Here is a 72,089-nt window from a genome sequence, read left to right as displayed (position 1 = left end):
ATACCCCTCTGATTATGAACATGATTATGCTTTGTGAGTAGTTACGTTTGTTCCTGAGGACATGGGAGAAGTCTTGCTATTAGTAGTCATGTGAATTTGGTATTCGTTCGATATTTTGATGAGATGTATGTTGTCTCTCCTCTAGTGGTGTTATGTGAACGTCGACTACATAACACTTCACCATTATTTGGGCCTAGAGGAAGGCATTGGGAAGCAATAAGTAGATGATGGGTTGCTAGAGTGACAGAAGCTTAAACCCTAGTTTATGCGTTGCTTCGTAAGGGGTTGATTTGGACCCATATGTTTCATGCTATGATTAGGTTTACCTTAATACTTTTGTTGTAGTTGCGGATGCTTGCAATAGAGGTTAATCATAAGTGGGATGCTTGTCCAAGTAAGGACAGTACCCAAGCACCGGTCTACCCACATACCAAATTATCAAAGTACCGAACATGAATCATATGAACGTGATGAAAACTAGCTTGACGATATTCCCATGTGTCCTCGGGAGCGCTTTTCTCTATATAAGAGTTTGTCCAGGCTTGTCCTTTGCTACAAAAAGGATTGGGCCACCTTGCTGCACTTTATTTACTTTTGTTACTTGTTGCTCGTTACAAATTATCCTATCACAAAACTATCTGTTACCACTTATTTCAGTACTTGCAGAGAATACCTTGCTGGAAACCGCTTATCATTTCCTTCTGCTCCTCGTTGGGTTCGACACTCTTACTTATCAAAAGGACTACGATAGATCCCCTATACTTGTGGGTCATCAAGACTCTTTTCTGGCGCTGTTGCCGAGGAGTGAAGCGCCTTTGGTAGGTGGAATTTGGTAAGGAACATGTGTATAGTGTGCTGAAATTTACTGTCACTTGTTACTATGGAAAGTAATCCTCTAAGGGGCTTGTTCGGGGTATATTCACCCCTACCAGTAGAGCAAAGAGTTGATCCTCAACCTACTGAACCTACTAAAAATAAAATGTCTGCTTTGAAATTATTTCGGGTATGACAGAAAAACTGCTAGCTAATCCTTTTGCAGGAGACGGAACAACGCATCCTAATGAGCACCTAATATATGTGGATGAAGTTTGTGGATTATTTAAGCTTGCAGGTGTACCCGGAGATGTTATTAAGAAGAAGGTCTTCTCTTTATCTTTGAAGGAAGATGCATTGACATGGTATAGGCTATGTGATGATACGGGGTCATGGAACTACAAACGATTGAAATTGGAATTTCATCAGAAGTTTTATCCTATGCATCTTGTTCATCGTGATCGCAATTATATATATAATTTTTGGCCTCGCGAAGGAGAAAGCATCACTCAAGCTTGGGGGAGGCTTAAATCAATGTTATATTCATGCCCCAATCGTGAGCTCTCAAGAGAGATGATTATTCAAAATTTATATGCTCGGCTTTCTGATAGCAATCGCACCATGCTCGATACTTCTTATGCTGGCTCTTTTATGATGAAGACTATTGAATTCAAATGGGATTTATTGGAAAGAATTAAACGCAACTCTGAAGATTGGGACCTCGACGAAGGTAAGGAGTCAGGTATGACACCTAAGTTTGATTGTGTTAAATCTTTTATGGATACCGATGTTTTCCGTAAATTTAGCACTAAATATGGACTTGACTCTGAGATAGTAGCTTCTTTTTGCGAATCTTTTGCTACTTATGTTGATCTCCCCAAGGATAAGTGGTTTAAATATCATCCTCCCATAGAAGTAAAAGTAGTTGCACCTATTAAAGTTGAAGAAAAGACTATCACTTATAATGATCCTATTGTTCCTACTTCTTATGTTGAGAAACCACCTTTCCCTGTTAGGATAAAGGATCATGCTAAAGCTTCAACTGTGGTTCATAAAAGCAATATTAGAACATATACACCTCCTGAGCAAGTTAAAGTTGAACCTAATATTGCTATTGTTAAAGATCTCTTGGTTGATAATATTGATGAGCATGTTATTTATTTCTATGATGAAACTGCTAGAATTGCTAAACCTTGTGCTAAAGATAAACCTAGTCCAGTGGTAGGCATGCCTATTATTTCTGTTAAAATAGGAGATCATTGTTATCATGGCTTATGTGATATGGGTGCCAGTGCTAGTGCAATACCTATTGACCTATATAGAGAAATTATGCATGATATTGCACCTGTTGAGTTAGAAGGTATTGACATCACAATTAAACTTGCCAATAGAGATACTATTTCACCAATGGGAATTGTTAGAGATGTTGAAGTCTTGTGTGGGGAAACTAAATATCCTATTGATTTTCTTGTTCTTGGTTCCCCACAAGATAGCTTTTGTCCCATTATATTTTGTAGACCCTTCTTAAACACTGTTAATGCTAAGATAGATTGCAAAAAGGATGTTGTTACTATCGGGTTAGATGATATGTCTCATGAATTTAATTTCTCTAAATTTAGTAGACAACACCGTGAAGAAGAATTACCTAGTAAGGATGAAATTATTGGTCTTGCTTCTATTGCCGTACCTCCTAGTGATCCTTTAGAACAATATTTGCTAGACCATGAAAATGATATATTTATGAATGAAAGAAGGGAAATAGATGAAGTATTCTTTAAACAGGAACCTATTCTAAAACACAATTTGCCTGTTGAAATCCTAGGGGATCCTCCTCCACCCAAGGGTGATCCCGTGTTTGAGCTTAAACCGTTGCCTGATACTCTTAAATATGCTTATCTTGATGAGAAAAAGATATATCCTGTTATTATTAGTGCTAACCTTTCAGAGCATGAGGAAGAGAGATTATTGAAAACTCTGAAGAAGCACCGTGCTGCTATTGGGTATACTCTTGATGATCTTAAGGGCATTAGTCCCACTCTATGTCAACATAAAATAAATTTGGAAGAAGATGCTAAACCAGTTCGTGATCATCAACGACGGCTGAATCCTAAAATGAAAGAAGTGGTAAGAAAGGAAATACTAAAGCTCCTTGAGGCAGGTATAATCTATCCCGTTGCTGATAGTCAGTGGGTAAGTCCTGTCCATTGTGTCCCTAAGAAGGGAGGTATTATTGTCGTTCCTAATGATAAAGATGAATTGATTCCTCAAAGAATTATTACAGGTTATAGGATGGTAATTGATTTCCGCAAATTAAATAAGGCCACTAAAAAGGATCATTACCCCTTACCTTTTATCGATCAAATGCTAGAAAGATTATCCAAACATACACATTTTTGCTTTCTAGATGGTTATTCTGGTTTCTCTCAAATACCTGTGTCAGCCAAGGATCAATCAAAGACTACTTTTACTTGCCCTTTTGGTAGTTTTGCTTATAGACGTATGCCTTTTGGTTTATGTAATGCACATGCTACCTTTCAAAGATGCATGATGGCTATATTCTCTGACTTTTGTGAAAAGATTTGTGAGGTTTTCATGGACGATTTCTCCGTCTATGGATCTTCTTTTGATGATTGCTTGAGCAACCTTAATTGAGTTTTGCAGAGATGTCAAGAAACTAATCTTGTCTTGAATTGGGAAAAGTGCCACTTTATGGTTAATGAAGGTATTGTCTTGGGGCATAAAGTTTCTGAAAGAGGTATTGAAGTTGATAAAGCCAAGGTTGATGCTATTGAAAAGATGCCATGCCCGAAGGACATCAAAGGTATAAGAAGTTTCCTTGGTCACGCTGGATTTTATAGGAGGTTCATTAAGGACTTCTCAAAAATTTCTCGGCCTCTGACTAATTTATTACAAAAAGATATACCATTTGTCTTTGATGATGATTGTGTAGAAGCATTTGAAATACTTAATAAAGCATTGATCTCTGCACCTATTGTTCAGCCACCTGATTGGAATTTACCCTTTGAAATTATGTGTGATGCTAGTGATTATGTTGTAGGTGCTGTTCTAGGGCAAAGAGTTGATAAGAAATTAAACGTTATTCAATATGCTAGTAAAACCCTAGACAATGCTCAAAGAAATTATGCTACTACTGAAAAAGAATTCTTAGCAGTTGTATTTGCTTGTGATAAGTTCAGACCTTATATTGTTGATTCTAAAGTAACTATTCACACTGATCATGCTGCTATTAAATATCTTATGGAAAAGAAAGATGCTAAACCTAGACTTATTAGATGGGTTCTCTTGCTAAAAGAATTTGATTTACATATTGTTGATAAAAAGGGAGCTGAGAACCCCGTTGCAGACAACTTGTCTAGGTTAGGAAATGTGCTTGATGACCCACTACCTATTGATGATAGGTTTCCTGGTGAGCAATTAAATGTCATAAATGCTTCTTATACTGCTCCATGGTATGTTGATTATGCTAATTACATTGTTGCCAAATTCATACCACCTAGTTTCACATACCAGCAAAAGAAAAAGTTCTTCTATGATTTGAGGCATTACTTTTGGGATGACCCACATCTTTATGAAGAAGGAGTAGATGGTGTTATTAGAAGTTGTGTACCTGAGCATGAACAGGAACAGATCCCACGCAAGTGTCACTCTAAAGCTTATGGAGGACACCATGTTGGAGATAGAACTGCACATTAGGTATTGCAATCTGGTTTTTATTGGCCTACTGTGTTCAAAGATGCCCGAAAGTTTGTCTTATCTTGTGATGAATGTCAAAGAATTGGTAATATTAGTAGACGTCAAGAAATGCCTATGAACTATTCACTCATTATTGAACCATTTGATGTTTGGGGCTTTGACTATATGGGACCTTTTCCTGCCTCTAATGTTATACACATATTTTAGTTGCTGTTGATTATGTTACTAAGTGGGTAGAAGCTATTCCAACTAGTAGTGCTGATCATAACACTTCTATTAAAATGCTTAAAGAAGTTATTTTTCCAAGATTTGGAGTCCCTAGATATTTAATGACTGATGGTGGTTCACATTTTATTCATGGTGCTTTCCGTAAAATGCTTGCTAAGTATGATGTTAATCATAGAATTGCATCCCCTTATCACCCTCAGTCTAGTGGTCAAGTAGAATTGAGTAATAGAGAGCTCAAATTAATTTTGCAAAAGACTGTCAATAGGTCTAGAAAGAATTGGTCCAAGAAACTTGATGATGCATTATGGGCCTATAGAACTGCATATAAAAATCCTATGGGTATGTCTCTGTATAAAATGGTTTATGGAAAAGCATGTCACTTACCTCTCGAACTAGAACACAAGCCATATTGGGCTATTAAAGAGCTCAATTATGATTTTAAACTTGCCGGTGAGAAGAGTTTATTTGATATTAGCTCACTCGATGAATGGAGAACCCAAGCCTACAAAAATGCCAAGTTGTTTAAAGAAAAAGTTAAAAGATGGCATGATAAAAGGATACAAAAGCGTGAGTTTAATGTAGGTGATTATGTATTGCTATACAACTCTTGTTTAAGATTTTTTGCAGGAAAACTTCTCTCTAAATGGGAAGGTCCTTACGTTATCGAGGAGGTCTATCGTTCCGGTGCCATAAAAATCAACAACTTCGAAGGCACAAATCTGAAGGTGGTGAACGGTCAAAGAATCAAACATTATATCTCAGGTAATCCCATAAATGTTGAAACCAATGTTATTGAAACCGTAACCCCGGAGGAATACATAAGGGACACTTTCCGGAACGTTTCAGACTCCGAAAAGGAATAGGTATGTGGTACGGTAAGTAAACCGACTCCAAAATAGTTTTTAAGGCAATATTTCTCCGTTTTGGAATATTTAGAAAAATAGAAAAATAAGAAGCAGTCCGGGAAGGACACGAGGCCTCCACGAGGGTGGAGGGCGCGCCCTACCCTACTGGGCGCGCCCCCCTACCTCGTGGGCACCTCGTGCGCTCTCCGGACTCCGTTTTCTTGCACAATACGTATTTTGGTCGGTAAAAATTCATTATATAATCTCCCGGGGGTTTTGACTCCCGTATCACGCAATTATCCTCTGTTTGTGTTTCGAGCTGTTGTTGCTGCAGATTAGAGCAAGATGTCTTCGCAAGAGTCAGTCGGGGACAGCCGGGTGTCTCATCCGGCACCGAGATCAATGACAAACAACAATGTTGACCTCTTTGGGCCAGCAACGGAGGAAGAGATGGAGGCTGATTTGAAGAGGATAGATGTCATGGAAGAGGATCAAGAAGTCACTTCCCGCTTCCAAGCTAGATTCACAATGGGAGAACTGCAGAGCTAGGCTATTCCAAACTCGGTTATCCCTTCCAATTTTAGATTTCTTTCTTATGAGAATATGAAAAAGAGTGTCACTGGTTCTCCCGTAGCTATGCAGCACCCTTGGGTACAGGGAGCTTTGGCTGTTACAGGAAAACTCTGAAAGGAAATAATGGACCTCAAGCAGCAAGTCAATAAGCTCGAGGAGGAGAATCGTATCCTGAGGGGCATCATCGCCAAGAACATCACATCACCATCCCCTAAAAGAGAGACATAATCACATGGGTATGGGCACTCCCCTTGGCAACTGCCAAGCTTGGGGGAGTGCCCCGGTATCGTATCACCATCACTTTTATCTTTACCGCTTTTCTTAGTTCGATCCTTTTGGTAATATCTTGATCTAGTAGAATAAAGTTTATGGCATGATCTAGTTTTGAGTTTTGCTTTATGATCCCTCTATGTAATCGAGTCCGTGAGCTATATATAATAAAGATGTGTTGACTCAAGGTGTTGGGGATATACCCCGCGGTATGACCCGGCCGAATGTATGACCCGGCCGAACTTGGCGATTCACTGGTGACCCGCCCTGACTTGGTGGCTCACTAAGTGACCCGTCCGGATCTCTCCACTCACTGATGTCCCGGCCGAGCCAGGTGTCTCATTGATGACCCGGCCAGTGGGTTAGAGGAGCGACAAGACCCAGAGGCCCAGTAGGCGGTTCATGGAAGGCCAGCTTACGTTATGGTAGGCCGGCTTAAGAGGAAAGTATAAAGAATATTCTCTTATAAAGGAAGCAATACTAGGACTCCACTTGTAATAGAGTAGTCCAAATCCTAATAGGACTAGTCATGTAAGCCGCCCCTTCAACATATATAAGGAGGGGTAGGGCACCCCAAGAAGGACAAGTTCCACAAGTTGGACAAGTTAGGTTTAGACAATAGCTCTCGAGATGAGCACTCTTGTAACCGTGATCATCATCATCAATATCAATGAAGCAGGATGTAGGCTTTTACCTCCACCGTGAGGGGCCGAACCTGGGTAAAACATCGCATCTCTCATCCCGCTCAACCCCTTTCAAGCTACCACATAGATGCGTTGGCCTCGCGACTAAGTCCTAACACTAAGGACATCTGCCATGACAATTCCACGACACAAGGGCTTGATTATTTTGCCATGATCCTAAGTGAATAAAAGAAAAGAGAAATAAATAAATAAATAAATAAATAAAAGGAAACAAAGAGATCATATGGATCTTATGGAGAGTAATGAGCTCACATAGAAAAAGTATGATGAATAAAATTTGTTGAGAGTTGACAAACATAGTTTTGGTCATCGTTGCAATTAATAGGAAGTAATAAAGAAAGAGAGGTCTTCACATATAAATATACTATCTTGGACATCTTTTATGATTGTGAGCACTCATTAAAATATGGCATGCTAAAGAGTTGACGTTGGACAAGGAAGACAACGTAATGGGTTATGTTTTCTTACATATGAGATAAATTATATTGTCATGGATCATCCAACATGGTTGAGCTAGCCTTTCCCCCTCATGCTAGCCAAATTCATCGCACCAAGTAGAGATACTACTTGTGCTTCCAAATACCCTTAACCAGTTTTGCCATGAGAGTCCACCATACCTACCTATGGATTGAGTAAGATCCTCCAAGTAAGTTGTCATCGGTGTGTTGACACACGAACACGTCACGTGTACCCTCGACGCCGGGGGTGATGCACCGCAGCTCACGTCGAAGGAGACCCGACCGACAGCGCGATACGCAAGACAGTCGGCGGGCGCTTTTGCAGACCCGAAACCCCGCGCACCTGGGAGGGACCCCGTCAGGGATTGCGGCGGCTATGGGCTGCCCTAGGTCGATTCGCTTGCCCCTAGAGCCTCGGAATTCGCAGCTCTCAAACACGAAGAACAGCGAAGAACGAGAGAGAAAAACGGTGGAGAGATAAAATGTAGATGAAAAAGTAGTATATTGATTCGTTCGATTGTGTGTTGTTCAATCGGCCGTCACCCCCAACATATATAAGAGGCGGCTGGACTTCCCGTACAAGCAAAGAATTTATCTAGGCTTTCCTTACAAGAAAATTACATCAATTCACGTCCAAAACCCTAGTCAAATTCGGACTGGTTTATCCGAACTTTCCAAAACTGTTCAGTTTAAACTGGCTGCACCTTGCGGGTCTTTTTTGCGGTGGTAAACGACCTCGGATGAAAACAAGCTCAAAAGCAATCTTGACCGTTTCAACGAGACGAACAACTTTCATGTTGAAGGTTTTTTTATCAGAGATCATATTGAGGGTCAGATCGGTCTCGCAACACAGGCTATTTCCTCGCGCTACCCGTCAGACATGTGTCTGGTGGGGCGCGTCACATCTCGCCTCGTGACAGGGCTGCACTCCGATTTCTCTAACTTTTGCATACGAACTCGGATTTGAACGATTTTTATAACAAAATCGACGTTTCGACGAGACGAAGACAACCCGTGTAGATCATTTTTTCATTTGAGGTTGTCTTGGGGGCTTAATCGGCTAAACTATACTTTGAATATAAGATCTTGGTACTTTGAGCATAGTTTCGGCCTTCGAGATAAAATCGGACGGCGATGACCCAAATTTCAAAGATGTTCATATCAATAATACGAAACTCTTTCATGTAGATCACTTCTCCATTTGAGTCCACCTAGATAATCATTTGAGCCCATCTTCAGCTTCTGTCGGATTGGCCTTGACAGTTTCCACCCCAGCAAGCTTTTTCCCGGCAAGCTTTTCAGCCCCGGCAAGGTCTTCGCCCGGCAAGATCTTCCCCTGGCAAGGTCTTCACCCGGCAAGCTTTCCTCCCCGGTAAGGTCTTTCCCTCGGCAAGATTTCACACCGGCAAGCTTCTCCGCCGGCAAGCTTTCCACGCCGGCAAGCTTCTCCGCCGGCAAGGTTTTACCCCGGCAAGGTTTCATTCAGCCGGCAAAGGCCGAATACTTTCTCACTCAGGGCCGGCCCGCGAAGTGTTGCCTCTAACTTTTGCATATGAATCCGCATTCGTGATCATGCCAAAATCTAGTGTCAACACATGCCCCCCTGTTTTTCGGCAAAGCTTGTGTGCCGAAAAATTACTTGTATTGTGTTTGTTCTAAGGACGATGTCAACACTCCATCGGCCATTTTCCTCAGGACGATAATCAGGTATCGGCCATGTTTGTGCTAAGGGCGATAATCATATATCAGCCACTGCCCACTTAGGTTTCTTGCCACACACTTGGGTGGTATTTCTTCAAGTACTTGCCATTGAGAGCTCGAGGTAACAGTGCCCCTTGTACGGATTCCACCAAATAAGAGTTTCTGGGAACTATTCTTGCAATTATAAAAGGACCTTCCCAACTTGGAGACCACTTCCCGAATTTTCTGTCTCTTGAACCAATCGCGAGAATTACTTTCCAGACGAGATTGCCAACTTGAAAATTCTTCAACTTAACCTTCTTATTGTAAGCCCTTGCTACCCTCAATGTGTCCCTCTCTATGGCCTTCAAAGCAGCCAAACATTTATCGGCAACCTCATCAGTATTGTCCATCATCAAGTTATAAAAGTCTACTGCCGATAAATCATTTTGTTTGGCTATTCTCAAAGCACTCAAATTCACTTCCACCGGTAAAATAGCCTCTTGACCGTATACTAGCTCATATGGAGTCACCTTCGTAGCACCATGTCTTGAGATCCTATGTGCCCACAAAGCTTCAGACAACAACTCATGCCATCTCCTTGGATTATCCTCAATCTTCTTCTTGATGAGCTTGATTAAAATTTTATTGCTAGACTCAACTTGTCCATTGGCTTGGGCATAATATGGATAGGAATTGAGCAATTTTATGTTATAAGATTTGGCAAATTCTCTAACTTGGTGTGACATGAAAGAGGAGCCTTGATCTGTAGTCAATGTTTGAGGAATGCCGAATCTATGAATAATGTGCTCGGTTATGAATTTAATCACCTCCGTATGTGTCATTTTCTTGAGAGGTACTGCTTCAGACCATTTAGTGAAATAATCGGTTGCCACCAATACAAACCGATGCCCCTTTGAGGAAGACAGATGAATTTGTCCAATAAAGTCTAAACCCCATCCTCTGAAAGGCCACGGCTTGATAATGGGATGTAATATAGCAGCAGGAGCCAACTGAATATCACCAAATTTTTGACAAGCTTCACACCCTTTGTAATATCTAAAGCAATCATTAATCATAGTCGGCCAATAAAATCCAGCACGTCGTAGCAACCATTTCATCTTGGGAGCCGATTGATGAGTGCCACAAATACCTTCATGGACCTCCCCCATAGCAACTCTCGCTTGGTCCTCGTCCAAACACTTTAGAAGAACATTATTAACCGTTCGGCGATAGAGATCATCATCTCTCATTGTATACTTGAAAGCCATCCGCCGAACAGCCCTGTCCACCCTTCTACTAGGATCACACAAATAATCAACAATGGGTTTCCTCTAGTCTTGACTTTCTCCTGCATTGAATATTTCATTAGTGGCCGAAACGGTGGGCTACGGTTCGGCCTCCCCTACGTCGGCAAGACTAGACATCGGCTTTTCAGAAATATGAAACACGCCATGATCAACATGGTAGCCGGATGCCTGTTGTGCCAACTCATTTGCTTTCCAATTGTCATGTCTAGATATATGAGCAATGCTAAAACAATCCAAAGTAGAAATTACATCTAGACATTTATTAAGATAAACATTAAGTGATTCGTCCAAACACTGAAAGACTTTGGATATTTGCTGCACCACTAGTAACGAATCACCATAAGCCTCAATATGTGTAACACATATAGCAAGCAACATCTCTAAACCGAATAACAATGCTTCATATTCGGCTTGATTATTTGTGCAAAAATATTCTAAGCAGCATGAGGCTTCAAAAACAGCACCATGAGGAGATATGTAAACAATACCAACACCTTGGCCATTGCTACAAACTGAACCATCAAAATATAATCTCCACGGTACTAATGAGCCAAGGTTTATATCAATGTCATACTTGTCATCAATCCGATGTTCAAAAATAAATTTAGCAATGATTTGGCCTTTCATGGATTTTAGAGATTCATAAGCCAAATCATATTCAATCAAAGCATAAGCCCACTTGCCAATTCTACCACTAAGAATTGGCCTATGCAACATGTATTTAATGACATCGGTTTGACAAGCTACTATACAAGCACTCGGCACTAAATAATGTCTCAATTTTGTGCAAGCATAATATAAGCATAGACATAGTTTCTCAATAAATGTATACCTTGTCTCGGCGTCCAACAAGTGTCTGCTCAAATATGTAATAGCATGCTCTTTTCCCTCAGTTTCTTGAGTCAAAACAGCACCAATAACTCCTTCTTCTGCTGCAATGTAAAGCCTGAAGGGTTCCCTATGCTTGGGTGCTTTCATCACCGGAGGAGTGCACAAATAATTCTTGATCATATCAAATGCTTCTTGCTGTTTTGCCCCCCCAAGTGAAATCAGCATCATTCTTTAACTGAAGGATAGGAGTAAACGCATCAACCTTCCCTGACAAATTAGCTATGAACCTCCTCAAGTAATTGACCTTGCCAAGGAACTTTTGCATATCTCTCTTGCATCTTGGAGCTTCCACTTTCTGTATGGCCTCTATCTTTTTGGGATCAATCTCTATGCCATCTTCATGGATAATGAAACCCAAAACCTTACCAGCCGACACACCGAATGCACACTTCAAAGGATTCATCTTCAGTCCATACTTTTTCATTCTTTCAAAAGCTAAACGCAAATCGGCCAAGTGGGATTCAAAAACATCCGATTTGACAACAATATCATCAATATAAACTTCAAGTATGACACCGAGTAAATCATGAAAAATCAAATTCATAGCCCTTTGATATGTGGTGCCAGCATTTTTTAATCCGAATGTCATCATTGTCCATTCGAATAAACCAAGGAAACCAGGGCATCGGAAAGCTATTTTGGACATGTCCTCTTCGGCCATAAAAATTTGATTATACCCGGCATTACCATCAAGAAAGCTAATAACTTTATGTCCAGAAGCATCATTAATAAGCATATCGGCTATTGGCATGGGATACTCATCTTTGGGTGTAGCCCTATTCAAATCTCTGAAGTCAATGCATACTCTCAACTTGCCGGATCCTTTCTTTTCCACTGGGACAATGTTAGAAATCCACTCGGCATACCTGCAAGGTCTAATAAAATTAGCTTTAAGCAAACAACCGATCTCTTCCTTGATCCGGTCATATGTTTTTGGATTAAACTTTCTGGCCGATTGTTTATATGGTCTAAAACCAGCCTTTATAGGTAACCGATGCTCCACTAGCTCTCGGCTTAAACCTGGCATCTCATGATATTCCCACGCAAAGCAACAGACATATTCTTTCAATAGCTCGATCAACTTAGCTTTATGATCGGCTCTTAAATTTGCATTTACAAATGTCGGCCTAGGAGTTGAACCATCTCCTATATCTATCTCTTCTAATGGATCGGCCGATGTAAAACCTTGTTCTAATTTATCCATATCATCTAACTCTTCTATGGACTCATACATATCGTTCTCATTGGACCGATATTCTACAAGTCGCTTTTGTAACCACTCTGAGTTAGGATCCATTTAAACATATCATACCTTGGAGCCGATTGCATTCAGTCGGCTTTAAAGAGATGGGCACGAAATCATTCTTAGTTGCATTGAGAAAATCAAATTCTGACAAGTCACGTCCCGTCAAGCAAGTAGCATTTGGGTGTTGCCAATCCACCGATGCCTCGGCCAAAGCAATACAGGCCGAGTTATCCGCATGAATGACTTCCACTTCATCATCAACCCACTGGATCAAAAACTGGTGCATAGTGGATGGCACGCACTGGTTTGCATGAACCCAATCACGGCCTAGTATGACATTGTAGTTACCTTGCACCTCAGCGACAAAGAATGCGGTAGCCAAAGTTTTACTTCCCACCGTGAGCTCCACATACATCACATCTTTGGCTTCAGTTTTCTCTTTGCCTTCAAATCCATTGAGCACCATGTTGGTCTTTATCAACTCTTCATCATGCAGCCCCAATTTTTTGAATATCGAATACGGCATAAGATTCACCACAGCACCACCATCAACAAGCATCCGAGTGAGCGGTGATCCATTGATATGACCTCTGAGATACAACGGTTTCAGATGCGTTACTGGGTCTTTTGGTTTCTCGAATATTGCATTTTTAGGGCCAAAATCCAGCTGAGCCACCTCCCCTTCCTCATCTACAGCTCGAAACTCAGCAGGTAAGTAATACACCATATTGATATCCATACCTTCATGAACCGGCATAGACTCATAGTCCAACATATCATCCTCTTCTTCAAGTGCATTCACCGATTCTGAAATTTGTCCAAGTGAAGGAGAAGTAAGAAGTGTCGCAGACGATGTAATAGCTGTCGCATCGTCCTCCTTTGGTGGCGCAGGTGCTGCTGTGATAGATGTAGAAGCAACTGCATCTTGTATTTGCTTAGGCCTCCACACTTGTTTTGTAGGAACCATGGGCCGAGTGTCATTGAACAACTTATCCCTTTGCTTCTCGGCTTCTTGTTTTGTCATCTCTTGACTCCTTAACCTCTGTAGTTTCCTCTTTTGTGTTTTTGTCAACCCTGGAGGACACCACTTTGGCTGAGTGTATTTAGGATCTCTCATCTTTACTTGGCTGGTGTTTCCTTCAAGGTCATTAGCCGAGTACTTTGGCGCAAAAGCAAGTATCGGCTCGGTCTAATCGTTATGCATAATCGGCTGTTGTAATGCGAATGTTTCGGTGCCCAAGATGAGTGAGTCGGCATCGGTTTTTTCCTTGCCTTTGCTTGACTCGACCGTTACAGTACTTGGCGACTTAACACGCCATTCTTGCTTGCCGACCCTTTTTTGATTATCTTGCACTGGCTGATTGACACTATTGTTCAAACGGCCTCGTGTGGGATAAGAAAGTCTCTCACAAACGGGCCTCCTTTGTTCTGCCCAACCCGGATGAAAAGCATAAGGGGCCATTGGGGGCTGCCACCATCCTCCATTGAAGTCTCCCATGTAATATGGTACATAGGGGAGAGACGGTACACATGGTCCTGGCGCCCACGACCCATATGGCCTTGCATGATGCTGAAATTCTTCCCGAGGAGGTGACCTTGAGCGCTTCAAATTTAGTGACCGGTTAGAGCTAGAACCGGCTGCATGATTGGCATACTTGGAGAGCAACATATCAAAAGTTGGCTTGATTTTCTTGCGCTGCACTTTAGCTTCATTCGTCTTCCACTTGCCAACTTCTGGACTTTTGGGCTTGACAAATTTAACACAAGTATTTTCTTGCGCTTGCGGTTGCCCCCCGAGTGTAGGATTTTTGATGGTGATTTTGATTGTCTCCTTGCCACAGGGTTGCTTGTCAAGCACAACCTGTCTCCCCAAGACCTTGTCGCCCTCCTTGTCTTTCCTGGGCTCACCAACAATGACATTAGCTTTATTAGCAGATTCGGCAACCTCCGGCCGAATGAGTAACTTCTTTCCCTCTAGATCCATGATATTCATTGGAAAAGGCTGTTTATCAACTTGCATCTCAGAAAAGTTCAATCGTCCGTCATTAATGGCCGATTGTATCTACCGTCGAAAAACATTGCAATCGTTAGTAGCATGAGAAAAAGAATTATGATATTTGCAATAAGCGCGCCGTTTTAGCTCCTCAAACGGCGGTAAAGTATGAGATATTCTAATAATCTTAGCCTGTAGCAAAGCATCAAATATTTTATCACACTTAGCAATGTTAAAAGTAAACTTCATCTCTTCATCACGATTCTTATGAATCGTTTTCAGATCATTGCAAGTAAAGGGTTTGGCCTTAGATGGCCAAACAAATTCAGTAGAAAAAACATCACCCTCATCGTTCGAGTGATCACTATCATATTCCACCATATTCATCTTTGGACGATTGGCTTTGTATCTATGCACTTCTCTGAGGTCTTTGCTTCGAATTTCCTGAGCCAAAGCCCTTTGTAAGACTTGGTTGATATTTAAGAACTCATAGCCTTCTAGCTTTTCTCGAATGGGAGTTCTCAAACCACTCAGCACTAGGTCTGCCAAGTCCCTCTCGGTTATCACCAAACTAAAACACCGGTTTTTTGTTTCTCTTAATCTCTTGACGTAATCGGAGACTGATTCATCATGCTTCTGTTTAACCAATGTTAGGTGTGACAGCTTGAGTTCATTGTCGCTGCTATAAAAGTGATCATGAAACTTCTGCTCTAGCTGCGACCAAACCCGAATGGAACCATGGGGTAAAGAAGAAAACCATGAAAATGTGGTACCAGTTAATGATAAAGGAAATAAACGCACTTTCAATTCATTCAATGAGCCTGCCTCACCCAATTGTGCTAAATACTGACTAACATGCTCCCATGTGGTTTTTGTGCCTTCTCCATTAAACTTAACAAAATCTGGAATTTTATATCCCGGAGGGCACTGGATGGCATCAAAGTACTCGGGGTACGGCTTTTGGTAAATCCGATTCCGAGGTAACTCAACTCCAAAATTCTCTCGAAGCATCTTAGCCATCTCTTCTCTAAGATTAGCTAGACCATCATCCATAGTGGACGATGAAGCTTGTGGTAGTGGCATAAGAGGAGTAGGGTTACTAGCTGCAGGTAGGAATTGTGGCATGTATGTTGACCCATAATTTGGTAGTGGTCGAGTGGTTGTAGCTGTAGGTAGGGTTTGGTTCGGCGTTGCCACCAAACCTGGCATGCTCATAATAGGGTTGATGGGTGCAGTCACAATCTGATTTGTTTGGGTAGGATAATAAGCCATCGGCACGGGAGGCGCCGATGCAATAGGTAAAGCCAGATTAGGGTTTTGCACACTAGCAGCTACACCATCATTACCACTAGACGATTGAGATGTATTCTTCTGAGCATTAGTATTTTCTATGAAAGTTTGGTAGACTAGACTGTTACCATCAGCAATACGACTTTCAATCTCAGCCCACTGCTCAGGAGAAAAGGCAGTACTTACAGAGGGTTTAACCTGCTCGGCTTGAAGAGGAGGGAACTTGATTTCTTCAATCGGAGTGATGTTGCCTTGGCGATCCTTCTTGAACTTTGCAAGGAACTCCTGCAAGTCCTTCTCCTCGCGCGCCTTCTTGTACTCCTCATAAACTTGGCGATGATCGGTCGATATCTCATCAAGACTGGGCTTAATGATGTTATCGGCGTCTACCTCAGATGGCTTGGGAATATCAGACATGGTGGATGATGACGATTGATCTTCGTTCCCCAGCGGAGTCGCCAAAAAGTGTGTTGACACACGAACACGTCACGTGTACCCTCGACGCTGGGGGTGATGCACTGCAGCTCACGTTGAAGGAGACCCGACCGACAGCGCGATACGCAAGACAGTCGGCGGGCGCTTTTGCAGACCCGAAACCCCGCGCACCCGAGAGGGACCCCGTCAGGGATTGCGGCGGCTATGGGCTGCCCTAGGTCGATTCGCTCGCCCCTAGAGCCTCGGAATTCGTGGCTCTCAAACACGAAGAACAGCGAAGAACGAGAGAGAAAAACGGTGGAGAGATAAAACGTAGATGAAAAAGTAGTATATTGATTCGTTCGATTGTGTGTTGTTCAATCGGCCGTCACCCCCAACATATATAAGAGGCGGATGGACTTCCCGTACAAGCAAAGAATTTATCTAGGCTTTCCTTACAAGAAAATTACATCAATTCACGTCCAAAACCCTAGTCAAATTCGGACAGGTTTATCCGAACTTTCCAAAACTGTTCGGTTTAAATTGGCTGCACCTTGCGGGTCTTTTTTGCGGTGGTAAACGACCTCGGATGAAAACAAGCTCAAAAGCAATCTTGACCGTTTCGACGAGACGAACAACTTTCATGTTGAAGGTTTTTTGATCAGAGATCATCTAGAGGGTCAGATCGGTCTCGCAACACAAGTTATTCCCTCGCGCTACCCGTCAGACATGTGTCTGGTGGGGCGCGCCACATCTCGCCTCGTGACAGGGCTGCACTCCGATTGCTCTAACTTTTGCATACGAACTCGGATTTGAACAATTTTTATAACAAAATCGATCGTTTCGACGAGACGAAGACAACCCGTGTAGATCATTTTTTCATTTGAGGTTGTCTTGGGGGCTTAATCGGCTAAACTGTACTTTGAATATAAGATCTTGGTACTTTGAGCATAGTTTCGGCCTTCGAGATAAAATCGGACGGCGATGACCCAAATTTCAAAGATGTTCATATCAATAATACGAAACTCTTTCATGTAGATCACTTCTCCATTTGAGTCCATCTAGATAATCATTTGAGCCCATCTTCAGCTTCTGGTCGGATTGGCCTTGACAGTTTCCATCCCAGCAAGCTTTTTCCCGGCAAGCTTTTCAGCCCCGGCAAGGTCTTCGCCCGAAAAGCTTTTCCTCCGGCAAGCTTTCCTCCCCGGTAAGGTCTTTCCCTCGGCAAGATTTCACACCGGCAAGCTTCTCCACCGGCAAGCTTTCCACGCCGGCAAGCTTCTCCGCCGGCAAGGTTTTACCCCGGCAAGGTTTCATTCAGCCGGCAAAGGCCGAATACTTTCTCACTCAGGGTCGGCCCGCGAAGTGTTGCCTCTAACTTTTGCATATGAATCTGGATTCGTGATCATGCCAAAATCTGGTGTCAACATGGTGCAAGCAATAAAAATTGCTCTCTAAATATGTATGACTTATTAGTGTGGGAGAAAATAAGCTTTATACGATCGTGTGAAATGGAAGAAATAAAAGCAACAGACTGCATAATAAAGGTCCATATCACAAGTGGAAATATAAAGTGACGTTCTTTCGCATTAAGATTTTGTGCATCCAACCATAAAAGCGCATGACAACATCTGCTTCCCTCTGCGAAGGGCCTATCTTTTACTTTTATCTCCTACCTTGCATAAGAGTCATGGTGATCTTCACCCTTCCTTTTTACATTTTATCCTTTGGCAAGCACAGTATGTTGGAAAGATCCTGGTATATATGGCTAATTGGATGTGAGTTTTCATGAACTATTATTGTTGACATTACCCTTGAGGTAAAACGTTGGGAGGCAAAACTATAAGCCCCTATCTTTCTCTGTGTCCGGTTAAAACTCCATACCCATAAGTATTGCGTGAGTGTCAGCAATTGTGAAAGACTATATGATAGTTGAGTATGTGGACTTGCTGAAAAGCTCTTATATATTGACTCTTTCCTATGTTATGATAAATTGCAATTGCTCCAATGACTGAGATTATAGTTTGTTAGTTTTCAATGAAGTTTACGATTCATACTTGAAATTGTGATTGAATTATTACTCTAGTATAAGAAATCATACGACAAGAATTATATAAGTTGTTGTTCTAAGAATGATCATGATGCCCTCATGTCCGTATTTTACTTTTATCAACACCTCTATCTCTAAACATGTGGACATATTTTTCGATTTCGGCTTTCGCTTGAGGACAAGTGAGGTCTAAGCTTGGGGGAGTTGATATGTCCATTTTGCATCATGCTTTTATATCAATATTTATTGCATTATGGGCTGTTATTACACATTATTTCACAATACTTATGCCTATTCTCTCTTATTTTACAAGGTTTACATAAAGAGGGAGAATGCTGGCATCTGGGATTCTGGGCTGGAAAAGGAGCAAATATTAGAGACCTATTCTGCACAGCTCCAAAAGTCCTGAAACTTCATGGAAGACGTTTTCAGAATATATAAAAAATACTGAGCGCAAGAATTTCACCAAGGGGCCACACCCTGCCCATGAGGGTGGGGGGTGCGCCCTACCCCCCTGGGCACGCCCCCTACCTCATGGGCCCCCTGGTGGCCCTCCGATGGCCATCTTATGCTATATGGAGTCTTTCGATGAGGAAAAAATCATAAGCCATCTCCTCGGACGAAACTCCGCCGCCACGAGGCGGAACCTTGGCGGATCCAATCTAGGGCTTTGGCAGAGCTGTTCTGCCGGGGAAACTTCCCTCCGGGGGGAATCATCGCCATCGTCATCACCAACGCTCCTCTCATCGGGAGAGGGCAATCTCCACCAACATCTTCACCAGCACCATCTCCTCTCAAAACCCTAGTTCATCTCTTGTATCCAATTCTTGTCTCCAAGTCCGGGATTGGTACTAGTAGGTTGCTAGTAGTGTTAATTACTCCTTGTAGTTCATGCTAGTTGGTTTATTTGGTGGAAGATCATATGTTCAGATCCTATATGCATATTAATACCCCTCTGATTATGAACATGATTATGCTTTGTGAGTAGTTACGTTTGTTCCTGAGGACATGGGAGAAGTCTTGCTATTAGTAGTCATGTGAATTTGGTATTCGTTCGATATTTTGATGAGATGTATGTTGTCTCTCCTCTAGTGGTGTTATGTGAACGTCGACTACATAACACTTCACCATTATTTGGGCCTAGAGGAAGGCATTGGGAAGTAATAAGTAGATGATGGGTTGCTAGAGTGACAGAAGCTTAAACCCTAGTTTATGTGTTGCTTCGTAAGGGGTTGATTTGGACCCATATGTTTCATGCTATAGTTAGGTTTACCTTAATACTTTTGTTGTAGTTGCGGATGCTTGCAATAGAGGTTAATCATAAGTGGGATGCTTGTCCAAGTAAGGACAGTACCCAAGCACCGGTCTACCCACATACCAAATTATCAAAGTACCGAATATGAATCATATGAACATGATGAAAACTAGCTTGACAATATTCCCATGTGTCCTCGGGAGCGCTTTTCTCTATATAAGAGTTTGTCCAGGCTTGTCCTTTGCTACAAAAAGGATTGGGCCACCTTGCTGCACTTTATTTACTTTTGTTACTTGTTGCTCGTTACAAATTATCCTATCACAAAACTATCTGTTACCACTTATTTCAGTACTTGCAGAGAATTCCTTGCTGGAAACCGCTTATCATTTCCTTCTGCTCCTCGTTGGGTTCGACATTCTTACTTATCGAAAGGACTACGATAGATCCCCTATACTTGTGGGTCATCAGTGCCCCTCTCCGGTAGGTCTTGGCTCCAGAAATTCTTATTTATTATATAAAAATTCCTCGCAAAGTTTTGTTCCATTCCGAGAACTTTTATTTCTGTGCAAAAACAACACCATGGTAGTTCAGCTGAAAACAGCGTCAGTCCGGGATTAGTTTCATTCAAATTATGCAAATTAGAGTCCAAAACAAGAGGAAAGGCGTTAGGAAAAGTAGATACGTTGGAGACGTATCACGCGCCTCCCCCTGCACAATCTGAATTGGACAAGGGGTGGGGGCGCCCCCCCCCCTTTCCTTCTCCCTCTCCCCCCTTGCCCCTTTCCCCTCTCCATTGGAAGGAAGGGGGTGAGTCCTACTAGGAGTGGAGTCCTAGTAGGACTCCCCCCCTTGGTGCGCCTCCTCCTGGCCACCGGCCTCCTCCTCCCCTCCTTTATATACGGGGGAGGGGACACCCCAAAGGCACACAAGTTATTCTCTTAATCGTGTGTGTACCCCCCTCCAGAGTTTACTCCTCCGGTCATAGCGTCATAGTGCTTAGGTAAAGCCCTACGCGGATCACATCACCATCACCACTCCGTCGTGCTGACGGAATGATACGTCTCCAACGTATCTATAATTTTTGATTGCTCCATGCTATATTATCTACTGTTTTAGACATTATTGGGCTTTATTATCCACTTTTATATTATTTTTGGGGCTAACCTATTAACCGAAGGCCCAGCCCAAAATTGTTGTTTTTTGCATGTTTTAGGGTTTCGAAGAAAAGGAATATCAAACGGAGTCCAAACGGAATGAAACCTTCGGAAACGTGATTTTCTCATCAGATAAGATCCAGGAGACTTGGACCCTCCGTCAAGAAAGCCACGAGGTGGTCACGAGGGTGGAGGGCGCTCCCCCCCCCTAGGGCGCGCCCCTGCCTCGTGGGCCCCTCGATGCTCCACTGACGTACTTCTTCCTCCTATATATATCCACGTACCTCCAAACGATCGGGGACAGAGCCAAAAACCTAATTCCACCGCCGCAACTTTCTGTATCCACGAGATTCCATCTTGGGGCCTGTTCCGGAGCTCCGCCGGAGGGGGCATCGATCACGGAGGGCTTCTACATCATCATCCAAGCCCCTCCGATGAAGTGTGAGTAGTTTACTTCAGACCTAGGGGTCCATAGCTAGTAGCTAGATGGCTTCTTCTCTCTTTTTAGATCTCAATACAATGTTCTCCCCCTCTCTTGTGGAGATCTATTCGATGTAATCTTCTTTTTGCGGTGTGTTTGTTGAGACCGATGAATTGTGGGTTTATGATCAAGTCTATCTATGAATAATATTTGAATCTTCTCTGAATTCTTTTATGTATGATTGGTTATCTTTGCAAGTCTCTTCGAATTATCAGTTTGGTTTGGCCTACTAGATTGGTTGTTCTTGCCATGGGAGAAGTACTTAGCTTTGGGTTCGATCTTGCAGTGTCCTTTCCCAGTGACAGAAGGGGCAGCAAGGCACGTATTGTATTGTTGCCATCGAGGATAACAAGATGGGGTTTTTATCATATTGCATGAAACTATCCCTCTACATCATGTCATCTTGCTTAAGGCGTTACTCTGTTTTTAACTTAATACTCTAGATGCATGCTGGATAGCGGTCGATGAGTGGAGTAATAGTAGTAGATGCAGAATCGTTTCGATCTACTTGTCTCGGACGTGATGCCTATATACATGATCATACCTAGATATTCTCATAACTATGCTCAATTTTGTCAATTTCTCAACAGTAATTTGTTCACCCACCGTAGAATACTTATGCTCTTGACAGAAGCCACTAGTGAAACCTATGGCCCCCGGGTCTCTTTCTCATCATATCAATCTCCATCACTTCATTATTGCTTTGCTTTTACTTTATTTACTTTGCATCTCTATACCAAAAATACCAAAAATATTATTTATCATCTCTATCAGATCTCACTTTCGTAAGTGACCGTGAAGGGATTGACAACCCCTAAGCGCATTGGTTGCGTTGAGCTATTGTTTTTGTGTAGGTACGAGGGACTCGAGCATAGCCTCCTACTGGATTGATACCTTGGTTCTCAAAAACTGAGGGAAATACTTACGCTACTTTGCTGCATCATCCCTTCCTCTTTGGGGAAATCCAACGCAGTGCTCAAGAGGTAGCAAGAAGAATTTCTAGCGCCGTTGTCGGGGAGTCTGCGCAAAAGTCAACATACCAAATACCCATCACAATCCCTATCTCCCGTATTACATTATTTGCCATTTTCCTCTCGTTTTCATCTCCCCCACTTCACCCTTGCCGTTTTATTAGCCCTCTCTCTCTCTCTATCCTTCCTCCCTCTCTTTCTTCGTTTGCCTTTTTGTTTGCTCGTGTGTTAGTTTGTTTGCTTGTCGTCATGGCTAGTCCCTTATCTTCTCCTTTGACCCCTGAGTTCGAAATCTTTCACTTTAAACAAAGGTTAGGAGAAAACTTAAAAGATTCCTAGTTGAGAATAATGGAATCTCATCATAATTGTACCTCTGAAATAAATCTGAGAATTTTGTTTCGCAATTTTTATGTTGGATTAAATTTGTCTCATAACAACTCTTGGATTGCGTTGCCAAAGGCAATTTTATTGAAATCGATCCCCATATTGCACTTGAAATTATAGAAGGTATAGTGGGAACACTACCTCAACAAAAGGGGCCTCATCCTACTCAGGAAGAGACACAAGTTTTTGAAAAAAAATTGTGAAGTTACTAAAATCTTGCAGAAATCTCTTGAACCTCTTAAGAACATTAGTGGAAATATCCACCGCATGAATATGTTGATTACCCTTTGCAATAAGTGGTTGGATTCATTTGATCTAAAGATTTCAGAATATGAAGGGAAACGTAAAGAACCTCCCGGATTCGAGCTTCATTCCGCTAAAAAGTTGAAAACCAAAGATGGCAATACCTAGATCTATTCTTGCTTGTTATGCCTAGCTAGGGGCGTTAAACGATAGCGCTTGTTAGGAGGCAACCCAATTTTATTTTTATTCCTTGCTTTTTTCTCCTGTTTAGTAATAAATAAATTATCTAGCCTCTGTTTTGGTTGTGTTTTTTGTGTTTAATTAGTGTTTGTGCCAAGTAGAACCGTTGGGAAGACTTGGGGAAAGTCTTGTTGAACTTGCTGTAAAAAACAGAAACTTTAGCACTCATGAGAACTGCTGTCATTTTTATTTGGAAAGTGCTATTTAGTTAATTATTTTTGAAGATTATTAATAGATAAATTCCTCACGTCCAGCAATTTATTTTAGAATTTTTGGGGTTCCAGATCTTGTGCTAGCTACAGATTACTACAGACTGTTCTGTTTTTGACAGATTCTGTTTTTCGTGTGTTGTTTGCTTATTTTGATAAATCTATGGCTAGTAAAATAGTTTATAATTCATAGAGAAGTTGGAATACAGTAGGTATAACACCAATATAAATAAAGAATGAGTTCATTACAGTACCTTGAAGTGGTCTTTTGTTTTCTTTCGCTAACGGAGCTCACGAGTTTTCTACTTTAAGTTTTGTGTTGTGAAGTTTTCAAGTTTTGGGTAAAGATTTGATGGATTATGAAACAAAGAGTGGCAAGATCCTAAGCTTGGGGATGCCCATGGAACCCCCAAGATAATCTAAGGACACCTAAAATCCAAAGCTTGGGGATGCCCCGGAAGGCATCCCCTCTTTCGTCTACTTCTATCGGTAACTTTACTTGGAGCTATATTTTTATTCACCACATGATATGTGTTTTGCTTGGAGCGTCTTTTATGATTTGAGTCTTTGCTTGTTAGTCTACCACAATCATCCTTTCTGTACACACCTTTTGAGACATCCATATATGATTTGGAATTTGATAGAATACTCTATGTGCTTCACTTATATCTTTTGAGCTTTATAGTTTTGCTCTAGTGCTTCACTTATATCTTTTAGAGCACGGTGGTGGATTTATTTTATAGAAATTATTGATTTCTCATGCTTCACTTAGATTATTTTGAGAGTCTTAATAGCATGGTAATTTGCTTAAAATCCTAATATGCTTGGTATGCAAGATTAATAATAAAACTTTCGTATGAGTGTGTTGAATACTAAGAAAAGTTTGATGCTTGATGATTGTTTTGAGATATGGAGGTAATAATATCAAAGTCATGCTAGTTGAGTAGTTGTGAAATTGAGAAATACTTTTGTTGAAGTTTGCAAGTCCCGTAGCATGCACGTATGGTAAACGTTATGCAAAAAATTTGAAACATGAGGTGTTATTTGATTGTCTTCCTTATGAGTGGCGGTCGGGGACGAGCGATGGTCTTTTCCTACCAATCTATCCTCCTAGGAGCATGCGCGTAGTGCCGAGGTTTTCGATGACTTGTAGATTTTTGCAATAAGTATGTGAGTTCTTTATGACTAATGTTGAGTCCATGGATTATACACACTCTCACCCTTCCATCCTTGCTAGCCTCTTCAGTACCGTGCATTGCCCTTTCTCACATTGAGAGTTGGCGCAAACTTCGCCGATGCATCCAAACCCCGTGATATGATACGCTCTTTCACACATAAACCTCCTTATATCTTCCTCAAAACGGCCACCATACCTACCTACTATGGCATTTCCATAGCCATTCCGAGATATATTGCCATGCAACTTTCCATCATTCCGTTCATCATGACACACTCATCATTGTCATATTGCTTAGCATGATCATGTAGCTGGCATAGTATTTGTGGCAAAGCCACCGTTCATAATTATTTCATACATGTCACTCTTGGTTCATTGCATATCCCAGTACACCGCCGGAGGCATTCATATAGAGTCATCTTTTTTCTAGTATCGAGTTGTAATCATTGAGTTGTAAATAAATAGAAGTGTGATGATCATCATTATTAGAGCATTGTCCCAAGTGAGGAATAAATAAATAAAAAGGCCATAAAAAAGAGAAGGCCCAAAAAATGAGAGAAAAAGAGAGAAGGGACAATGTTACTATCCTTTTACCACACTTGTGCTTCAAAGTAGCACCATGATCTTCATAGTAGAGAGTCTCTCATGTTATCACTTTCATATACTAGTGGGAATTTTTCATTATAGAACTTCGCTTGTATATTCCAACAATGGGCCTCCTCAAGTTCCCTAGGTCTTCGTGAGCAAGCAAGTTGGATGCACACCCACTAGTTTCTTTTGTTGAGCTTCCATACATTTATAGCTCTAGTGCATCCGTTGCATGGCAATCCCTACTCCTTGCATTAACATCAATCAGTGGGCATCTCCATAGCCCATTGATTAGCCGCGTTGATGTGAGACTTTCTCCTTTTTGTCTTCTCCACATAACCCCCCCCCCTCCATTATATTCTATTCCACCCATAGTGCTATGTCCATGGCTCGCGCTCATATATTGCATGAAAGTTTATAGGTTTGAGATTACTAAAGTATGAAACAATTGCTTGGCTTGTCATCGGGGTTGTGCATGATGATAGCATTCTTGTGTGACGAAAATGAAACATGACTAAACTATATGATTTTGTAGGGATCAACTTTCTTTGGCCATGTTATTTTGAGAAGACAATTGCTTAGTTAGTATGCTTGAAGTATTATCATTTTTATGTCAATATGAACTTTTGTCTTGAATCTTTCGGATCTGAATATTCATACCACAATTAAGAAGAATTACATTAAAATTATGCCAAGTAGCACTCCGCATCAAAAATTCTGTTTTTATCATTTACCTACTCGAGGACGAGCAGGAATTAAGCTTGGGGATGCTTGATACGTCTCCAACGTATCTATAATTTTTTATTGCTCCATGCTATATTATCTACTGTTTTAGACATTATTGGGCTTTATTATCCACTTTTATATTATTTTTGGGACTAACCTATTAACCGGAGGCCCAGCCCAGAATTGTTGTTTTTTGCCTGTTTTAGGGTTTCGAAGAAAAGGAATATCAAACGGAGTCCAAACGAAATGAAACCTTCAGAAACGTGATTTTCTCATCAGATAAGATCCAGGAGACTTGGACCCTCCATCAGGAAAGCCACGAGGTGGTCATGAGGGTGGAGGGGCCCCCCCTAGGGTGCGCCCCCTGCCTCGTGGGCCCCTCAAAGCTCCACCGACGTACTTCTTCCTCCTATATATATCCACATACCCCCAAACGATCGGGGACAGAGCCAAAAACCTAATTCCACTGTCGCAACTTTCTGTATCCACGAGATCCCATCTTGGGGCCTGTTCCGAAACTCCGCCGGAGGGGGCATCGATCACGGGGGGCTTCTACATCATCATCCAAGCCCCTCCGATGAAGTGTGAGTAGTTTGCTTCAGACCTACGGGTCCATAGCTAGTAGCTAGATGGCTTCTTCTCTCTTTTTGGATCTCAATACAATGTTCTCCCCCTCTCTTGTGGAGATCTACTCGATGTAATCTTCTTTTTGCGGTGTGTTTGTTGAGACCGATGAATTGTGGGTTTATGATTAAGTCTATCTATGAATAATATTTGAATCTTCTCTGAATTCTTTTATGTATGATTGGTTATCTTTGCAAGTCTCTTCGAATTATCAGTTTGGTTTGGCCTACTAGATTGGTTGTTCTTGCCATGGGAGAAGTGCTTAGCTTTGGGTTCAATCTTGCTGTGTCCTTTCCCAGTGACAGAAGGGGCAGCAAGGCACGTATTGTATCATTGCCATCGAGGATAACAAGATGGGATTTTTATCATATTGCATGAAACTATCCCTCTACATCATGTCATCTTGCTTAAGGCGTTACTCTGTTTTTAACTTAATACTCTAGATGCATGCTGGATAGCGGTCGACGAGTGGAGTAATAGTAGTAGATGCATAATCATTTCGGTCTACTTGTCTCGGACGTGATGCGTATATACATGATCATACCTAGATATTCTCATAACTATGCTCAATTCTGTCAATTGCTCAACAGTAATTTGTTCACCCACCGTAGAATACTTATGCTCTTGAGAGAAGCCACTAGTGAAACCTATGGCCCCCGGGTCTCTTTCTCATCATATCAATCTCCATCACTTTATTATTGCTTTGCTTTTACTTTATTTACTTTGCATCTCTATACCAAAAATACCAAAAATATTATTTATCATCTCTATCAGATCTCACTTTCGTAAGTGACCGTGAAGGGATTGACAACCCCTAAGAGCGTTGGTTGCGTTGAGCTATTGTTTTGTGTAGGTATGAGGGACTCGAGCGTAGCCTCCTACTGGATTGATACCTTGGTTCTCAAAAACTGAGGGAAATACTTACGCTACTTTGCTGCATCATCCCTTCCTCTTTGGGGAAATCCAACGAAGTGCTCAAGAGGTAGCACGGAACTCTCTCTCGGCCCTCTACTAGATCAAGAGTTCGAGGGACGTCATCGAGCTGAACGTCTGCTGAACACGGAGGTGTCGTACGTTCGGTACTTGGATCATGGATCGTGAAGACGTTCGACTACATCAATCGCGTTAAACTAACGCTTCCGCTTTCAGTCTACGAAGGTACGTGGACACACTCTCCCCATCTCATTGCTATGCATGTCCTAGATAGATCTTACGTGATTGTAGGAAATTTTTTGAAATTGCATGCTACATTCCCCAACACTTCATACGTGGTCTACGCTACACCGAACGGAGTATCAACCACTATTCAAGGCAGTGTGTAGCGGTTGGAGCGGGTGGCCAGGGAGGTCTTCACCGAGCATGGGTGGCAGCATAATCTCTGGATTGACGCGCCAGCTCCTTCGACATAGGCATACCGTCGGCCCTATATGATCCTACTATTGCTGATTTGTCGTTTTTTTAATCTTCTTCAATTTGTTTTTGTTTGGCTGTGTGCATCTTAGTTATGCAGAGGCCGAGCGATGCTCGTCGTGTTTGTATTCGCTTGATGCTACATTTTGTGTCAATAAAAATGTCCTTTTATCGAAAAAAGGTACATGAATGATCAGCAGTGTTATTTTGAATGGACATGCTTTGTAGAGGTTTTCTAAATGGAATAAGTTTGGTGATAAAATGGATACATGAGCAAGGCCAAGGTGACTCTGAAAGGAGGGTGGAACATGTACATAAGAATCCTTACTGAAGCTAACTGTTACGTTGAAGTAGTTGGTTGTCTCGACAAAATGCTGACAATGAACCGGTTAAGAAACTAATGACAGAGTCCATTTCCTTTGCCTGTAGAGGAAGCAAATGGAAGAAAAAATGCATTAGAAAGTGTTCTGGAAGACCTGAAACTAGAGGCCCTATGACAAACTGATGATCACTTATGCTCCTTAATGCAGCTAAACTAAAGATTGACAAGCACCTGAGAGTAGTGTAAAGATGGCCCACATGATCAAGAAGTCCAGCATAATTTACTTGCTTGCACTACTAGGAAAAACCCTAGCAGTAGCGAGGGGTTTTTGCCTAGCAGTAGCGCGGGCACTACAGCTAACTTTTAGCAGTAGTGTTGGTAAAGCCCCCGCTACTGCTAGCAGTAGTGTGTGTTCCAACACGTGCTACTGCTAATTACTAGCAGCGCGCCCTAACCCGGCGCTACTACTATTCTTTCGTGTTCCATTTCTCTTTTCTTTTATATTATATTTATACATCATTATACAAGTTCTCATACAGTACGAATTTAAAGATTTTTATATCATTATGATGATGTGTTATTATATCATTGGGTGAACTACCTGGGACCTACTAATCCAACTTGGTCATTTTGGATCCATCCACTTGAATCTAATCCTTGTTTCTTTCACCCAATGATATAATAACTCATCATCATCATAATAACAACTCATCATCATAATAACAACTCATCATCATCATAGTCATATAACTACTCCTCATCATCATATACGAGTCATATAACAACTCATCATTCTAACACATTCTCGCACATAACTCATCATCATCATAATAACAACAACTCATCATCATCATCATAGCCATAATCAACACTAGCCAATTGTTCTTACTACCTAGGACCTACTCCTCTCTCTTAGGTAAAATAGCATAAAACAGGTAAACCGGTACATCTCCATAATGGAGAATGGAGATCCACCTGTCTCTAACTTGTGACTTGCGCACATTCATGTTGCCTTCAATTGGTTGTCTGCGTGCAACTTTGCTCCATTCTTTGATATTGAGCCTTTCATATTTTAAAGAAATCGAGTATGCACTTTGGTAAGTTGTCAGTGGAAACGGCCGTAAGCTAACCATATTCATATGACCTTCGGTAAGCATCATGTTGCACAACCTCCTTCGGGAGCTTATGTTGAAGAACATAATAGTAACATATGTAGTTAGCAATGTAATTTACTTAAAAGAATGTATGCAACTCGTGGACTAGTGGCACGTATCCACTAAAATTTGGGCTGATTAGATAATTGGTCTTAAAAGTATCAACATCATCTATAAATGAGACGAGAGATTCTTTCTCCTCACAATTTAGCTTGGAGACATAGCTGTAGTATGTCTTGTCTACATCCTTCCAAGTATTTCTTGAAGATAAGAAATAAGCTAACAATTATAGATAAAAAATTAGTAGGGATGAACACCAAATGTTTTTAAATAAACAATATAAATTAATAAACAAATTTGTTTGACAAACTCACATATAGGAAGAACTGGAGGCATATCCACATCCACCCAAATGTTGATATTATTTTCAATATCATCTTCAGTATGAATATCGAAGGTTATTTGCAAATTCTCCTCAAATCCATAGGCCTTGTAGAGAGTTCCCAATTAGAGCAACCAAAATGTGAGTGATTAAGTGCATTGTAGATCTTAACCCGAAAAGCATAACCATGTTTAGTCCTGAGGTGAGCTCTCCTCATCTCCATATTCTTACTCTCTTGGAAACCGAGCTTCTCCAAGACATACAGTCTTGCATGGCAGGGGATGTACTAGTCGAATTTAAAAAATAGAAATTACACGTTCAAGCAAAGAAGCACAAATCATGATTAATTATGAAAAAATATTCGTTGTTGTGTACCGTACAAACATCGAAGGTCTCTTCCAGCTTGACGGTGAAGAACCTACCATTTTGCAGGTGAGGCCTGTCGCACATCCCCCAGTCGCCGCAGTAGTAATCGCACTCAGGGATCCTATATTCCTATCATCATCGGGCATTTTCTGTGTTCAAAATTCAAAGATTATAAATCAACGACAATTACCAGGAACTAAACACACAAATCACTATTCACCATGGGTTGACTTTCGGTCTATCGAGTCTTTCCTTGGAAATTCTCATCTCACGTGGTGTATATGGTGGGCACTGCCTCTCTGATATATTCGGCCATCGGTGATGGTCGCTTCTCCATTCGTTCCCAAGTGCATTACACCAAAATGTCTAGCACACGGGAATGAAGGAGAAGCGACCCCCACAACAACGGTCGGGATTCTTCCTCTCTGATATTTTCAACCATCGGTGATGGTCACTCCCCCTTTCATTTGAAAGTGCATTACACAAAAATATCTAGCACCTGCGAATGAAGAAGAAGCGCCCCCCACGACAATAGTCGGGATTCTTCCTCTCTAATATTTCGACCGTATATATGGTGGGCACTCCCTCACCGATTTTTTGACCGTCGGTGATGGTCGCTCTTCTCTTCCTTCCCGTGCATTACCAAAAGGTCTATCACGAGAAAGAAGAGGAAGAGCGACCCCCACGACAACAGTCGGCATTCTTATTCTCTCATATATGGTGGACACTCTCCCTCACTGATTTTTTCACCGTCATGTATGGAGCCCCGACAGACTAAAGTCAACCCAAAATGTCATTTAATTCACTTTCTGGCAAATCCTGGGCACTAGATATTTCCTATATATTCTAGCACAAGTCATGCTAAAATTCACGAAAAATTCCGGCATGACCTTTGCTAAAATAGGACATATCAAGCGCCTAAAATTTGCCGGAACGGAAATGAATCAACACTCCGGCAAAACATAGGCCACTCGGATTTACCCTGCAATACAAAGAGTCAAATGTGGCTATCTTTGGAACCATATACACAACAGCTCAAGATCAACATGTCCATAGACATACACATGTTCTTTTTTAAGCATGAACAAAGTCAAGTTCTATTTTATACAGAAAAGTTTAAACTTGAAATGCTATCCAAATCAATTATCATTTCAAAAAAAATCTTCACATTGTCACAGCTACTCATCTACTACTACTATATCTATAAAAACATCTATGAAAACTTGCATATAATAGGACCTCTATGCATGTTCATCATTGACATTCACAACACATCATCATCGACATAAAAAACATGGGGATTTGGCTGGTCTCACCTTGTGGTCGGAGGGGTTCAGTGAAGGAGACGACAATGGGGACGATGCAGGGGCAAAAAATACTTGATTTATGCACAATATGAACAAAATTATTATTATGCCGATTTTAGGACTTAGTGAAACCCTATAAGCTATCAACTAAACCCTAGAAGCATACTAAATCAAAGTGTTACATATCAACTAAATCTATTAACTATGTCTAAATTTTTACTAATTCACTCTAAACCCTAAAAACCATATCAAAGTGTTACGTATCAACTAACCCGTAATCGAAATGTTGGAGGGGTTGTGCATGGAGGAGGGGGGAGGAGGGGCTGTGTGGATGGAGGAGGGGGATGAGGGGTTGTGGATGGAGGAGGGGGAGGGAGGAGGGGCTATGGATGGAGGAGGGGTGTCTAGAGGAGGGAGGAGCAGGGGAGGGAGGAGGGGGAGGGATGAGGGGTTGTGGATGGAGGATGGGGGAGGGAGGAGGGGTGGCTAGAGGAGGAGGGAGGAGGAGGGGCGGCTAGAGCAGGGATGAGCAGGGGAGGAGGGGCAGCTAGAGGAGGGAGGAGGAGGGGCAGCTAGAGGAGGGAGGAGGAGGGGGGCTTACCGAGGCCGGGGGATGGCGGCAACGATGACGGTGACGGTAGGAGGAGGAGGGGCGTGATGGTGAGAGAGTGAGGACAGGGAGAGTGAGGAATGAGCGGGATGGGGAGGATAAGGCTACTACTAAACCCATTAGTTGTAGCGCAGATCCCAGTCCAGCGCTACTGGTAAGTGGGGACGAGCGGTTGAGCCCGGGCTGGCCACAGTAGCAGCACCGGTCGTGGGCCGATGCTACTGCTAATGTGTTTAGCAATAGCGTTGAGCCGTGACCGCACTGCTGCTATGGCTAACCTGTGGGGGCATGGCGAGGCCCACATAGTAGTAGTGCATGTCTGACAGTGCCGCGCTACTACTAATCGCCACCTGCAGCATGTTCACTAAGACCGCGCTACTGCTAAATAATAGTAGTGCGGCCCATTAACCCCAAGCTACTGTTAATCCTCTACCTATAAGGTATTTCCTAATAGTGTTGACCCTCGGGTAAGAAGCTAGGAATTCAGTAATCTTTTGGGAATTATCGTACAAATAATAAAGTAACCGCCAACCTACTCACCCGCACCCCCCCCCCCCCCCGGGTCATCTTGCTCGGGCGACCGCGGGGGTGATCCAATCTGATAGCCACAGGCAGCCCACCAACCAACTCATTGTCTCTCCACTTGCACCCAGTATCCAAATGCTCCCTGGTGCCCATAGGAGTGAGTAGCAACCACGTACGGATTCATGCCGTAGCTCGGAAGATAACCTGCAAGAAGTTAATCATAGAAAGTCTGTTAAAAATCATATTGTTCCTGCAGTTTCATATAGCCCAAAGAAGTGCGCATATTCCAATCCGAATACTGGACGCAATATCAGGATTCACTCCATTTAGCCACGTCACAGACAATGCATCTATGCTAACTGGAGGAATAATATTAAAGGCTATATGAATGGACCGCCAAAGTAATTTCGCGAGAGGGCAATCAATAAATAAATGTTGAATTGTTTTGTCGTGAACACAAAAGCAACATCGTGAACTACCTACCCATCGTCGCTTTAGTAAGTTATCTTTGGTAAGGACCACCTGCTTGTGAACAAACCACATAAAATTTTTGATTCGCAGGGGAACCTTAACTTTCCAAATGTGTATCGATCTTGGGATTGGGCCAGAATTAATAAGGTCTAAGTACATCGATTTGACCGAAAACACCTCATTACCCGTTAGCTTCCAGCTCAGGGTGTCTCCCTAATCTAAGAGTTGAACGTCCATCAACCTCCACACTAAGTGTAGCCAGGAGTTCCATCGTTCCCCTACTAGAGACCTCCTGAACTGAATATTCAAAGCAACTGTTTGCAACACTGTTGCTACGTAATCCTCCTTACGTTCGGCAATATGATACAGGGAAGGATATTGGATAGCTAGCGGTGTATCGCCTAGCCATGTGTCCTCCCAAAACCTTGTTGTTGTTCCGTCCCCAACAATGAACTTGACCCTATGGAAGAAGGTCTCTTTGACTCTCATGAGTCCCTTCCAAAATGGTGAATCATTAGGTCTTACGGTAACCTGAGCGAGGGTTTTGGAGTGCAAGTATTTACTTCTCAGGATTTGTGCCCACATACCCTCTAAATCCTGCGATAGCCTATATAACCACTTACTCAAAAGGCATTTATTCTTAATCTCGAGGTTCTCGATCCCAAGACCCCCTGGTCTTTTGGTCGACAAATAATATCCCATCTTGCCAAGCGATACTTTGTCTTAACCTCGTCTGACTGCCAGAAAAAACGAGATCGATAGAAGTCAAGTCTCCTTCGTACCCCTTTAGGCACCTCAAAGAAGGATAGGAGGAACATCGGCATACTCGTGAGTACTGAATTTATCAATACTAGTCGTCCTCCATATGACATAAGCTTACCCTTCCGGCAGCTTAGTTTCTTCTTGAATCGATCTTCGACACATTTCCAGTTGGTCGGGATAGCTGAACGGTAGTGACCCCAGTTCACAACCGAACAATTGCCTATAGCTATCTTGGTCTTCTTTGGCCCTACCAAAGCAAAACAATTCACTCTTGTGGAAGTTTAGACCAGATAGTTGTTCAAAGAGGCATAACACTAGTTTCATATTCCTCGCTTTTGCAAGGTCATGCTCCATGAAGATAATAGTGTCGTCCGCATATTGTAGAATGGAGACGCTCCCATCTACCAAATGGGGAACAAGACCACCTACTAGGCCTTTCTCCTTGGTCTGACCTATAAGAACTGTCAACATGTCTGCCACAATGTTGAACGGAATAGGAGACATCGGGTCTCCTTGTCTTAGGCCTTTATGTGTTTGAAAGTAATGACCAATGTCATCATTCACCTTAATTCCGACACTACCTTTCTGGACAAAAAATCCACCTGATTCCTCCATGCCCCATTAAAACCCTTCATGCACATGGCTTGCTGTAAAAATATGCATGAGATGATATGGTGTTGTTTTTAGTTAAGTGATTAAATGATTCGATACCTGCTCCAAGTTCTATAGGCCGGGATAGCACTGGAGACATGATACTGTTGTCCACCAAAACAAGAGCACCATGAGAATGAGCTATCTCTGAGATTTTCTGTGAAGTACAAAAAACACTGGAGAGGGTAAGAATGTTACCTAAGAGTGTGTATCTGGATTAATCAAATCTTTACATACATTCTTCATGATAATTGAAATGCATACATCAACACTATTACCTTTATATCAATAATTTGTTGACGAGGATTGGTGGGACTTTCAAGCCAAACTAGTCTAGTCAAGGGTCCAATTGCAGCAGCCACGTCGTTAATTTAATAAAATATACATGCATGCCAAATAAAATGTTGACGCAATTTTCCTCAAAACAATTTATAGGAGAGAAATTGTTAGTGTGTAACAAAATACCTCAAAATATATTCTGCTGCGCATGTAATATGTTAATGTATTTAAAAATGTTCATGACGCTTGTTAAAATATTCTGAATTTTACATCATTATGAATGATTTTGAGATATGTTTTTTGCAAATGAATATCTTTGAAGTATCACGGCATCAGTTATGAAAGTTGTTCATGCGTGTGAAGTAAAATGTTCATGTGTGTTCAACAGTTGTTCAAGTAAATTCAAAAAACCGTTTCAGTAGATAAAGTGTTTTGCATGAGATAAATGTGTTCTACCATCTTTAAAAAAAAGTGTCCATGCAAGTTTGAACAAAATATAAATGTGTGCCAAGCAAAACGTTCACACAAGTTTTAAAATATTATTCACATACGAAAAATGTTTAGTAGATACCAAGAACTTAATATATAGTACTATTCTACTATGCAGCCCATGAAACATTTTAACATTTTGAAAACAAAAATAATAAACTTTGTGTTAAATTTTAACGATTTTCTTCAACATGAAAGATGATAAACTTTGTGTTAGAAAATTCCATCAACGAGAAAAAAGGGAAAAAAACACGGACAAAAAGCAGCACCGAGGCAGCCAGATCGCCGGTGTTCGCAAGGACCAGGTCGAGAATCGGAATAAGTCGAGGACACGGATAGGGACTCGTACTCTCGCCGTCGCCGAGGAGGACGGCCGACTCTTGCCGGGACTCGGACCCCTCCAGCGTTTATATAAGAACAGAGGCACCCCCATCGAGCCAACACCACACAACACGTCCGATCAAAGAAACACAAGCTCTCGAAACAGCTAGCGAAGCAAGTCAACAATGGCGAGCGGCAGGAGGGATCCGCCGCGGCGACGATCTCGCTAGCCGTGCTGCTCCTGCTCTTCTTGCCTAGCACCGCCGCCGCCGCCAACGTCCCCAGCATCGACGCCACGCGGACGCGCCACCTGCCGCTGCCACGCGGACTGCTGCGCGGCCCGGAGAGCGTCGCCTTCGACGCCAAAGGCCACGGCCCGTACAGCGGCGTGTCAGACGGCCGCGTCCTGAAGTGGAACGGCCACAAGCTCGGCTGGTCGACGTACACCTACAACCCCGACTACAGCAGCGAGGCGTGCACGGCGTCTCTCCTTCGCCCGGAGACTGCCACCGAGGGCCGCTGCGGCCGGCCGCTCGGTCTGCGGTTCCACCTCAAGTCCGGGTACCTCTACATCGCCGACGCCTACAAGGGGCTCATGAGGGTCGCGCCAGGCGGCGGGGAGGCAACTGTGCTTGTCACGGAGGTTGACGGCGTACCTCTCCGCTTCACCAACGGGGTGGACATCGACCAGGTAACCGGAGAGGTCTACTTCACCGACAGCTCCAGGAACTACAATAGGTCGCAACATGAGATGGTCACAAGAACCGGAGACTCGACGGGTCGGCTACTGAGGTATGACCCACGGACAGGAAAGGCCGTCGTGCTCCAGGCCGACATCACTTACCCCAATGGCCTCGCCATCAGCGCCGATCGGACACATCTCGTCATCTCATTGACCGGACCGTGTAAGCTGCTACGATACTGGATCAAGGGCTCCAAGGCGGGCACCATGGAGCTATTCGCCGACCTCCCTGGCTATCCAGACAATGTGAGGCCCGACAAGAAAGGAGGATACTGGGTGGCACTACACCGTGAGAAGGCTGAGCTCCCCTTTGGCGTTGATAGCCACCTGCTAGCATTGAGGATCGATGCGGACGGAAAAATAATTGAGGAGATGCGGGGACCCAAGGGCGTGAGACCGACCGAGGTGGTGGAAAGGAAAGGTGGCAGGTTGTTCATGGGATCCGTCGAGCTTCACTATGTGTCCGTCATCACACGCAAATAGATAGATCAATTAGATATTAAGGATCTTTGTAGAACTTACCCTCTTTATTAATGTTATTATTTTATTGTTTTGACGTATTTTAGTTGTAAAATCTATTTTGTTAAGTCAAGCTTTCTGTTGTTAAGTGGAGATTTCTGTTGGACAATGATGATGTATTTTTTAATATAATGTATCAAATTATCTTTAGGAAAGTACAGTTGCATGTTGCAAAGAGCCAAAGACACAAAAGGCACTAGCATTGTTGTGAAATAAATTGCTCGCACAAATAGGACGGTCTAGAGAGGTTGCAAGCTAATACTCACAAAAACGAAAACAATCCAATCTTATACAAAAGGAAAAGGATTTGGTAAGAGAAATCAACTGCGGCCAACTGAAAATCATATTCGTACGCGATTTCATTCAGATCAAGAAAAGTCAGTCAAGTCAGTTCACAGAGAACACGAGGCAAAACATGTTGCACAAGAACATCACAGTTCTTTGATACACTACAAAAGGATGGTCACATTATTCTTCATCGGCACACCAATGACCATGAACAATCCAGTCTCCAGATGTATACACACTCACCTGCACAGACGAAAAACACCATATACAAAATACACAAGCGCCTACGCGGATCAATCCGACGAACCAACTACACACTCCTTTGCTCCCCATCAACCAACAGTCATGTCAGTCCTTCCTACTTGAGCTACAAAGCCGTCACAATGGCAGCCAAGAAAAATGAACATGGGCAGAACCAAGTTTTGATGTTGTGAAGTTTATGCATGTTGTTACTTGTCAGTTGGCCTCAGGGTTTTTCTGTTGAAGCCTGTGACGAACAACACATACAGTCACGGGCTTGTCATTTCAGAAAATACTCATGCAGAAGTTTATTATTACTGTTGCAGCTTAACAAATGAATCACCAATGCATATCACATCTACAACTTGATTAGCTAGAACCCGAAGCGCCGTAGTCCAGATTTTGTATGATCTATGCTGGACCAGACCTGAGCGCGTAATCAAGATCAGCTATGAGGTCATCCACGTCCTCAATGCCCACCGATATCCGTACTAGATCATCAGTCAACCCACGTTCCTCTCGCACCGAGGAAGGGATGCTCGCGTGCGACATGAAGCAGGGCAAGCTTATGAGTGACTTCACACTTCCTGCATCGGCATGTAGATTCAGTGAGCAAGAATGAGCAAAACTGCACAAGGCTCTGAAACTGATCCTCGAAGAAACTAGTATGATAATGGATCAGCTTTGTAGAGGTTTTCTAAATGGAGTATGTTGGGTGATAAAATGGATACAGTAGTAAGGTGATTCCTGGAAGGAGGGTGGAGGCGTGGAGCAGGTACAAAAGAATGCTTACCGAAGCTAACTGTTACGTTGAAGTACTTGGTCGTCTCAACAACATGCTTTGAGAGAGACAATGAACCAGTTTGGAAACTGAGGACAGAGCCCGCTCCCTTTGCCTACACAAGAAGCAAATGCAAGAACAACATATTAGAAAGTGTTCTGGAAGACCTGAAGGCTGGAGAATCACTAAAGCTGCTTAATGCAGCCAACATGAAAACCGGTAAGCACCTGAGAGTAGTGTAAAGATCGGCCAGGATGATCAGGAAGTCCAGCATAATTCACTTGCTTGACCCTTGGATGAGAAGCTAAGAATTCAGCAATCTTCTGGGCATTATCCTACCAATAATAAAGTCAACATCAGCGTCCTAAGAAAATGTCCATAACAAATGAAATGAATCAGAACTATACAAAGTTGCTAGCAGCATTTTATGAAGCCCTCAAAAAATTTCAAAAACCAATATGTAGTTCAGCAAACAAGTTATTTTATCACAACAAAGTTCCACCTGTTGCTTTTCCACCCGTAAGGCCATGGTTTTGATCCCTCTCAAGCAAAGCCAACAATCAAAAGGTGCCAAACCAGAACCTTCAGCGTTTTGTAGAAATGCAATCTCCTTAGCCAAGCTGTTAGCAGTTGGAACAAGTATTAATTTGAGAGATCATAGCTATTTCAATTAACTCTATAAATTTGAAGGAGCATTTAGTAGCCATATTCAGTAAGAAACAGAGAAACAGCCTGTTAGTGTTTAAGCCAGCAGCTCAGAAGCATTCATGTCACACAGTAATTAACAGGGAACAGGTAATACAGAGTTTATTTGAAAACAAAATGGTAGCAAGAAGTAGAGTTTACCAGGAGACACAGACACGTAACTATGATTATATTATACAAACATTCAAGGATGAAAAATATTTATCATTCAAAAGAGGCAGCGTGGTTATTAGTGATGACAAAGATGACCCATAGAACAGACCTTTCACCCTTTACAGCAAGAATTCCAGCCATAAGATCACTGTGTCCAGCTATAAATTTGGTAGCTGAGTGCATCACAATATCTACACATACGACAATAGATTGTCGTGAATTAGACTAAAATAATATGCATGAGATGATATGATGTTGTTTTCAGTTAAGTGCTTAAATGATTCTATACCTGCTCCAAGTTCTATAGGCCGGGATAGCACTGGAGACATGATACTGTTGTCCACCAAAACAAGAGCACCATGAGAATGAGCTATCTCTGAGATTTTCTGTGAAGTACAAAAAACACTGGAGAGGGTAAGAATGTTATCTAAGAGTGTGTATCTGGATTAATCAAATCTTTATATGCATTCTTCATGATAATTGAAATGCATACATCAACACTATTACCTTTATATCAGTAATTTGTTGACGAGGATTGGTGGGACTTTCAAGCCAAACTAGTCTAGTCAAGGGTCCGATTGCAGCAGTCACGTCGTTAATTTTAGTTGTATCGACCCGTCTATCATGTCACAATGCATATGATACTTGTAAGTGAGCGAGAAAAAAACAGCAAGAGAATGGTTCCACTAAAGAAAGGAAGAACTAACTTTACTACAATTCCATTTCTTGGGACAACTTGTGAGAGCAGACGATCAGAGCCACCATATATATCCTCTCCAGCAACTATTTCTTGTCCTAAGAATTGTGCGTTTGGCCAATGAATTCATTAAGTGCATACAATGATAATCTGAAACACGATCGTAAGAAAGTAAATGTCAGCTACTTACCAGCCTGAAGGAGGTGTGTTACTGCAGCCAGTGATGCCATCCCACTAGTGAAGCAGAATGCTTGGTCTGCCTTCTCGAGCTTAGCCATAAGGCTGAATGTGTGATAAAATTTATCAATACCACTGAACAATGCACATATTTACACTGCATACAGTAAATAAAAATAAGCAGTAGACTGAGAGTGACCTCTGGAGAACATCACGAGTAGGGTTGCCACTCCTAGTATAATCATAAGGTCCATTAACTGTTGCTGAAGGCTGGAAAGTAACATTTAGGGGTAAGCTACTAGGAACAAGGGTGCAAACTATGGGCCAGACTAAACTAGGTATACACTATAGTTCTTCAGTCAAACCGAATAACAACTGTTCCAAGACAATTTAACAGTAGTGATATTTTCATACTACAATTCCTATATAAATAAAAATATGATGATAAGGAAAATGTGTCAAGTTCATTCAGTAATTAGACCGTAGTATTGTTGAGGGACAAACAAGAAAAAGATGCAATAACAAAATCAAGATAAGATACGATGAATTACTACAACTAGGTAATTCGGTTTGCCAACTAAAATTTCAGCAACCGGTATACATGGTGGGTAACATTTAAGCACAATGTCTCCTCTAGTCTAATCTACTAGAATTCTTCAGACTTCCAGGCGATTGAGATTTGTCTTACAAAATGATTAACAATCAAACTATTGCAACCAACCAAAAGTTTCCAGACATGCTTGAGAACTCAATTCCAAACGATAGAAAGGCACTAAACCCCTAAACTGCCAACCGATTAGGCTTGGCACCACCGCCGCCGCCTACTACTATGAAATATCGTCATCATAACTAGTACTCCCTCCGTTCCGAATTACTTGTCTTGGATTTGTCTAGATACGGATGTATCCGTTCCGAATTACTTGTCTTGGATTTGTCTAGATACAGATGTATCTAGACTCATTTTAGTGCTAGATACCTCCGTATCTAGACAAATCTAAAACAAGTAATTCGGAACGGAGGGAGTAACAATGTGCTCTCAAACAGCAATAAAGCACATTGAGAATGCATTGGTGGAATTTACTTCTACACAGTTGCCAGATGCCACCGTCTGTTGGCAACCCTAGTTACCTGCTTGAAGGTGGCCGTCTGGTACAGCGGCGTGCTGAGAGCCCCATAATTGTCGAACGAATTCTCGAAGCTGGTCAGTATCGTCGCCACGCTCGGCTCCTTCCTCCCCAAACCTACACCAAGAAGACAAACATCACACACTAATTCCACCAGAACAAGCACAAAGCCCCACTCCCTCCGTTCCTAAATATGTCTTTTTAGAGATTTCAAATGGACTACCATATACTGATGTATATAGACATATTTTAGAGTGTAGACTCACTCGTTTTGCTCCATGTATTCACTTGTTGAAATCTCTAAAAAGACAAATATTTAGGAACGGAGGGAGTACAAATTCAAGCTGAACCCGCTCAAACCCACCATCGCCCGAGGATTCGACGGCCCCAAATGCCTCTACCGATACCGCGGACGCGCTCAGGTCGCGCTCGGAGTCGCCGGAGGGCCCGGCGATCGCCGCTGGTGCCGCCGCCATGCGGTGGGAGAGCGCGAGGCGCGGGTGGGCGAGGCGGGGCGCCTGGGCGGAGCTGGGGCTGGGGTTCGGGCACGGGAGGGAGGAGGGCGGGTTGGAGTGGAGGAGGAAGAGGCGGGCGGTAGGGGTGGCGGCGGCGGCGGCGGCGGCCATGGTTGGACGGAGTGGGGAAGCGGGAGGGAGTGGGTTTGATAGCGAAGTGGCACCGGGTTGGGGGAGGGCTGACGGGTGGGGTATTGTGGTCAGTGGAACGGATCGTTGATGCTTTTGCGGAATTGGGTATCGCGTCTAGATTCACTGGATCGGCTTTTCGGTTGGCTCACGGGTAAAATGGGCTGCGTGGGTGCGCATGCCGTGCACTATCGGTTTTGGAGAGAATGCAAAAAAGAAAAAATTAGAGAACTTAAAAAAAAAACCTTTTTAGAGCATCTATAACCGCATATGATAAATATGACCTCTCAAACACCGGCGGACAATTACCACAACTGCATCCGAACATATCATACAAAATTCTTAAATCTATACAAAAGCATGCAAAGAAAACAAACCTACATACTACGTAGATAGTTAGCAAAAAAAAAAACATACTACGTAGATCACCTAGCTACTCCTCGTTGGAGATGTCGACTATCTCCGTACCCGGCTCCGGGTACATGTGCGGCAGCTGCAGCTCCGGGGCCTCCTCCTTTATCTCTGCGTCGAGTTCGACGAAGAGCGCGTCGGTCCCCGCCCGCTCTTGCCAGAAGAACTCCCGGTTGGCTTCCACATAGGCCCTCATACTGAATGGACTCCAAAATGGCCTGCTGCTCTGCCATCTCCGCCGCTTCGGTGATGGCAAACTCCGCCTCCGCCTCCTCTATGTTGAACCGCAGGGCAGGCTGTTCCGCCTCGTCCTCTTCCGGATCCGCCACCTCCATCGGCTCCGGCAGCTGCTCTCCCTCCTCCTCCTCCTCCTCCTCCTCCTTCGGCTCCGGCGAGTCCGGAGGCAGCCCGGCAGCGAGGCGAGGCGTGCATCTCCTCCGCGATCTGCCTTCGACGCTCCGGCGTGAGCATAGCATACATAATACTAAAAGTTGTCACATTGTTGCAACTAGGGGATATAAAGTGTAATTTGCTCTATTGCTTGGAACAATTGAAATGACAAAAGACCCGAAGAAGTACACCATCATCTTTTTGATAAAACACCAAGGCAATGGACGCAAAACACTCGGTCACTCACACCATACTCACGCATCACCTACTAATTCAAGGCTGACAAAGTCGCAACGTCGTGCAAAGTTCGGGCACAGGTATCGTCTGTGTGGCAGTTTCAAAGTCACAAGCGCCTAGTTGTTGACGTCTGCTGAATGTATAATTCACATTAAGAGCATCTTCAACAGGCGCCGGTCGCGCTACGCGCAAAAAACAGATATACTGCACGCGTATCGGCTGGTTTGGTGCGGCCGCGTTAAAATACAGCGCGCGCGTCGCTCCAGCAGCGCGCCAAAATGCAGCGCGCGCGACTCGCCGGTGCATTGCATATGGTATTTTTCAACACAAAATGATGAACATTTTCAACACAATAAAATTTTCACACAAACAAGTTGATGAAGTTCATGCTCACAAGTTTAAAATCATACCCACAAGTTCATCCAGCCAAGTTCAAAATGCAAATCAAGTTCAATACACAAAGGAAAGACACATCATTCCTCGTCCTCGTCCTCGTCCTCATCTTCGGAAGACGATTTTTCTGCCTCCGAAGATGAATCTTCCTCCCTCTCCTCATCGCGCTCCGCATCACGTGAAGCTCCGACGATGTTGGCAAGATCTTTAACGGCATCTTCATGGGAATTTGTGCGAGGAGGCTCATCGAAAGACATTCCGCCCATGGCGGGCGGAGGTGCACCCATGTCTCCCATGAGAGAAGCAAAACTCATGTCTCCCGTCGTGGCTATAGCGTCGGGGGGTGCTCCAAAGCCAGCCATGCCTCCCATTGCACCTAAACTGCCCACGGTACCTCCGAAAACCACCCATGACACCCATGGCGCCGAGGCCACCGCCACCCATGGCGCCGATGCCACCGCCACCCATTGCACGAACCATGACTCTTTTTTGGATCAAGACTTCTTGTTGGGCAAGATTGACATACTCCTTTTGCGCCGCATTGAGGTTAGTTGTGTCCAAGAAGAACAAGTGCTTCTCCCATTCCAACAATCTAGTTCGCTCCTCATTGCTCACCTTCCTCTCCTCCAAAGCCACCTTCCTCTCCTCGGCCGCCACCCTCCTCTCCTCGGCCGCCAACCTTCTCTCCTCGGCCGTGGCATCTTGAGTCCTTGCCATTTTCCTCGCCTCGTTGGCTTCTTTTCTTGCCTTCACAATAGCTTCCATAACATTTTTGAGCTCATCATCTCCTTTCCTCTTCTTTTCGGTTTTGTCTTTCTTGCACCCATCCGACCGCTTTGGCTTCGAGTATGAAACCGAGTTGGGTGTGGAGCTTCTCTTGCCGTCATCACTTGATGCATCATCCTCATCATCATCATCCAACTTAATTGTTCGCTTCCGTTTGTCGCTCAAATGCAAATCATCCAAATATTCACGCTTCTTCCATTTCTCATCATCCTTCAACACATCATAGCAATGAGGCAAGGTAAATACCCTTCCTTTCTTGATCTTCCCCTTCTTGGTTTTCCTCTCCTCTTCTTTGAACAAGTTTTGCGCAATGTTGTACTACATGAAAACAAAGCAAGTTAGCACCAACAACAAGCAAAACAAAGCAAGTTTAGCACCGACATGTAAGATGAAATGGCACTTACTCTATCATCCTCATTTGTGCCACTTGGGTTCAACTTGTCAACCGCCTTTTGACAGGCCGCCCACCTTTGACAATCCGAGTTGATTGTCGACCATCGGGACCTAAGTGATCGGTTGGAGCGGTCAATTCTACTCACGTTGCGAGCATCAAAGTGTTCCTTCATCCGGTTCCAATAAGCATCTCTACTTTGATCACCTCCAACAGATGGATCCCTCGACACTTGCAACCAAGTATTGCATAGTAAGATGTCATCGGCGTTGGTGTAATTGCCCGCTCTTCCTTTTGGTGCGTCGACAATGCCCTCACCCTCCTCGTCCACCTCGAACTCATGGTCTTCAAAATGCATGTCATTGGTTTGAGACCAATGCGAATTGTTGGAGTCAACACCCATCGTTGACATGTATGTATCATCATTGAGACTACAAATTTTTTTGCACAATGCAAATAAGCTATCTATATGTGACGAATGCATTCAAAAAATAAAAAAAATGAAAAGTTAGAATTTTTTTTACCTTGGAAGCATTTCGTCGAACATGTTGTGTGCGCCGGCCGCCGGCTCAACGAGTGAGCTTGCCGGCGCTTCGGCAGCCGCCGCGCCCGTCGCACGCCCCGCAAGCTTCTTCCTCTTTGCCTTGGAGGTACCAGAGCCGTCCGCCGCCTTGTTTTTCTTCGTCGATGTCTTGCCCTTCTTTGGCCGCGCCGCATTGGGGAGCTTTGAGGAGGAGGGGGCGGTGGCTCGGGCCGGCGCCGGCGCGACGCCACCCGCCGCCGAGGTCATCCGCGGCGGCATGAAGAGGCCGCGCGCGAGGCCGCTCGTCGGAGGAGCTCCGGCGGAGGCGAGGCCAACGCCACCCGGGCTAGGGTTTGTGGCGGCGGCGGGGGGGAGGGGGTCGCGGCTATAGGACGGGGTGAGCGGGGTGCCGGCGCGTGCATCCATGGGTGCGGGTCGCCGACGCCGGCGCGCGCGGGGCTTTGGAGGGGGAGAAGAAGAGCGCAGCGCGAGCGTCGTGTGTGCCGCGCGCGGAAGCGGGCGCCGCAAATACACCGCGCGAGGTACCGCTTCCTAGCGCGCGCCCAACTGCTTATAACGCGCGCGCGGTTATTGCGCGCCCGCTGGAGCCATCCGCCGGGTTGCACGCGTGCTAAAACGGGGGATTTTGCGGCGCGGCGCCTGTTTAGCGCGCCTGTTGCAGATGCTCTAATAACACACCGAAGCGTCAAACCTGGCGGGCTAGGGGGCACAATAACTATCCTAACCATCGACACACCATCATCTGTGAGCCTGAGATTACAAACATCGCCCATTGCCATTGAAACTGAGCAGTGGAGCCCATATGTAAACTTAGGGCATGTACAATGGTGCTATCTTAGGAGTGCCACGTAGGATAAATAATGAGGTGGAGGAGAGAGAACTCATAAGAGAAGGCTTGTCTTCTCTTATTTAAGATAAGACAAGAGATGATCTCTTAGCCCAATATGTCTCACCATATTTTTAGGAATTGCTAGTTATTAAAGATAAGGCTAAGAGATGACCCATTGTAGACATTTTTCTTTGTCATCTCTAAATTACATGCAAAACTTAAGATAAGACTATCTTATCAACCATTGTACATGCCCTTAGTGAGGCCACCCCTCCCCCCCTCTCTCTCGCGACCGCGTCACCCCCACCCCCCACCCCCCGCGGGCGACCGGCCTCCTCCCTCTAGGCCCCCCTCCCTCCTCCCTTCTCGCCGTCGTCGCCGGCGCCCGCGGCCGGCTTGGCCCCGGGGCTGCTGGTGGCGGCGGCCTCCTGGCCCTTCCCCTCCCGGTCGCTCTCCGACGCGGGCGGAGCTGCTCCGGGGGGTGCATCTAGGCGGCGGCGGGGCTCCGTGGCGCATGCAGGCGAGCAGCTAGGCAGCGGCGACGCCGTTGGCAGCGGCGCGGCGCGGCGGCAGGATCTGGCATCGTCCGCTCGGCCCAAATCTGGGCCCTTCGGGCCCCATCTTGGCCTGGGCGGGCCGGTGGCGGGGATGGTCTCCGGCGTGGCTTCTGGGAGGCGGGGGAGACGCGACGAGTGGCTGGGTGTCGGCGGCGCCGACACCGGCCTGTTGCATCGCAGCCGACGGGGCTTAACGGGCCCGCTTCGGGCCTGGCTAGGCCAGGGGTGCCCCGCTGCCGCGTCCGGACGGCTACCGCGACGGTGCCGGAGGCACGGGCCTCCCGCACGACGGCGGTGGAGGTGGTTCCCTCCCGCTCGGCGTCGGTGTTGCTGCTCCCGTCGTGGTGAGCTTCTCTCCGGTCCTCTCGGCCTCGTGGTGGTGTTCGTAGTGAGGCGGCGTGGGCGGCGGCGCTACTGCGTTGGCGCATGGTGATGGGCGACGGTTTGGCGGGTCGGTTCCGTCCGGTTGGGTGGTTGGGGTTGGAATGCGGGAGAAATCCCTGCCGGCTTCGGCCCCGACGCGGTGACACCTGCGGGTGCCACCATTCCTTCCTAGAGGGTGTCGATGGTATCCAACCCCCACCTCCCTCCACGTGCACGGGGAAACCCGAGGACTCGTCCGGGCAACAGCATCGTCGGCATCGCATCCTTTCTTGGAGGCGCTGCTTGGTACGCAGCGGTTCGAAGCCTCGGTCTGTGGTGGTCTGTATCCGGTGGGCGCCGCGGTGGCGGGTCATCCGCGCTTTGCCAAGCTGCCGTGGTTGGCTTTTGTTTCTTCTTCTTTTTCTTTTGGTGTGTTGTGCTGCTCGCCACAGCGATATTTGTATTCGGTGTTGGTTGTTTTGGAATGCAAAGCAGGGGAAACTCTTTTTCGGTACGTAAACTTAGTCGTCATGGTCTATTCATTTGGACAGCTGTCCAGATAGTATTAAGAGCCAGGAAACTCACTTCACTGCAGGTCTGCGGCTAAATATATAAAATGTTCAAAATTATGTACACCGTCACTCCACCAAAGAGATATACTATGGGAGTAAAGTACCAATGCATGAAGCTGATAGCATAAAAGCAATATTACTATGCGACTAAAGTATTGTAAAAGAGAGTACTCAACAATTCTACATCGCCGGAAAACCATCAACTCAAAAAGACTGAGGTTTACGCTGCAAATGATTAACCGATACTGCTGTAAACTGTTGAGGTGATTTCTCTACCAATAATATGCAGTGTACAGAGTTGTTGCTGCTGTAGACAGCAGAAACCCTTCTATATAAGGAGACCCAATAGACATCACTAAACGACTACATGTTCATGAAAAAAGGCAGATGATTTTAGTAAACAACACAATAGTAGTAGCATAAACAACCGGGAATAAGACAATGGGAACAAAAATAATTCTAGTATGTAACTTGTGATGTGAGTGTGTGCCATCCTTCAACAACAAAACACGTCCTGAATTGTCTGTATTACATAGTTATAACAAGTTTTGAAGACTCGGTGTCTGTTGTAGACAAAAGGACAAAACTGAGTACCTGCTAAACAACATGTATCAGGCATCTGAGTCCTTTGGAGACGAAACTAAGCTTTGCTTCTCCGGATCAAACTCAGCTTCATCATCGTCACCACGGCCTTTGTTAGCTACAGCCTCACGATGCGCTGGAGCACTTCCTTTACTTTTGACAGACTGCTGATAGAGTATCCCACCTGCCAGAGTGAAGAGCAAGCAAACCAAACCAAATGCATTTGCGTGCTTGTCCCAGATCATAACATTGATTGCAACTGTCAGGAACTTGTTGACGACCCCCGTCACTGTAAACGCCGTGGCAGAGACAGCTTTCCTTGCCGCGAAACCAAAGAAGCTAATGAGCACCCCGAACACGCAGGACAGTGACACAGCAACAAACGCGTCAAGTTCGAACCAGCCTTGGCCCCTTGATTCAATGGCTCTGAAGATGGACAGGTGCTCACCCGTCAGAACCCCAAACACGGGGGCCATTAGCAGTGAAAGAAGATTGTTGTAGATCACAAAGCCCCATGTGCTGAGACCCAGGTTAGTCACCATGTGCTTTATGTACACCATTTCAGTAGTTATGGTGATCAGATAAGCAACTGCCCACGAGTACGCCGTGAGGGTGAACCCTGAATCTGTCATCACATAGCCAACCGCGCCTCCCAAGATAATCACCAGGGACAAGAATGTGAGCTTTGAAGGACATGGCTGCTTTCGGAAGGTGGTGTCAGCGACAGCAACCAGCAGAGGGGTCAAGGATCTGAACACTATAAATGTATCGACATTGGCATGCTTCAGGAGGTGGGTGTTGGTGAATATGGCGAGGTAGAAGACAAGAGCAGCAGGCGCATACTTTTTGGCAGTCTGGAAGTTGAAAGGCTCATGGTAGAGGAAACCGAGCTTCCCAAGGCTCCAAACTCCAACCACGGATGTCAAGTATTGTAGGGCAGTGAGGAGGCCAGGGTAACTGAACTTGGTGATGGCGTACTTGTTAATGATCGCAAGCAAGCTCGAGCATAAAGCATATCCTAAAACGAGGCTGCTTGTCGCATAGGCCGGCTTTGCCATGAGGAAAGATTTATCTGCATGGTAGGTACAATGTAAGAAAAGGGAGTCTACAACTAATAAATGTGAAGCATGATGTGATGCACAATGTTGATAGGGGACTAACAGAAAAACTGCTCTGGAAAACAAGTGCCAAGACTATCTGAATTCATGTGCAGAAATGAGACCATTCATGATTTGTGTGACTTATCTATATTTATTTCCCTAGGCACGTCCATGATTAATTTCTAGGTGGTGAGGCATAGTCCAAATATTCTATCCAATAGCAAATCAAGTAATACAAGAACAATTCTGCAATCAGGCTAGTGAGAATATATGACAAAATTGAACACCTCCTACAATCTACAGCTAAACATCTCAATGAAGGTAGAACAGGGATCTCAAATGAAGCCATTAAGGTTAAGAAAGAACTCCAAACAAGTTATTAGCATGTACTTGTAGTAGTTTAAGCCAAAAATAACTGACATTTCCTTTGCCCAGACAGGTGACACATGGTGACATGGCTATTATCAGACAAAATAAATACTATGATCTGAAGTGAGATTAAAAGTATGATAATCGATTGCCGATCTCTGAGACAATAATTCATCTGCCAATACACTTTTGAGAAGTCGAAAGCTAATGAGTGATAAAGCTTTTGCAAAGGCTTGAAGGGTGTTAATATAAAAATGATTTGCCTCATTCATATATTTTTTGAAATATCTGAATCCTTTTCGCTTTGACCGGCATGAAAGATATGTTAATGGATCTTCTAAAAGTACACTCATCATACATGCTCTACATACAATATGTGAGATTCTTCTAATTTCTAGCAACGGTGGTTCGGTAATTTTATGTCAAGTGAAGGAACAAATATGATAAGAGAGTTTGCACGACCGCACATAAGTGAATAATAAAGCAAGTATGTGTTTGCTTCTTGACCTGGAAAATGGGCTTGCTGCATAAAAGGACAGACAAAATTAAGGGCTATATAAATTTATGAATTATAACATTTATTTGAATTTCATCTTAAAATGCAAATACACTTTTATCTTACTTGTAATCTCACTCCAGAATCATGAACCTCAGGTGCTAGTTTCTAGGGTGATAAACACGTGCTTATCATGAATCAGATTTGCCTTATATATTTCACTAAACAAGCTCCACACTACATATTTAAGATGCAAAATCAAATATGATAAAAGACATACCAGCAAGAAACAGCCGCCCAGATGCACAGTTTACTCGGCAAGTTCGGGTTATTTAATAAAACCGAGATTTCGAATTCACATGAACCTCAGGTGCTAGTTTCTAGGGTTTTACCGAAATGGGGAACAGAAATATACCAGAGAAGCAAATGAGGAGGGGGAGGGGAGTAAATAGTGGAGAAGGCTCACCTTGAGACGCCCCGCTGGCGCCGTTCTCGGTCGCTGACGGGATGGCCTACTCTCGGCGGAGGCGGGGTCGAGGGTGGAGGGGAGCCGTGGCAGGGAACGGGAGGGCGGGCGGAGCGAGGCGGATCAGGGGCACGGCGGAGAGGGGCGGAGAGAGGCGCGGGCGCCGGGGCTTGGACGCCGGCGTCGCCTGCCGAGCCCACGGACGGAGTGGGGCGGAGGCAGGGGCACGGCGGAGAGGGACGGCGAGGGGCGGGCGGCCGGGCGCTGGGGCTTGGCCGCCGGGGTCTTGGACGGGAGAGACGAACAGGACGGGACGTGGGGGTTTGACTGTAAAATTTTCTTTCACTCGGGAACTTTATTGACTAAAACGGGTTCTTATTACAGCTGTACAGCAGGCCAAGAAAAGAAACTAGAGAGTGCAATTCAGCACCCCGCGGTTTGGACAACACATTCCAAAAACGGGTTTCAGAGCCAGGTAGGCCTCTTTTGACTTTGAGATCTTCAAATATTGCTGATGTGCTTTGCTGAGTGAAGCCTGGAATATGTATGACCGATGCTCATGGCAATTTGTGTTTTGTGTTCTCCCTCTTCCAATCTTGCATTAAGATGGTATATATATGCGTCGAGATTGTTGCTGAACCTCTTGGTTGATTTGTGTCTCTTCGGTCTACATCATCGTCTGTGCTGCATAGATAACCTGCAGGGGTTTGCGGTTCTTTTGCAAAATTGCAAGAGAAAAAGTGAGTGATAATCTGACTCATCATCATTGCTTATTATGCATTCTTTGTTCAGGTGGGTTGACCTGCGACAAAAGCTCTCGTACCTGTTGGAATAGGTCCTCCTAACAATCAAACTTTCGAGCTCCCGCATGAACTTCCTTTTCTTCTTAGTTTTGAGTTAAGAGCCGCTTTACAAATCTGAAGGATGTATAATTGTGATTTCGAACAAAGAAAAGTCTATAAACACTCAGACATACATATGCTAAAACATCTTCATGTTGAGCTTGATAAATAGAAGTCTGTTTTCTTTTCATAAAACCTCGTCATGGGACGGGTTGCTCCCACATTACATTGCGAAGAAGAGAATTGATCTAGTTAATGCAGTAAACCTGGAAAAAAAATCCAAACAGCCCACTGATGATTAAGAAGTCCTGATGAAAATCACACATGCACAACTAAAAAGCAGACGACTCCAAGTTTTAGACAGAGTTCGGTAAGTCTTTGGTAACAATTGCATAATCAATTTTTTTGTGGGGTGCATAAACAAAGTTGTTGTTTCGAAGTTTCAGATATCGCCCAACCATTCATTAATCCCACAGACTAGTACATACCATTAGCCTTAAGGATTGAAGTCCAAAAGGCCAATTTGGGGGCATTATCGCTACTTCTCTAAAAACAAGCATTAGAAAAATACTTAATTAGCCTTTAAACTATTTTTAACCATGATACTAGGATCTTGTAACCCTAGACCTCAATATCCTTAAGCTGGGGTCAGACTAGTCTATAGAAACAATACCCAAGAACCTATAGTTTCATATGCAATCCCTCGATCATCTTTGTAACCCCTATACATAATCAATGCAACCGAGCATTATGGTTTTACCTCCGCAGTGAGGGCCTAAACCTAGAAAGGAACTTATATGTTTCCCATCCAATCTACTTGTCCGACCAGGATGACCTATTGAGGGATTTGTCGAAAATAACTCAGACAATCGCATCTTTTGATGGCATTATCTCGCTTATAACAAGGCAATCTTCCGACTCGCTGAAGCGTCTACAGCCGTGCAAGCATATGGGGCGGCCCAGTGCACGGGAGGCCACTAAATGAATATATTACATTTTTTTGCATAAAACATTTTCAAAAAGGTTAACGAAGCATTTGAAAAAAATGTTAAATGTACATAGAGAAAATGTTGCTCATGTATACAAAAATATTGTAATGTGTGTGAAAAAGTTGATCATGTAGGTAAAAAGTGTTAATCCAAGCATATGAAAAAAATTTAAAAAGTATTTGGAATTTTTTAATCAAGCATTTTAAAACTGTTAAGTGTGTACAGAAAAATGTTGGCCAGGTATTAAAAAATGTTAAATGTGTATAGAAAAATGTTGACCATGTATCCATAAAATTTTAAGCTTGTATTTAAAAATGTTAATCAAGCATTTAAAAAATGTTAAATGTGTACGGGAAAAATGTTGACCATGTATACATAAAATGTTAAACTTGTATTTAAAAATGTTAATCAAGCAACATTCAAAAAATGTTAAAAGTGTGTAGGAAAAATGTTGACCATTTAAAAAAATGTTCATCTACTACCTCGTTCCAAAATATAAGGCGCCGATTGACTTTTCTAGTCTTACTTGCACAATTTTGACTATGATTTTCACGTATTGTATGTGTACACAATCAGTATACATACATATGAAATAAAACTATTTTGCAAGACAAATACGACGATGCCATTTATGCATTTTCAATTCTTGTACTTTCATAGTATATATTAGTGATCAAAGTCATGCATCAAAGATCATGCAAGGTCAATCACGCCTTATATTTTGGAAAGGAGGGAGTATTTTAAAAATGTTAATCAAGCATTTGAAAAAAAAATGTTGACCATGTATTGAAAAAAATGTTCAACTTGTATTTGAAAAATGTTAATCAAGGACATGAATTTTTTTGTAAAATGTGTATAGAAAAAGTGTTGACCATCTATTCAAATAATGTTAATAAGCTATTTGAAAAATGTTAACCAAACATTTGAAAAATGTTAAATGTATATAGAAAAAATGTTGACCATTTATTCAATAAATGTTCTTGTATTTAAAAAATATTAAATTTGTACCAAAAATGTACTCCCTCCGTCCCATAATATAAGAGTGTATTTGACACAACACTAGTGTGAAAAACACTCTTATATTATGGGATGGAGGGAGTATTAGATATATATCAACAATGTGTATGGAAAAACAATGAAAATGTGAGAGTAAACAAGAGAAAACAAATGAAAAAAAGAGGGGAAAACGAAAAAAAATATATAAAAAGCTAGTGAAAAACGAAAAAGAAACAAATAAAACCAAGAAAAAATAATGAAAATAAAAAACCAGGAAAATAGAAAAAAACCTAAGAAAACACAAAAAAACACAAAAAAACAAAAACCAAAAAACCTAGAAACCAGTAGAAACCGTCTCAAGGTCGCGACCTACTAATTTAACACGAATCCTGCATGCCCCTTTTTCTTCAATCTAATTTATTTTTGGTATGCGCAAATGGGCTGGCCCGCAACTGTAGATGATTCAGGCGAGACCGAAGGAAGACTCGCGACAAGCGAGATATAGCCTTTGCGGGAAAACGAAGGGAGCGATGTAGCCGTGGATTTTCAGGGCTTGGTACTGAAGAAAAGAGCCTGGGATGGGCCGTCGACCCCGAAGGACTACCCATTAACATACTACTTGTAAAGATGTTGATCCTCGGAAAAAAAGGAAAGGGTACACAATCTACTTACCCCCATGTATCATGATCTTGGCTCCTTTCTAAACGAAAGAATGATCTCGCTCCCGCCACACACACACCTCAATTATTAGTATACTAGTTAACTATTGACACTGCCATTAACTACCCGCAGTGAAGGAGAGAATGTGAAATCGGGGCTATCGATCGATCCATCAGGGAATGTCGGCGCTAGATGGGTGAGTGATCAAGGAACCCATCCAACAAAACACTGCTCTTTTTTAACATAGTACAAAGCATATGCCCACATACACTGAAACGTCTCCTCCCACTAAATAAACATCATGAGAAAAATACAACCACCAGTGCGAAGTTTAGGATTTGAGCCCTGGTGGCTGGTTCCATCAGAAGAAACCTAACCATCATACGAGGTAAGTTTAGTTCGCCCAACAAAACACCGCTATCGTCTAGAAACCGTCTCTTTTTCTTTTAACAAGGTCGCGACCTACTAATTTAACACGAATCCTGCACGCCGCTTTTTCTTCAATCTAATTTCTTTTTGGTATGCGCAAATGGGCTGGCCCGCAACTGTTGACGATTCAGGCGAGACCGAAGGAAGACTCGCGACAAGCGAGATATAGCCTTTGCGGGAAAACGAAGGGAGCGATGTAGCCGTGGATTTTCAGGGCTTGGTACTAAAGAAAAGAGCCTGGGTTGGGCCGTCGACCCCGACGGACTACCCATTAACATACTACTTGTAAAGATGTTGATCCTCGGAAAAAAGGAAAGGGTACACAATCTCCTTACTGTTGGAAATATGCCCTAGAGGCAATAATAAAAGGATTATTATTATATTTCCTTGTTCATGATAATTGTCTATTATTCATGCTATAATTTTATTATCCGGAAATCGTAATACATGTGTGAATACATAGACCACAATGTGTCCCTAGTGAGCCTCTAGTTGACTAGCTCGTTGATCAACAGATAGTCATGGTTTCCTAGCTATGGACATGAGGATGTCATTGATAACGGGATCACATCATTAGGAGAATGATGTGATGGACAAGACCCAATCCTAAACATAGCACAAGATCGTATAGTTCGTTTGCTAGAGTTTTTCCAATGTCAAGTATCTTTTCCTTAGACCATGAGATCTCGTAACTCCCGGATACCGTAGGAGTGCTTTGGGTGTACCAAACGTCACAACGTAACTGGGTGACTATAAAGGTATACTGCGGGTATCTCCGAAAGTGTCTGTTGGATTGACACGGATCAAGACTGGGATTTGTCACTCCGTATGACGGAGAGGTATCTCTGGGCCCACTCGGTAATGCATCATCACAATGAGCTCAAAGTGACCAAGTGTCTGGTCACGGGATCATGCATTACGGTACGAGTAAAGTGACTTGCCGGTAACGAGATTGAACGAGGTATTGGGATACCGACGATCGAATCTCGGGCAAGTAACGTACCGATTGACAAAGGGAATTGTATACGGGGTTGCTTGAATCCTCGACATCGTGGTTCATCCGATGAGATCATCGAGGAGCATGTGGGAGCCAACATGGGTATCCAGATCCCGCTGTTGGTTATTGACCGGAGAGCCATCTCGGTCATGTCTACATGTCTCCCGAACCCGTAGGGTCTACACACCTAAGATTCGGTGACGCTAGGGTTGTAGAGATATGAATATGCAGTAACCCCAAAGTTGTTCGGAGTCCCGGATGAGATCCTGGACGTCACGAGGAGTTCCGAAATGGTCCGGAGGTGAAGAATTATATATAGGAAGTGCAATTTCGGCCATCGGGAGAGTTTTGGGGGTCACCGGTATTGTACCGGGACCACCGGAAGGGTTCCGGGGGTCCACCGGGTGGGGCCACCCATCCCGGAGGGCCCCATGGGCCAAAGTGGGGAGGGGAACCATCCCATAGTGGGCTGGTGCGCGCCCCTTGGCCCACCCCATGCGCCTAGGGTTGGGAACCCTAGGGTGGGGGGGCGCCCCACCTGGCTTGGGGGGCACTCCACCCCTTGGCCGCCGCCCTCCTAGGAGATCCCATCTCCTAGGGCCGGCGCACCCCCTAGGGGGCCTATATAAAGGGGGAAGGGAGGGGGCAGCCACACCCTTGAGTCTTGGCGCCTCCCTCTCCCCTGCAACACCTCTCCCTCTCGTAGTAGAACGGCGAAGCCCTGCTGCGGTGACCCCTGCATCCACCACCACGCTGTCGTGCTGCTGGATCTTCATCAACCTCTCCTTCCCCCTTGCTGGATCAAGAAGAAGGAGACGTAACGCTGACCGTACGTGTGTTGAACACGGAGGTGCCGTCCGTTCGGCGCTAGGATCTCCGGTGATTTGGATCACGTCGAGTACGACTTCCTCATCCCCGTTCTTTGAACGCTTCCGCGCGTGATCTACAAAGGTATGTAGATGCAATCCGATCACTCGTTGCTAGATGAACTCATAGATGGATCTTGGTGAAACCGTAGAATTTTTTTTGTTTTCTGCAACGTTTCCCAACAGTGGCATCATGAGCTAGGTCTATGCGTAGTTCTCTTTGCACGAGTAGAACACAATTTGTTGTGGGCGTAGATGTTGTCAACTTTCTTGCCGCTACTAGTCTTATTTTGCTTCAGCGGTATTGTGGGATGAAGCGGCCCGGACCGACCTTACACGTACGCTTACGTGAGACTGGTTCCACCGACTGACATGCACTAGTTGCATAAGGTGGCTAGCGGGTGTCTGTCTCTCCCACTTTAGTTGGAGCGGATTCGATGAAAAGGGTCCTTATGAAGGGTAAATAGAAGTTGACAAATCACGTTGTGGCTTTCACGTAGGTAAGAAAACGTTCTTGCTAGAACCCTTTTGCAGCCACGTAAAACTTGCAACAACAATTAGAGGACGTCTAACTTGTTTTTGCAGCAAGTGCTTTGTGATGTGATATGGCCAAAGTTGTGATGAATGATGAATGATATATATATGTGATGTATGAGATCATGTTCTTGTAATAGGAATCACGACTTGCATGTCGATGAGTATGACAACCGGCAGGAGCCATAGGAGTTGTCTTTATTTTTTGTATGACCTGCGTGTCATTGAGAAACGCCATGTAAATTACTTTACTTTATTGCTAAACGTGTTAGCCATAGTAGTAGAAGTAATAGTTGGCGAGCAACTTCATGGAGACACGATGATGGAGATCATGGTGTCATGCCGGTGACAAGATGATCATGGAACCCCAAGATGGAGATCAAAGGAGCTATGTGATATTGGCCATATCATGTCACTATTATTATTTGATTGCATGTGATGTTTATCATGTTTTTGCATCTTGTTTACTTAGAACGACGGTAGTAAATAAGATGATCCCTCATAATAATTTCAAGAAAGTGTTTCCCCTAACTGTGCACCGTTGCGACAGTTTGTTGTTTCGAAGCACCACGTGATGATCGGGTGTGATAGATTCCAACGTTCACATACAATGGGTGTAAGACAGATTTACACATGCAAACACTTAGGTTGACTTGACGAGCCTAGCATGTACAGACATGGCCTCGGAACACAGAAGACCGAAAGGTCGAGCATGAGTCGTATAGAAGATACGATCAACATGAAGATGTTCACCGATGTTGACTAGTCCGTCTCACGTGATGATCGGACACGGCCTAGTTAACTCGGATCATGTTATACTTAGATGACGGGAGGGATGTCTATCTGAGTGGGAGTTCATTATATAATTTGATTAGATGAACTTAATTATCATGAACTTAGTCTAAAATCTTTACAATATATCTTGTAGATCAAATGGCCCACGTTGTCCTCAACTTCAACGCGTTCCTAGAGAAAACCAAGCTGAAAGACGATGGCAGCAATTATACGGACTTGGTCCGGAACCTGAGGATCATCCTCATAGCTGCCAAGAAAGATTATGTCTTAGAAGCACCGCTAGGTGACGCACCCATCCCACAGAACCAAGACGTTATGAACGCTTGGCAGACACGTGCTGATGACTACTCCCTCGTTCAGTGCGGCATGCTTTACAGCTTAGAACCGGGGCTCCAAAAGCGTTTTGAGAGACACGGAGCATATGAGATGTTCGAAGAGCTGAAAATGGTTTTTCAAGCTCATGCCCGGGTCGAGAGATATGAAGTCTCCGACAAGTTCTTCAGTTGTAAGATGGAGAAAAATAGTTCTGTCAGTGAACACATACTCACTATGTCTGGATTACATAACCGCTTAACTCAGCTGGGAGTTAATCTCCCGGATGACGTGGTCATTGACAGAATCCTTCAGTGGCTTCCACCGAGCTACAAGAGCTTTGTGATGAATTTCAATATGCAGGGGATGGAAAAGACCATTCCTGAGGTATTTTCAATGCTGAAATCAGCAAAGGTAGAAGTCAAAAAGGAACATCAAGTGTTGATGGTCAATAAAACCACCAAGTTCAAGAAAGGCAAGGGTAAAAAGAATTTCAAGAAGGACGGCAAGGGAGTTGCCGCGCCCGGTAAGCAAGCTGCCGGGAAGAAGCCAAAGAATGGACCCAAGCCCGAGACTGAGTGCTTTTATTGCAAGGGAAGTGGTCACTGGAAGCAGAACTGCCCCAAATACTTAGCGGACAAGAAAGCCGGCAACACAAAAGGTATATGTGATATACATGTAATTGATGTGTACCTTACCAGTATTCGTAGTAGCTGCTGGGTATTTGATACCGGTGCGGTTGCTCACATTTGTAACTCAAAGCAGGAGCTGCGGAATAAACGGAGACTGGCGAAGAACGAGGTGACGATGCGCGTCGGGAATGGTTCCAAGGTCGATGTGATCGCCGTCGGCACGCTACCTCTACATTTACCCACGGGATTAGTTTTAAACCTCAATAATTGTTATTTAGTACCAGCTTTGAGCATGAACATTGTATCAGGATCTCGTTTAATTCAAGATGACTACTCATTTAAATCCGAGAATAATGGTTGTTCTATTTATATGAGAGATATGTTTTATGGTCACGCTCATATGGTGAATGGTTTATTCTTAATGAATCTCGAGCGTAATGCTACACATATTCATAGTGTGAATACCAAAAGATGTAAGGTTGATAATGATAGTCCCACATACTTGTGGCACTGCCGCCTTGGTCACATAGGTGTCAAACGCATGAAGAAGCTCCATGCAGATGGACTTTTAGAGTCTCTTGATTACGAATCATTTGACACGTGCGGACCATGCCTCATGGGTAAAATGACCAAGACTCCGTTCTCAGGAACAATGGAGCGAGCAACCAACCTATTGGAAATCATACATACTGATGTGTGCGGTCCAATGAGTGTTGAGGCTCGCGGTGGCTATCGTTATGTTCTCACCCTCACTGATGACTTGAGTAGATATGGGTATGTCTACTTAATGAAACACAAGTCTGAGACCTTTGAAAAGTTCAAGGAATTTCAGAGTGAGGTTGAGAATCAACGTGACAGGAAAATCAAGTTCTTGCGATCAGATCGTGGGGGAGAATACTTGAGTCACGAATTTGGCACACACTTAAGAAAATGTGGAATAGTTTCACAACTAACGCCGCCTGGAACACCTCAGCGTAATGGTGTGTCCGAACGTCGTAATCGCACTCTATTAGATATGATGCGATCTATGATGTCTCTTACCGATTTACTGCTATCATTTTGGGGCTATGCTTTAAAGACTGCCGCATTCACTTTAAATAGGGCTCCGTCGAAATCCGTTGAGACGACACCGTATGAATTATGGTTTGGGAAGAAACCTAAGCTGTCGTTTCTAAAAGTTTGGGGATGCGATGCTTATGTCAAGAAACTTCAACCTGAAAAGCTCGAACCCAAGTCGGAAAAATGCGTCTTCATAGGATACCCTAAAGAAACTGTTGGGTATACCTTCTACCTCAGATCCGAAGGCAAGATCTTTGTTGCCAAGAATGGGTCCTTTCTAGAGAAAGAGTTTCTCTCGAAAGAAATAAGTGGGAGGAATGTAGAACTTGATGAAGTATTACCTCTTGAACTGGTAAGTGGCGCAGCTCAGGAAAATGTTCCTGTGGTGCCTGCACCGATTAGAGAGGAAGTTAATGATGATGATCAAGATACTTCAGATCAAGCTCCTACTGAACTTCGTAGGTCCACAAGGACACGTTTCGCACCAGAGTGGTACGGCAACCCTGTCTTGGAAATCATGTTGTTGGACAACGGTGAACCTTCGAACTATGAAGAAGCGATGGCAGGCCCAGATTCCGACAAATGGCTAGAAGCCATGAAATCCGAGATAGAATCCATGTATGAAAACAAAGTATGGACTTTGACTGACTTGCCCGAAGATCGGCGAGCCATAGAAAATAAATGGATCTTTAAGAAGAAGACACACGCGGATGGTAATGTGACCATCTATAAGGCTCGACTTGTCGCTAAGGGTTATCGACAAGTTCAAGGGGTTGACTACGATGAGACTTTCTCACCCGTAGCGAAGCTGAAGTCCGTCTGAATCATGTTAGCAATTGCCGCATTCTATGATTATGAGATATGGCAAATGGACGTCAAAACGGCATTCCTTAACGACTTTCTTAAGGAAGAATTGTATATGATGCAGCCGGAAGGTTTTGTCGATCCTAAGAATGCTAACAAGGTGTGTAAGCTCCAACGCTGAATCTATGGGCTGGTGCAAGCATCTCGGAGTTGGAACATTCGCCTTGATGAGATGATCAAAGCATTTGGGTTTATGCAGACTTATGGAGAAGCCTGCGTTTACAAGAAAGTGAGTGGGAGCTCTGTAGCATTTCTCATATTTTATGTAGATGACATACTTTTGATGGAAAATGATATAGAACTTTTGGACAACATTAAGGCCTACTTGAATAAGAGTTTTTCAATGAAGGACCTTGGAGAAGCTGCTTATATATTAGGCATCAAGATCTATACAGATAGATCAAGACGCCTCATAGGTCTTTCACAAAGCACATACCTTGATAAGATATTGAAGAAGTTCAATATGGATCAGTCTAAGAAGGGGTTCTTGCCTGTGTTGCAAGGTGTGAAATTGAGCTCAGCTCAATGTCCGACCACGGCAGAAGATATAGAAGAGATGAGTGTCATCCCCTATGCCTCAGCCATAGGTTCTATTATGTATGCCATGCTGTGTACCAGACCTGATGTAAACCTTGCCGTAAGTTTGGTAGGTAGGTACCAAAGTAATCCCGGCAAGGAACACTGGACAACGGTCAAGAATATCCTGAGGTACCTGAAAAGGACTAAGGAAATGTTTCTCGTTTATGGAGGTGACGAAGAGCTCGTCGTAAAGGGTTACGTCGACGCTAGCTTCGACACAGATCTGGATGACTCTAAGTCACAAACCGGATACGTGTATATTTTGAATGGTGGGGCAGTAAGCTGGTGCAGTTGCAAGCAAAGCGTTGTGGCGGGATCTACATGTGAAGCGGAGTACATGGCAGCCTCGGAGGCAGCACACGAAGCAGTCTGGGTGAAGGAGTTCATTACCGACCTAGGAGTCATACCCAATGCGTCGGGCCCGATGACTCTCTTCTGTGACAACACTGGAGCTATTGCCCTTGCCAAGGAGCCCAGGTTTCACAGGAAGACCAGGCATATCAAGCGTCACTTCAACTCCATTCGTGAAAGTGTTCCAGAATTCCATGGGTGTTCGATTCATCACAATGTAACTAGATTATTGACTCTAGTGCAAGTGGGAGACTGTTGGAAATATGCCCTAGAGGCAATAATAAAAGGATTATTATTATATTTCCTTGTTCATGATAATTGTCTATTATTCATGCTATAATTTTATTATCCGGAAATCGTAATACATGTGTGAATACATAGACCACAATGTGTCCCTAGTGAGCCTCTAGTTGACTAGCTCATTGATCAACAGATAGTCATGGTTTCCTGGCTATGGACATGGGGATGTCATTGATAACGGGATCACATCATTAGGAGAATGATGTGATGGACAAGACCCAATCCTAAACATAGCACAAGATCGTATAGTTCGTTTGCTAGAGTTTTTCCAATGTCAAGTATCTTTTCCTTAGACCATGAGATCTCGTAACTCCCGGATACCGTAGGAGTGCTTTGGGTGTACCAAACGTCACAACGTAACTGGGTGACTATAAAGGTATACTGCGGGTATCTCCGAAAGTGTCTGTTGTATTGACACGGATCAAGACTGGGATTTGTCACTCCGTATGACGGAGAGGTATCTCTGGGCCCACTCGGTAATGCATCATCACAATGAGCTCAAAGTGACCAAGTGTCTGGTCACGGGATCATGCATTACGGTACGAGTAAAGTGACTTGCCGGTAACGAGATTGAACGAGGTATTGGGATACCGACGATCGAATCTCGGGCAAGTAACGTACCGATTGACAAAGGGAATTGTATACGGGGTTGCTTGAATCCTCGACATCGTGGTTCATCCGATGAGATCATCGAGGAGCATGTGGGAGCCAACATGGGTATCCAGATCCCGCTGTTGGTTATTGACCGGAGAGCCATCTCGGTCATGTCTACATGTCTCCCGAACCCGTAGGGTCTACACACTTAAGGTTCGGTGACGCTAGGGTTGTAGAGATATGAATATGCAGTAACCTGAAAGTTGTTCGGAGTCCCGGATGAGATCCTGGACGTAACGAGGAGTTCCGGAATGATCCGAAGGTGAAGAATTATATATAGGAAGTGCAGTTTCGGCCATCGGGAGTGTTTCGGGGGTCACCGGTATTGTACCGGGACCACCGGAAGGGTCCCGGGGGTCCACCGGGTGGGGCCACCCATCCCGGAGGGCCCCATGGGCCAAAGTGGGGAGGGGAACCAGCCCATAGTGGGCTGGTGCGCGCCCCTTGGCCCACCCCATGCGCCTAGGGTTGGGAACCCTAGGGTGGGGGGCGCCCCACCTGGCTTGGGGGGCACTCCACCCCTTGGCCGCCGCCCCCCTAGGAGATCCCATCTCCTAGGGCCGGCGCACCCCCTAGGGGCCTATATAAAGGGGGGAGGGAGGGGGCAGCCACACCCTTGAGTCTTGGCGCCTCCCTCTCCCCTGCAACACCTCTCCCTCTCGTAGTAGAACGGCGAAGCCCTGCTGCGGTGACCCCTGCATCCACCACCACGCCGTCGTGCTGCTGGATCTTCATCAACCTCTCCTTCCCCCTTGCTGGATCAAGAAGGAGGAGACGTCACGCTGACCGTACGTGTGTTGAACACGGAGGTGCCGTCCGTTCGGCGCTAGGATCTCCGGTGATTTGGATCACGTCGAGTACGACTTCCTCATCCCCGTTCTTTGAACGCTTCCGCGCGTGATCTACAAAGGTATGTAGATGCAATCTGATCACTCGTTGCTAGATGAACTTATAGATGGATCTTGGTGAAACCGTAGAATTTTTTTTGTTTTCTGCAACGTTCCCCAACACTTACCCCCATGTATCATGATCTTGGCTCCTTTCTAAACGAAAGAATGATCTCGCTCCCGCCACACACACACCTCAATTACTAGTATACTAGTTAACTATTGACACTGCCATTAACTACCCGCAGTGAAGGAGAGAATGTGAAATCGGGGCTATCGATCGATCGATCAGGGAATGTCGGCGCTAGATGGGTGAGTGATCAAGGAACCCGTCCAACAAAACACTGCTCTTTTTTAACATAGTACAAAGCATATGCCCACATACACTGAAACGTCTCCTCCCACTAAATAAACATCATGAGAAAAATACAACCACCAGTGCGAAGTTTAGGATTTGAGCCCTGGTGGCTGGTTCCATCAGAAGAAACCTAACCATCATACGAGGTAAGTTTAGTTCGCCCAACAAAACACCGCTATCGTCTAGAAACCGTCTCTTTTTCCTTTAACAAGGTCGCGACCTACTAATTTAACACGAATCCTGCACGCCCCTTTTTCTTCAATCTAATTTCTTTTTGGAATGCGCAAATGGGCTGGCCCGCAACTGTCGACGATTCAGGCGAGATCGAAGGAAGACTCGCAACAAGCGAGATATAGCCTTTGCGGGAAAATGAAGGGAGCGATGTAGCCGTGGATTTTCAGGGCTTGGTACTGAAGAAAAGAGCCTGGACTGGGCCGTCGATGCCGACAGGCTACCCATTAACATACTCATCGTAAGTATGTTGATCCTCGAAAAAAAAGGAAAGGGTACATAATCGACCTACCCCATGTACCATGATCTTGCCTCCTTTCTAAACGGAAGAATGATCTCGCTGCCACCACAGACACCTCAATTATTAGTATACTAGTTAACAATTGACAGTACCATTAACTACCAGGAGTGAAGGAGAGAATGTGAAATCGGGGCTATCGATCGATCGATCGATCGATCAGGCAATGTCGGCGCTAGACTGTCGAGTGATCAAGGAACCCGTCCAACAAAACACCGCTCTTTTTAACATAGTACAAAGCATATGCTCATATACACTGGAACGTCTCCTTTCACTGAATGAACATCGTCGGAAAAATGCGAGCACCAGTGCCAAGTCTAGGATTTGAACCCTGGTGGGCTGGCCGCATAAGAAGAAACCTAACCATCACGCGAGTTAAGTTCAGTTAACCCAACAAAACACTGCTATCGTCTAGTAAAGGGCTACGCTTGATTCTGAGAAAGAAAGCAAAGGCAAAGGGTACACGATCCACCTACCCCATTTACCACGATCTTGCTTCCTTTAAAAAAAAAAGATGATGATCTCGCTCCCACCACACACACACAGCTAAAATTTTGGGACGGGGGGAGTACTAATTAACTAGTGGCGCCATTAACTACCAGCACTGAAGTAGTAGAGAATGTGAAACCGGGAGAATAGATCGATCGATCACCGTGCGGCAGGGAATGTCGGCGCTAGGATAGCAGCAGCTGCTAGCTGGTGCCCTCCGCTCTGTCTGTCTGGTGATGATGGCGCCGATCTAGCCTGCCAGCCAGCCAGCAGGATTAGATGCTTTACCCAATTCTGACTTTTGTGTCTCGTTTCTCCCTTTTCTAGTCTATTCGTCTCCGCGCTTCATGCATGCAGCTTCCTCCCCCACATTCTACTCAACCCCAATGATCCCATCTCTGCAGGTCTTGTTTATTCGGTGGCTAATCATCTCGGTCGGTCGCCAACGACTCACATGCCGTCCCCGCCCGCGAAATCATACATACGGCCAGGAGCTAGCAAGCTAGCAAAGCTAGGGACAACTGGGCCGATTTGGAGTGGTAGGTGAAGGCGCCGCTTTCGCGTTGCAGACCCTGGAAAACGATCCATCGATTGGGTTTGCTTTCTTCTTCAGAAGATGATCGATTTTTTTGGGTTAAACGTTAACGATACATGTTTCGGTGGTTTACAAGTACTTCCTCAGTCTTAAAATAAGTGTCTCAACTCTAGTACTTGGTGAGACGGAAGAAGTAGGTTTGATCCACGTGCGTCCCGTTGCATCGGTGAAATGCTGTCATTCTGGTTCGGTTTGGGGGTGGAGAGCTAGCTGTCTGGATGCACGACGCCGAATTGTAAAATGGGGGGAGTTGCCACAGATGACAAATGTATTCCTTCCTTCCTGTTCAAGTTAAATGGTTCGGCTAGTTAAGGATCGTTTCATATTGGGAACCATGTCATGTGACCTTTTGCATAGCTTTATGTCTTCTTCACTCACGGACTTTGCATAAATTTACCTAGGTAGGTATGAATCTGCTTTCCATAATATCATACCCCTCCTCCCTCCCAAAAAAGAAGAAGAAAATGCACGTTTTGCACTTCACTAGTAGTATGTTGTAACACACATCACCCTCCCTCTCTCCATATCTATCTCCGTCTCTCAGATCGGCCCACCACATTGTTGTACTGCTTTTGCCGGCAAAGGCAACAACCCTCCGATAAATCTCTCGCTCACCCACCCCGTACTCACACTGGTCGCCTGTAATCCTTCGTCGATGCGCCACCACTCTTGTTTTCGTCCTTGTCTCCGACTCGGCGGGCCTCCCACTGTCGGGCCTGGCTCCGCTTCCTCAACTTATAATTCTAAGGGGTCCGGCGACCCGTAAATTTTCTCCCGCATCCATGAAATACTGTCATCCTACTTGGGTTTGGGGTGGAGAGCAGCCTGGATGCACAAGCCGAATTGTAAATGAGGGGAGTTGCCACAAATTTGACAAATGTATTTATTCCTCCCTTCCTGTCAAGTTAAATGGTTTGGCTGGTTAAGGATCGTTTCATACTAAGGAACCATGTCATGTGGCCTTTTGCATAGCTTTATGTCTTGGTCACGGTTGGACTTTGCATAATTTTACCTAGGTAGGTATGAATCTGCTTTCCATACCCTTCCTAAAAAAAGAAGGAAATGCACATTTGGCTATTTGTGTGTGTAACTCTCTCTCTCTCTCATCGTCCTACCACCACCATCTCTTTCCACATTGTTGTATTGCTTTGGGCGGCAACGACTGTTCGGCAAATCTCTTACTCCCCAGTCCTCCACTCACCTTGGTTGACCCTAAATCCTTCATCGTCGCACCTTATCTTCTTCCTTGCCTCCGACTCCACGGCTCTCACACTATCAGGTCTAGCTTTGCTTCACTGCCGCCTAATTCCAACAATTGCTCTTGTCTCCTCTACCAGTTTGTCGAACCACCCATAAGAACCGCTCGCCCGTTGCACAAGGCTTGCACACTTGCGAAACAGGGTCATTCCTCGCAGCTCGCTTAGATGCCCGAGGGTGTAAAATAGGTTTCATAATTCAGGGTGTCATTTATTTAGACTTTTGGCAGAGGTTTTTTTTTGGGGCGGGGGGAGGGTGGACTCCTACAAAAGTTAATTTCTTGCACAAGTGACATGTGCGGAGGGTGTACGTGCAACTTGGCCATGTGACCAAGAGTCGAGCATAGAAGCGAGAAGAGACCGTACGTACACACGCACGTACCGAAGCGGCGAAACGTGGAGCTGCGCACCTGCGTGCAAGGGCAAAAAAAGAAGGGCGGGCAATGGCGAGAAAAAGGCTCAAATGAAAGTCCTACTCAGCACCACCCACGTTTGATTGTGCGTGCGCCCCAATTATTATCCCACTCCCCCCTTCGACGCACCAGCGGCTACGCTGGACTGCCCATAAAATACCACAGACCACTTTAGAATACATACAGTATTATAATCACCCTGGAATAAAAGATTAGCACTGATTGATTGTGTAGCTGATCTAACCCCGGCCCTGCCACTTCGGTGCTGGTTGTCCCTCGTGCGTCACCGGTCACTCGCTCTAATCATGCCGCTTAAACTAACCCGCGACACCCTGCCAGCCAGTGTGTAAACCAATTAACTCACTAGGAGTAACACACGTACACTTGGGGATGCTATAATAGTGGCTTGTTTATCTACCCACCGTTTTGAGTCATCCAAGCGTATAAAATTCAACCCTGGAGTGCTAATCCACGCACTCTTATGTTTATCTTTTCTGGTTGCTTTCATGCAACCACAGATTGGCCAACACGTTGCTTCATCTTCCTTACAAGATAAAGGATCGTTTCATCTGTCACGCCCTCCTGTTCTGCTCATAAGGTAAGAGGCACAGAGGTAGATTAGTGGCAGCGGACCGGGCATTTGTTCGAACATATGTGAAAACATGATTTAAATGATTTTATCACAGTGCATTAGATCTTATGATATAAAAATGATAGGATGGGCTGGTTTGATCTCTGTCCGTGCGAAATTTCAAGCTATTTTTGATAAATATTTTTATGATTTTCTTTCAATCGTCTCTCATTATTTTATGTTTCTCTCTGATATAATTTCAGCATTAGGCGGTAATGTGAAAATATATATTCTGAGTTGAGGTGCATCAATGTAACTTTCTCTTCTTACAAATATCAGAATGGGTAAAGTTTATAATAGTATGACATGATTGAGCTTATAATTTGAAAAACAAGTAGGTGAAGACTAAGTTGAAAAGAGAAAAAAAACAATGTCATTTCACCCTTGGGAGAAGAGTGAAAAGTGCATATAAAGTCCCAACAATATTCCGAAGGTGCCAAGTTGATCCTAATATTTCAAAAGATTGTACATGAGTCTTATACGTATTTTAGCCGATTCACCATGGATCATATCTAGCACATGGCAATTTGAAGAAACTTTTGGTATGCCCCAAACGTCCCAAACACATAGAAGATCATCCTTCACAACGCTATGAGCTCCTCTATCTTCTTCATCACCTCGGTCATCTCACCGTTGATGTCGCAGAACTGGTTATGCCTGGGCATAACCTCAAATCCCTTGCCCTCATCCTTGACCAATGCAAAATAACCAACATAGTTATCTTGTTCATTTTCGAATAGTAGAGTTTGAAACCATCATGACCCCTTAGTTAAAATCCCAAGCTCAGAAAGGACCATAAATGTATTGGCAAATGAGGATTTTTATAACGAATCCTACGCAAAACTAATTCGACAATGTCAATTCTTATGGGGATTAGGGTACTTGTATGACACCCGGTTGGGATTCAACACTAGTTTGGAGATATGACACATGATTGTCCGACAATGGCAACAACAAGCCAATGGCAACCATATCACCAACGGTAGCGCCCCTTTCTCTCTCTTGCCTCGTGTCTCTGTCGACAACTTAGCATGGAGAGATTAGGGGGTGGCATGGATGAAAGAAGAAGAGACCCAAGCAGTGGAAGAACGTAGAATTGCCCAATTGCCGCCAATGGAGAATGTCATGTTGTGCCTCTCTATTTCGACATGGTGGTTGTGATAAGAGACGAGTTGCGGTAGATAGGACCGTGATGAATCACTTAACTATTGTAGGATCTGACACACATTCACTTGAAATCAGGACTAGCCAACTTAAAATAACAAAATAATAACGACGCCTCCAATGCATTTTTGTCTTTTGAAAGGAAAAGTAGGCACTATGATGTTGAGTACCAAAACAAAGTCACAGTCATCCCCTACAACTCCTACCACAAAATTCTTGAAGAAAGCGAACTAAACTCCAACAAAAAAAAACATCATATTCCTCTCCACCGACGAGGACCAATGGAATTAAGAAAAGAGGACGGTGCAAGGAAAAGAATCGCGGTGAGAGACGAGCTAGGCCAGACAGGATGACAATGAATCACTCAAACATCTAGTCCTTGGACAATGCAAGGTGCCTAGAGAAATAACTCTATTTTTCTTTAAGCATCGGTGCTTGTTTTTTTGTTTTGAAAAGGGAATTACCTCGGCCTGCATCGGTGCTTATTTTTAGAGAATAAAAGTTTGATTATGCATCTCTCCCGCATCATTAAGCATCAATGCTTACGATAAACTTGATTTATTGTACACACTGGCTTAAAATTGGGACCAAACTTAGGCATCTTCAAGAGTGTGTACGTGTTGAGCCCATGGGCATATGAACCCACTTTCAAAAAATTCATATCCATCACATTTTAAAATGTCAAAAAATTCAAAAGAAAACTTCACGCATACATCTTCGCAACATGTGTGCGTGGCGCAAAGTTTTGTGAAAAAAAAATCCTCCTTCGGTTTTGCCTTCGCAAAAAAGAGAAATTTCAGTGCTTCTAAATAGCGTTCCATGACACATTTTTTTGTTGTCTTTTTCGCATAGGCCAAAGAAAGAGTTGCTTTTTCTCGAAACTCTCCGTGCACACGTAGAACGTGACGATGTAAGAGTGAGATTTTTTTTTCAGATTTTTTTGGCATTTTTTAGAAATAAGTTGAGTTTTACAAAATGGGTTCATATGTCCGTGAGTTCATCCGTGCACTTCTCCTCTTCAAAATCAAAATAATAACGGCGCCTCCTATGCATTTCAACCTTTTCAGTAGCGGAGGAGAAAAGTACTAGGGACCATGATGTGGACTAAAACGAAGTCACAGTCACCTCCCCACCCCCCCTTCTCCTTCCAGAAAACACTAAAAAAATCAAACTAAAATTCCACAACCAAAAAACGCATCCCATCCCATCCCATTCCCCTCCACCGACGAGGAGGCGAGGAATTTAGAAAAGGCGGACGGCGCAAAGAAAAATGGAAAGGAAAAGGAGCCGCAAGCCAATCAACCACGCACTTCTTAAACAAACAAACAAACGGAAAGCCAGGCTTAATCACGCACTTAAGTAACTAATAGTACTACCTGGTCTTGACAATTGATTAATTAACTAGCTAACCCAGCTGAGCTGAGCCGAGCCCGTACGCTAATCTGGAGTATAGTAAAGTTCTGGCTGTGGCTGTGGCTGCGGCTGCGCTGTGTGCGTCGTCTCCATTGTTTAATCTCCGGTGCCGCGTCCCTGTCCGGCCACCGGGTGGTGGTTCGCGTCCGGGTTGGCCGAGCCGCGAAAGCGACCTCCCCTCCTCCTCCTCTTCCTCCCCCCGTCGCCAAGAACCCACCCCGCACCCCCCCTCTCTTCTCCCCCCTGCCGCCCCCACCCCGTGCAGCTCGCCCCCCTCCCCGTCCGCCCGGATCCTCCCTGAGGTGAGCTAATAAGCTGCTTAATTTCTCTGCTGCTTAGAGTAGTTTTGTGTGGCTAATTGGCCGTATGCTTCTCGATTGCGGCGCTGCGCGTGGCGGTGCCAGCTTTTTGGGCGATTCTGGGGGCCGTGGCGTGGCAGCGCAGGGCTCGAGCCCTGATTAAAGCCGTTTGTTTTCCTGGGGCGCCGTGCGGCCGAATGATTGTCTATTTGCTTTCTTTCTTGTTCGCTTGCCAGAGCTCCGGTTTGAAAGTTGAAATCCCCCCTCCTCTCGCTGTTTCCGGTCTACCGTTGCTCAGTTGGATCCCTGGTTTTGCGGCCGCGCGGCTGGATCCAGCGACCGGCCTCCCGGGGATTGCTTGCCGGAGCACGTCAGGTGGACTCTTGCCTTCGTCGGCGTCAGTATTCTGAGTTGAATTGTCCATTGCGTTGAATTGAAGTTTGAATTTATACTTGTCCCCTTGTTCTTTGTCGGGCATAGAAGTTTGCGCTGCTTTCCCCGGAGAATCCGGACGGGATTCCTGCCTGCCTTGTCCCGCTCGGTTTGGAGGAAACATCAGCTCGGCTCCTCTGTTTCATTTCGTTCATTCGCATGGTTATTACGCTGAGCAGCAGTATCATCGGTGCAGCCTCTGTTCGGCCATTTGTCTCAGCAGCCTTCCGCTTCTGTCGGTGTTCTTGCGCTTCTGCTCTGTAGGTGAGTGGTGGCTTGCTGGAGAGTCCTGCCGGAGATGGGCCTTGATAGATAGGATCCGTGGTCCTGACCACTTTCTCTCCCACCAATCTAGCTCAATTGTTCTGCACAAGTATTCGGTGGAGTTCACTTTGGCATCCCGTTCCTCTTTATCTCGCGGAATATATCCCTTGGGTGCGTCAGAGATTTTGGTGCCGTTGGTTCCCCTGCTTCGCCCTCTTCTGTTTGCAGCTCATTTGGATCCGCTTTCTTGGCGATCTTCTTCTGGATCCGTTGCTGTACTGATTGATCTTGCGTGTTTTTGCTAAAATTATCTAGTAATTGCTTCCATCTTAATATCTTATGCTTGTAGATTTGTAGTAAATGCTTCTAGTTTGGTGAGAAGTAGTTCTTGCTGAACCAAAGCTGGAACCGTTCCAGGCCCCATGCACCCGTCATCTAGCTGTTGCATTGTCTGGTTCATTCTGAGAAAACAGCATTTATTTGGCTTGCGTTTGGCGCACATCTCATTTACACTGCTTTGCTTCGCAATCAGGCCAGCTAGGACATCACACGTGAGCTGGGGATAATGGCGGGTGGTGGCACTCAGCAGAGCCTCAGGAAGTACCTCGGCGCCCTCAAGGACACCACAACTGTGAGCCTGGCCAAAGTGAACAGCGATTACAAGGTCGGGCCACTTTCATGATTCCGTTGGATGTTGAATTGTCTTTGAAGCTTTCCATATTTGAACCTCTGCTTCCGTCGTGCTTCACTCACTGCTGGCTCACCATTTCTCCGGGACAACAGGAGCTGGACATTGCAATTGTGAAGGCCACCAACCATAGCGAGCGTCCATCGAGGGAGAAGTACATAAGAGGTAATGGTTTACCGCATCTCTTAGTTGAACCACTACGGCGAACTGAGCGTTTCATCATCTGAAGTTTTGAACCATCTACAATTTTGTAAAAAGTTGAGCATGTGCGCAAATCCAACTGAATATATGCCAGAACAAACTGTTTCAACGAAAAACACTGTTCTGCTTGAAGTTTCATTCGCTTACGGTTACATGCATTTGTCCTGGTATTTGTATTGCGGACGCGCTAATTTTCTCTCTGATTGCGAGTAGATACCTTTTACAACTGCCATCACCCACATGTTTATTGGTTTGCAGAGATTTTCCTCTCCATTTCTGCTGCAAGGCCAAGGGCCGATGTAGCTTACTGCATTCATGCTCTAGCGAGGCGTCTTTCGAAGACACGAAACTGGGCGGTATGGATTTATTTCTTCCATTTATGATGGTCAAATACAATGCCATTGTCTTTGTTTTCTTATGATTGTTGTTCTGTTAGAATGTACTAGTTCTCTTTTTGTATCAAAAACCCTTTTTT

General features: G+C 44.2%; 3 protein-coding genes and 1 pseudogene across 5 annotated transcripts in view; 2 read left to right on the top strand and 2 right to left on the bottom strand.

Moving 5' to 3' along the window:
* The first annotated feature begins 35,767 nt into the window (after positions 1–35,767).
* On the top strand, positions 35,768–36,805 carry LOC125525183 (protein STRICTOSIDINE SYNTHASE-LIKE 10 pseudogene; annotated as a pseudogene).
* An 814-nt stretch (positions 36,806–37,619) lies between these two features.
* CBL (cystathionine beta-lyase) lies at positions 37,620–41,712 on the bottom strand. Its single transcript, XM_048686501.2, has 12 exons — positions 41,371–41,712; positions 41,011–41,123; positions 40,082–40,152; positions 39,896–39,987; positions 39,716–39,803; positions 39,516–39,627; positions 39,298–39,394; positions 39,118–39,199; positions 38,653–38,770; positions 38,378–38,485; positions 38,163–38,265; positions 37,620–37,956 (listed from the first exon to the last, which is right to left on the bottom strand). Exons 1-12 carry the CDS (start codon positions 41,630–41,632, stop codon positions 37,781–37,783), a joined length of 1,422 nt encoding a protein of 473 aa, XP_048542458.1. The 5' UTR covers positions 41,633–41,712; the 3' UTR covers positions 37,620–37,780.
* Positions 41,713–47,567: 5,855 nt separating this feature from the next.
* Positions 47,568–50,492, bottom strand: LOC125521668 (GDP-fucose transporter 1). Its single transcript, XM_048686718.2, has 2 exons — positions 50,137–50,492; positions 47,568–48,777 (listed from the first exon to the last, which is right to left on the bottom strand). Exon 2 carries the CDS (start codon positions 48,761–48,763, stop codon positions 47,735–47,737), a length of 1,029 nt encoding a protein of 342 aa, XP_048542675.1. The 5' UTR covers positions 48,764–48,777; positions 50,137–50,492; the 3' UTR covers positions 47,568–47,734.
* A 19,383-nt stretch (positions 50,493–69,875) lies between these two features.
* The window catches only part of LOC125518256 (putative clathrin assembly protein At5g35200), a 6,779-nt gene continuing 4,565 nt past the window's right edge, over positions 69,876–72,089 (top strand). The window contains exons 1-4 of one of the 3 annotated variants that reach the window (XM_048683157.2): positions 69,876–70,032; positions 71,258–71,389; positions 71,509–71,578; positions 71,873–71,970. In XM_048683157.2, the coding sequence (XP_048539114.1) occupies positions 71,291–71,389; positions 71,509–71,578; positions 71,873–71,970 (267 nt within the window). In that variant the 5' untranslated portion in view covers positions 69,876–70,032; positions 71,258–71,290. Of the gene's footprint in view, positions 70,033–70,110; positions 70,405–70,703; positions 70,726–71,257; positions 71,390–71,508; positions 71,579–71,872; positions 71,971–72,089 lie in introns of those variants that run through there. The other 2 variants (XM_048683158.2, XM_087538117.1) reach the window with 2 other exon arrangements.

This window comes from Triticum urartu, chromosome 7A (genome assembly GCF_056163025.1).
Source record: "Triticum urartu cultivar PI428250 chromosome 7A, HENAU_Tu73, whole genome shotgun sequence".
In the NCBI taxonomy this organism is placed as follows: domain Eukaryota; kingdom Viridiplantae; phylum Streptophyta; class Magnoliopsida; order Poales; family Poaceae; genus Triticum; species Triticum urartu.
The sequence above is the reverse complement of the archived record's forward strand: the minus strand, read 5'-3'. Positions and strand labels throughout refer to the sequence as shown.

What these genes read in the sequence shown, in the direction of transcription:
- LOC125521668 (XM_048686718.2), bottom strand. Translation starts at nt 48,763, where the DNA reads ATGGCAAAGCCGGCCTATGCGACAAGCAGCCTCGTTTTAGGATATGCT.
- CBL (XM_048686501.2), bottom strand. Translation starts at nt 41,632, where the DNA reads ATGGCCGCCGCCGCCGCCGCCGCCACCCCTACCGCCCGCCTCTTCCTC. An exon ending in AACAAATTACTGATATAAAG is followed by an intron (nt 39,395 to 39,515) that starts GTAATAGTGTTG and finishes TGTACTTCACAG; the next exon opens with AAAATCTCAGAGATAGCTCA. An exon ending in CAACGTAACAGTTAGCTTCG is followed by an intron (nt 37,957 to 38,162) that starts GTAAGCATTCTT and finishes ATGCCGATGCAG; the next exon opens with GAAGTGTGAAGTCACTCATA.